The 70431-nt window shown below is 46.9% G+C and overlaps 6 protein-coding genes and 1 long non-coding RNA gene across 9 annotated transcripts; 5 read left to right on the plus strand and 2 right to left on the minus strand.

The window, feature by feature from the left end:
- Positions 1-17033: 17033 nt before the first annotated feature.
- Positions 17034-22976, plus strand: LOC136516230 (protein REDUCED WALL ACETYLATION 3-like). Its single transcript, XM_066509588.1, has 16 exons — positions 17034-17398; positions 18482-18573; positions 18811-18939; positions 19037-19093; positions 19189-19261; positions 19477-19635; positions 20134-20283; positions 20399-20654; positions 20742-20863; positions 21037-21123; positions 21247-21335; positions 21432-21494; positions 21582-21638; positions 21865-21961; positions 22066-22224; positions 22307-22976. Exons 1-15 carry the CDS (start codon positions 17366-17368, stop codon positions 22222-22224), a joined length of 1623 nt encoding a protein of 540 aa, XP_066365685.1. The 5' UTR covers positions 17034-17365; the 3' UTR covers positions 22307-22976.
- A 3115-nt stretch (positions 22977-26091) lies between these two features.
- Positions 26092-29357, minus strand: LOC136514869 (receptor like protein kinase S.2). Its single transcript, XM_066508574.1, has one exon. The coding sequence runs from the start codon at positions 28906-28908 to the stop codon at positions 26293-26295; it is 2616 nt and encodes an 871-aa protein (XP_066364671.1). The 5' UTR covers positions 28909-29357; the 3' UTR covers positions 26092-26292.
- A 1532-nt stretch (positions 29358-30889) lies between these two features.
- On the plus strand, positions 30890-33138 carry LOC136514870 (uncharacterized). 3 transcript variants are annotated; one of them, XM_066508576.1, is made up of 3 exons: positions 30890-31047; positions 31983-32872; positions 32989-33138. In XM_066508576.1, the coding sequence occupies exons 2-3, from the start codon at positions 31998-32000 to the stop codon at positions 32993-32995; spliced, it is 882 nt and encodes a 293-aa protein (XP_066364673.1). In that variant the 5' UTR covers positions 30890-31047; positions 31983-31997; the 3' UTR covers positions 32996-33138. The 3 variants fall into 3 exon arrangements, with proteins under 3 accessions (XP_066364673.1, XP_066364674.1, XP_066364672.1); XM_066508577.1 differs by having other exon boundaries at positions 30895-31047; positions 32083-33138; XM_066508575.1 differs by having other exon boundaries at positions 30911-31047; positions 31918-33138.
- A 1500-nt stretch (positions 33139-34638) lies between these two features.
- Positions 34639-36205, plus strand: LOC136514990 (uncharacterized). The gene is made up of 3 exons (XR_010773916.1): positions 34639-34992; positions 35080-35637; positions 35899-36205. It is a non-coding gene; the product is annotated as an uncharacterized lncRNA (long non-coding RNA).
- A 551-nt stretch (positions 36206-36756) lies between these two features.
- On the plus strand, positions 36757-38956 carry LOC136517181 (uncharacterized). The gene is made up of 2 exons (XM_066510711.1): positions 36757-36895; positions 37841-38956. The coding sequence occupies exon 2, from the start codon at positions 37845-37847 to the stop codon at positions 38724-38726; it is 882 nt and encodes a 293-aa protein (XP_066366808.1). The 5' UTR covers positions 36757-36895; positions 37841-37844; the 3' UTR covers positions 38727-38956.
- Positions 38957-40607: 1651 nt separating this feature from the next.
- Positions 40608-42525, plus strand: LOC136517154 (serine carboxypeptidase-like 50). The gene has a single exon (XM_066510673.1). It carries the CDS (start codon positions 40860-40862, stop codon positions 42303-42305), a length of 1446 nt encoding a protein of 481 aa, XP_066366770.1. The 5' UTR covers positions 40608-40859; the 3' UTR covers positions 42306-42525.
- Positions 42526-43843: 1318 nt separating this feature from the next.
- LOC136516134 (F-box/FBD/LRR-repeat protein At1g13570-like) lies at positions 43844-55964 on the minus strand. Its single transcript, XM_066509517.1, has 5 exons — positions 55942-55964; positions 45933-46686; positions 45417-45569; positions 45016-45286; positions 43844-44183 (listed from the first exon to the last, which is right to left on the minus strand). The coding sequence occupies exons 1-5, from the start codon at positions 55962-55964 to the stop codon at positions 44095-44097; spliced, it is 1290 nt and encodes a 429-aa protein (XP_066365614.1). The 3' UTR covers positions 43844-44094.
- Positions 55965-70431: the final 14467 nt, after the last annotated feature.

Consider the following 70431-nt stretch of genomic DNA (forward strand, 5'->3'; position numbering starts at 1 on the left):
CGCACCCCAATCTAACCAACTATCTGGAGAGCTAGCCACAATCTAAGGTACCCAATAGTATAAACACCACGTTTACACTATATGACACTACTCTAATCTCGCGCAAGACTAGAGTACCAGCTAGTGACAAGGATCCCACACTATTGAGAGCCTAACTATGATAAACAGGTTAGTACAAGTATCACCAAAGTATAACTAAAGATCAAGACCAGTACTTAGAGTAACTAGACTAGACAGAGTATTTGAAAAGAAAGTACCATATGCTGAAATTGGTAAAGTCTTACAAAGAGATACATGGGCTATACTAGAGACTCCTAAAGACTACTTCTAGACTATGAGCAAAGCTCAACTCACTCTAGCTCCCATTACTAGCCTAACTACTAAAGAGGGGACTACTAGTGATTCTTCTCTTCACTTGCTACTTGATAATCTACTTGATAATTACAAATGAGCTAAACACCCCTATTTATAGTACAATCAGAGGGGAGTATTTGTAGCTAAAGTATGGAGGTTGGTTGCCTGACAGATGGGGTCGAGAGACACCCTGTAGGGTCAGCCGACCCTAGGATGTGTCACCTTTGCATCCTGTGGCTCCTAGCACTCCTCCATGGTGGTTGTTAGCTGTCCTAAGTCAGTTGAATATCGGTTGCATGCTCCACTTGCAAATCGTGGGCCCATGATTCCTTGTGTCCATCCATGGAGGCCCTTGGATCAAACTAACACAAGATCAATATAATGTGTGGGAGGATTAGAGAAACATAGCACATCAATTCCTATGTTTTTCCTATCCCTACATGTTTCCTATCCTGTGATCCAAAGGAGCCTTAAGTATTTGATTTCTATATCAATATCGAAGTGCTCAGTAGGAAAGTAGAGTGGGCACAGACCATTAACAAATCATTGCTAGGTTGGTAAAAAGGTACTGACCACTAGTACGGTCCTATTTGCCATGGATTGTTGGTTTTCTCATTTGAGGCCCAAAAACGTGTCCAACAGATACTTATATCTTGATCTCCTTTTTTCAGTTCGTGCTAGCATCCCAATAGGGTGGCACAAAGCCACATGACAACCACCTCCTGTTCTTCTTCCTCCTCCTACTCGCGCTTGTCCTTGACCCCACCCTCCTCCTCCTCGCCCCTACCCCCACCACCGTCCACCGCCCCACTGTGACGCGGTAGGATCTTGCTGGAGGTCTGCTGCCATGTAGCTCCAGCGAGACCCTACTACATCCATAGCGGCCTCCTTCTTCCCCTCCCTCCACTCCTATGCCACCATGGCCATGATTGCATGCGAGCACCGCCATGATGCCCCCACCCTGATTTGGCCCACCTGCCTCCACTGCCGCTAGGACCCTAATGCTGCCTGACCACCATCCCCACTGCATGGCCTGCCTGCCTCCCCTCGAACCCCCTTCTAAGGCTATTGGTGTTGGAGCTCCAATGGGGCACGTGGTCGCATGGGAGAGGGAGAGGGAGAGGAAAGGTGCGATCTAGGGTTTCTTAGATCGAGCGAGGGTCTAATCACCTCTATAGTAGCCCCTACCCTACCTTGTATGATAGAGGGCAAGGGGAGTACAAGGAGATCTAAAGCTCCTATGGTTCCCAAGGGAGCACTAGAGTTTTATGTCCTAATTTTTGGATTGTTGCGGGCTAGGAATTGTCTCTCGCTAATGGTTATGGCCGACTATACTGAACCTTCTCTGTAGGAGTCTAGAGCTCATCGTTAGAGTCTAGAGTTGTTGTGCCTCACTTGGGCTCAGCCTTCTTGTGGCGTCCATAGTATGTTGTGGGAGCGAGCGCATACAGGGAGGGACTGACTAGCAGAGCGCACGCATCCTTGTCGTGTTGTGTCATGCCCCGAGCATGACGATGAGCTTAGAGGGACTGACACCCCCTCATAGGGGTGAGGGGACAGAGCCTTGGTAGGCCAAATGTCTTGTGACTCTACTCGCATGTCAGGCTTAGGACATCTGTTAGATTCTAGAGGAAGATTCCTCAAGTCGTTTAGGATAGGAGGCTTGGTTGAGACAATGCTATGACTTTTGTGGCCCTTGATCCCTCCATGGTCGGCTCTGGCCATCCAAGGTCAGGGATGCCTAATGTTTTTTTAGCCCCGGGCATAAAGACTTGGTCACAGGCGTTCCCCTAAGGCACACTAGCCAAGCCCTAGGGTTGCTTCCTAAAATGGGCAATCTAAGGCCTAGTAGGCCTCTACTATTATTCAAAGTGTGTGCGTGAGCGTACACGATGGGTGTAGCTCCTGAGCACCTGGCTAATTAGAAGAATCAATCAAGGGGTTAATTGCACTACCATCACACTAATATGAGGTTTAGATAACCCTCTATTAGATTCTCAACAGGATCCCCATCAACATTGGCATCCTCAACATTCCTTCATCATCAATTTGGAGCGAGGGGTCATCTACGACATCTGCAACAACAACCATGCAGATGTCATCTACTTATAGTATGTAGAAGAATTTCTCACAAGCTCTAGCCAAGATGGGCTAATGAGGAGCGCATTGGACAAGTAATCCACCCAAAGATGTAGCCTTGCACAATGCCTATGAGTGAAAGTTTGAAGACATGTCATGATTGTCTATGACTACATCACCTACATCTTCGTCTACGTCGAATACAATGGCAAAGGCTCAGCCATGAAGAGAAGCCACCAAGGTCTTAAGGCCATGTGAAGGAGCAAGCTACCAAAGCAAAAGTCATGGAGGTTTGAGCGAAGTCTGCTACCGAAGACTATCCAAAGATACAATCATCCCTAGACTATCTCTGTATAGACAAGAGTCGTGTCTGTGCTCTTTTCTCCATACCCTTTTCCCACATGGTTTTGGGATGGAGTTTTTAGTGATTCACACACTTGTGAGTTATGAAGGGCGATCCTCATAGCCAAGTCCAAGTTGTAATTGGGTCACATTTAGTTTTGTTCAGCTATTGGATTTTGTACTTCCAACCAAAACCAAATAGATGAGGGGCTATTGTTGGGGGTAAGGCATATGTTAGGGTCCCCATTAGAGTGTTTATGACCCAATTACAAAGCTTGTGACCTTGTTTGATAATGTTTGGTCCATTTGTAGAGCTTAGAGTCTCTTTTGTAAATAAAAGCTCCACCAGGGGAAAGAATGAAAAACACCTCTTTCACCTCCCATATAGAAGGGGTGCTAGTGAAGGTGGAGAGGACCTTAAACCATCACTCATTTGACTCTCACAAGGTATCTAGTTTGTCTTTATTTTTCAAGTGATATCTAGCAAATCATGGTGCTAAGGATGATGTTCAAATGGCAACTCCGATTGGTATCATGCTTCAAAGGTCTATTCTTTATACCTTAGCATCATTTGGTAGCTATTACTCTCCCAAACTTCTAATCCATGCATATATGCAAGCTTTCAAATCCAAACTCTTAGCACATATGTAGAGGGAGCTAATACTACCAATTTGGGTTGATGAAACTTGTCCATAACCTTTACACATGCTAATATGCTTGGGCAAGCAACATGCATCCAAAAGATTTCATTGAATATCTTTGTGAAAAGGTTGTCATCAATTACCAAAAAGGGAGAGATTGAAAGCCCTAGTTTGGTTTTGGATAATTGATGAAACCTATGAACTAACCTTTGTCATAAGTTGTGATATGAGCTAGGTTGGTGCAATCCAAGTGAGGAGCATGGTGGTACTCAAATGGTGATGTTAATCATATGAAATGATGAAGATGGCCACATGTGATGATGATCAAGTGCTTAACTTGGAAAAGAAGAAAGAGAAAAACAAAACTCTATGGAGATCAAGGCAAAGGTATAAATAGGGATTTTGTTTTGGTGATCAGGATACTATAGAGAGTATGATCATATTTAGGATAGATGGTCATACTATTAAGAGGGGTTTTTAACTAGACAATTCGATCATCTAGTGCCACTAGGTGTTGGACTTCATGCATTGCATTTAGGCCTAGTGCACATCGGTGAGCAGGCAAAAATATTTAATGAAAATGTTTTTGAGAAATGCTAACTTGGCTCTAACATGTTTTGAGAAAACACTTTGAGAGTTAGCATCGCTTGCAAGAAGTTGCTCCAAGTTGCCATGGAACGAATTGTGATGAAGTTTGCAACTTGGGGAAGGCTTTGGTGCCTAGGTGTCACCGCCACCCCTAGGGCAGTGCCCACCTGGGCTCGATAGAGAAGGGTAGAGAGAGCGGGGTCACCAGAGTGTCTGGTGTACACCACCTAAGTGAGGGCGGTGCACCACCATGGGCACCGCCGTCCTTGTCTGGTGCCACCGCCACTTTATTCCCGAGAGCGACCGAAGCTGGGTTGGTCACCGCCATGGTGACGGTGGTGCACCGCCTCTTTTTTTCTAGAGACGAGGGAAACCAGGAGGGCTCGGCTAGGTGGTCACCGCCACCCCTAGGGCAGTGCCACCATCACCCTGTCTGGTGACCCACTAGACATTGATTAACCATTGGAGGGCATCGCCACCCCTTGTCCAGTGGCACACCGACCTATTCGATGCCCTTGCAGAAAGCAGCTCCAAGGGGTAACGGCTCTATTTGCTTGTGTGGCTATAAATAGAGGGTGTGGCTGGCCTTGGCCACTCTCTTGGCACCTCATACACTTGTGCGCACCCTTTGGAAGCTGAGCAACACACTCCACTCACTTGTTCACTTGATTTCATAATCTTGAGTGGGATTGGAGAGCCTCTAGTGCATTGCATTGAGTTACATCATTTTGTGGCACTAGTTGGGTGATTTGGGCTGGTTGTGAGCTTGTTACTCTTGGTATTTGCTAACACCTAGACGACCTAGTGATTGGAGGATCATTGAGCGGAGTTGGTGATTGTCTTCGGCCTCGATCGGTTGCTTGTGAGGGGTCTTATGCCTTCCCCAGCGGAGCGTCAAAGGCAACTCTAGTAAATTGCTTATGTCATTGAGCTACCTCACTTGTGGATAGGTTTTTATGGTGTCCAATTATGTGGACAAGGTTCGTGCAACACCTCTTAGCCGCTGAACCACCAAGTGTTGGCCGACACAACGGGGACTAGCGTACCGGCAAGCACGTAAACCTCGGGAGAAAAATCGCTTGTCTCTTGCCATTGGCATTCTCCCGGTGATTGTATTGGTGATCATATTGTGATTGGTTCATCCCTCTATTCGGTGGTATAAACATCCTACTCACTCCTTTACTTACTTGCAAAGTAGTTGTAATAAGCTCTTTAGTGTAACTAGTTTTGAGAACTTGTTTGTTTGCTAGTTTAGTATCACCTAGTGGAGCTCTTTAGTGTAGTCTTGTTCAGAGCTCTTAGTGAGTAGTGACATAGCCTTTGTTCATGCCTAGTGATCATAGCAACTAGAATTGTTGGATAGATGGCTTACAACCCTTATCGAGCTAGAGCAAAATTGCTTTTCGCTATTTAATGTACTAACCTATTGCTCTAGTGTATTTGTAGAAATTTTATAGGCTATTCACACCTCTCTAGCCATTTAGGACCTTTCAACGGCCATGACCCGCACTGTGCCACTATGGCACACCATACCGTGACATGAGGAACAAGAACCTGAGACAATACTTGAACATGCAATAGAAGCAGGAACAAGATGCAGAGGGCCCACAGACTGAGCTCACTAACCGCTACCCTCCCCTTGGGCTCTCAAGCACTAAAGTCTGGAGGACCTAACCCTCTCGATTGTCGCTCGACCCCCAAGAGTATATAAGAAGAGCAGGGCCTTCATTCTAGATAGACGATTTCTGCTACCTTAAATCCTTACTCTTCCAACCCACACTTATGAGCGCCCCATTGTAAGCCTACTGAGCACTTGAACCGAGGAACATGGACTCAAACCCCTCTAAGACTGGATGTAGGGCTCCGGTTTGAACCAATATAATTTTCCTGTGTCTCAAGTGCTTCCATCGACTTCTAGAGTAGCAAGGCGCTAAAATTACTAATCAGTTCTCAAAACACCAACATATACTATAATCACTTCTATTGCTATCATATGCATTGGAGATGGATAATAATTGGTACTAGTCAGGAATGTGGTGGTAGGGCAATAGGGTAAGGGGTCTGGTTGCATTAGTCTTGCCTTAGTCGATTAAGGACTAGACTAAAGGTAGCGATTTGGACAAGTTTGAATGTATCGAACACATATCAGGATCTAGGGCTTATTGTGACTAAGAAGGCAACTAGGTACCTCTCTTGGGCTGAGTTGCTATGCTTATCCCAATCGATTAGGTAGGGCATCGGGGTGGTAGAGGGTTAATGCCATAGACTTGCGACAAGGCTGTAGTGTGCTAGAGTTGCCTCTCTCGTTTGGTTGGGTAGGTCCATGCTTAGCCAGTAAGTCAGGGAGCAGCTAGCCTTGCATGCTCTAGTGGTTCATGCGATGTGTGTGTTTGGTCCTACCTAGCTAGATGTACATCGATTTGAATCATTGCATGTATCTCTCACATATGAGTACCTTGCCATCTTACTACTATCATAGTAACAACTAGAACATGAAGGATGATGTTGAGGATGCTGATGGATCATGAGATATATGTTCTTGTCATGGCCATAATACTAGGGTACCCGACTATGAGGATTACCGACTACCGACTCTAGATCAGAGATTTCGAACAGTACACGGTGGCCTATTCAAGCAAGGAAAGCCCAAAGACGAGAGATAGAGTCCTAATTGGTTTAGGTCTATTTTGTCTTGTAAAGCAAGTTATCCCGGACATAAATAGCAGGGGGTCTTGCAAGTAGAGGGTATCCAATCTTACACTGGGTACTCAATATGCCATATTGTATTTTGTACTCGTCGAGACAATACAAGCAGCAACTCGACGTAAGTTTTTTACTCAATCTTGAGGGCCCGAACTAGTATAAAATCTCTTTGTCTCTTTTCGCCTACTATGATCGTCCTTCACAAGAAGCAGGGTGCCCTAGGAACCAAATATCTGCCAGTCTAAAACGCCAACAGTTCTGATTACTTACAACATGCTTGAAAGTAGTACATGTGCTTACCTAGAATAATTAGCTAATGAACAAAAGGTGACTGCTAAAAACCTTGAGTATAAGGATGCACTATTAGTAAGTTTTCTATAAAGGTCAACAAATAGCTAGCCAAATAGCCCCCTACATACCCTTAGAGTCGGGAAACTACTCCCACCTAGTCGGATAAGTCTAGTTGAGTACACTATATACTCAGCGTTTTATTCCCCTTGTTGCAGGTAGACGATGGATGTTGAAGTTGACTCTTATGTGTCGATACCTCCTAGTGGTCATAGCGAGGGATTCCTTTACCACTTCTAATGGGGTTCCCAATCTTCCATTAGGTGGAGATAACTATCATGTTGGTGGAGATGCGACACACCGATCCGGCTTTAGATCATAAAGACCCAAACCCTGCAATCTTAGCATCATGTCTCCTCTAGTTATCAATTGTGTCACAATCTAATTGACCTCGCCAAAAAGGCTAATTCCTGCTATAAAATGAAGAACACAAGCAAGAACAAAAAAACAACTCAAGTAAAGTGATAATTGCGGATGCATGGTAAGCTCTTGAATGTGGGTTTCACCGATGAATGATGACTTTTCAATCATCTAAAGCAAAACTTAAACCCTAACTTGAGAGGCTACTATTGATTAATAAGTGATTATATAGTCTAAGGGGCGTACAAGACCCATATTCACGTACCTAAGGATTCCCAACATGTTACAAGGCCTAGTGGCCCAAAAGACAATGACGCGGCACCCTGACGACAGATTCTAGATGTCCACTTGTTTTGATGATTCCCGTTGATTCTGAAGGAATTTTGTTGTGGGACCAGTGTCAATGGTTAACATATGAAATTATTTTTCCATTCACAGGTAGAATGTAAAAAAACAGAGTCTATATGCGACCTGAGCGTCCGTTTTAGTGTGGGCTACTCCTGGAGTCCGAGATAAACTCAAACTTAATATGGATTAGGCCTTGAACTTGACTTGGATACCCACGCTGGCCTCATAAGGTGGTGGCCAAGGAGAAGGATGTCCTTGGACATCCTTTATATGTTCTCCACATGGTTGGGGCATGCTCTTACTTTGGCTAGGGTCCTAAGGGTGATTAACAAGCCCACAATGATATCGTAGTACCTAGCAGAAACAACGTCAACATTTCTTAATGATTTGGAGGTATTTCTAGTGTGATATTGAGGTGAAGTTAGATCCATTTGAAAGCTTTTTAAAAAATTCTTAAAGTGCTCATTGACCTCAATCGTACTTCGGACGAAGGATTTATGACCTTTTCAATGAAGTAATGTCGGGCTTTTGATAAACCAAATGTTGTGCTTTGATAGTCTTGTACCCTAGATGGGTCTTGAGCATGGTACATCCATGTCCTAGGAGTTATAGAGGCTAGGTAAGAAGTCTCTCCATGGTTTCTAGCATCCTCAAATTGTTCCTTAAACACATTAAAAGTACCGACATTAGGTAGCAACAAATTCTTACTTTTGCCATTGTGCAAACATATAAAGGAACAAGCTCGCCTTGTTTTTAACTTTCATGAGTGTACCATAGGTGTCATGTCCTCATCAGCTTTAACAATAGCATTTACTTTTGCATAATTCACAATTATTTTAATAATGAAAAACTTTTAAGTTTCCAGTGTTGTTTTCTATAATGGTCGTTTCACTTTTAGCTTCGTGATTAGAAATATACTAGAAGCATATCCCATGCGTTGCTGAGAGATTTTCTTAAAAATAAATCTATTATATATATAGCAGTACTATATGGTATTTCAGATACATGGAATTAGATTAAATTAGACGGTTCTGCCATAATCTATTAGCTAAGCCTAGTATCCAGATAGTTTCCTTCTTCTTCACATTCATTGGGTTGTTTGACCATGGTGGTTACACACACAACTATACCACCTTTACTTATACAAATACATGTGAGATGATCAATGCAAACCGTCAGTTCACTCTAAACTCTTTCATGGTATCAGTTTCCTCACAATGGCCCTGTTCGCTTATCTTATAATCCGTCTTTTCAGCTTGTTTTTTCAGCCAAAATAGTGTTTTTCTCTCACAACAAATCAGTCGGAACAGTGTTTTAGCTTGTTTTTTCAGCGAAGCAAACGGGACCAATCCCACTTGCCACCTCACCTTATCGCCTACATCGACAACGCCATTCCACATCTAGGTACTACATCTTCATTGAGACTTGCTGGTCTTGTGGTCCTCTAAGCGACTACCAACCGTGTCGCGCTCTAGCGCTGAGATGGAGTATAGCGGTAGGGTAGATGCTGTGGCAAAAGTTATCATAATCGCCAAGGCTTCATTGGTATACTGTGGCAACATCTTGGCGGTCTACATGCTTTAGAATCCAGCGTAGTTTCGATGGACCAAGCATGTGGAACTCGTCATACATCTATCAGGAGCAAGTAGCTCTCACACAGCTGCGTGGTAACTCATTCTAGACACATAGGCGTAGCAAATTGAACGTCTTGTAGCCTTGCTTGGTTCCTCAGCTGCCTGGCAAGCAGGATTTTTTTTTAATTTTAACACTTTTTGTAAACTAATTTTAAATCTAACACTGTTTTTTTTTCAAAACAAACACTTTTGGCTGCGCCTATTGCCATGGCACGGCGAAAAGCCTATGCCGCGCCATGCATGGTGGTGTGGCGGGTGGATGATGTGGCGACGACCGAAAATATTGACTGGTGATGTGGCAGGGCCTGCTGCGCCACCGATCTTGGCACGGCAGTGACGCGCCCAGATCGGTGGCGCGGCAGAGCCGAATAAAAGCACCGTGGCCTAGTCCCGCCTACCCGAGCACGCCCGCCTACCCACGCCTGCCCGCGCCTAGCCACCACGCCCGCGCTCGCCTGCCGCGCCTGCCGCCGGTAGGGCTGCCCACCGCTAAGCATGCCGGCCGCCGCGTCGGCCGCGCCACGAATGCTCGTACGCCATGGCCACCCGATGCGCCTACCGTGCCCGCACGCCGGCATGCCACCCCCTTCGGCCACACATGGTGGCTGCCCGCCGAGTCTAGCATCCGCGCCTCCCGGTCCGGTCTAGCATGCCACAGTCGTGAGGATGAGCGCCGCTACCATGAGGTACTCCCCTAGTGTATTTGTTGATTGAATCGACATTGTTAGTATAGTAAGTTAGTAAAATAAATAAAGTTAGTATAATTAGTAAAGTATAGTTAGTATAGTTAGTAAAGTTAGATAGCTTAGTTAATACAGTTAGTGAGTCGAGTTATGCATTGTATTTAGTCTAATTAGTTGTTGTAGTTAGCCTTGTATAGATGTTAATATTAGATTAGTTAGTATAGTTATAGTTAGAATAGGTATTAATATTACTATGAACATTACGTACGACGATTTCGATGACTTGATGAAGTTTCTTGAAATGCTTGTGCAGATGGATTATTGTGTTAGAGTTTTTTATGAAGGAAGTGTTAGGAGAGAAGATGGTATGTTTGAGGATATGGAAGAAGAATTAGAATGGTTTGATTAATCTCCTAGCTTCAACGACCTTTGTGTCCGTTTGAATGCAAAGTTTGGGTGTGATTTCACACTAAAGGGGAGGTTTGATACTGGGAAGACTAGAGCACACTATGTCCTCATGCCCTTACGCGACTCTGCTCACTGGTCCCTCTACACTAGGGTGCTCCAAGGTTCCAATGTGCCCATGGCTGAGGTGGTGGTGGAGAATGGGTATAGGATACAGGGTGTCTAGGATGGCCCGTCCATTGACGGTGTTGGAGGCAATGAATAAGAATTAGGGGTCAAAGGGGAAGCAACTTAGGGTAACATAGATTTGGACAGTCAGTTGACATAGGAGAAGTTTCATTCAACTGCAGTAGGTTGTATAAGCAATGACTTCGATGTGAATGAGTTCGAACGGGAAGAGGAGGAGCAGGAGGAGGATAGGATCGGTGATGTAGTTAGCAGTGATTCAGACAATTATGATGATGAATAAGGAGGTACAGATGTTATGCCAACACCGGTTCATACTATGCCATTATCAGTATCAACTGAGGTTTTGCATGGTATCCAGGCTTAGGGTAGACTAGTCATAGATTTGGCAATAGATGATACCCCCTATGATTCATGGGCCAGAATTAGCGAAGCGCAGTAGTATGTTCCACCACCACCTTACACAATGACTGAGCTTGAGCAACTAAGGTTGATGAACATACCTTTTAGGGGCGTTCTAAACTCTAGGGATGTCAGCATGATGAATATGACAATTTGTGACACCAGTCTCTGGATGTGTAGGAAATCATTGTATGACCATAAGAAAGAAACCCTTAGGAAGGGGATAATATTCAATATAATGTCAGAGATGAAGCTCTTCCTTCAGGACTATGTTGTGTATCACCATAGGCCGTACACCATCACTCATTCAGACCAAGAGTTGAGGTACCGTGTGATATGCAAAAATGTTTGTATGTAGAGGTTAAATGCACGAAAGAGATAGAGTGATGGCAAGTGGAGGATAAGTAAAGTTGTCGAACCCCACACTTGCCTAACAAATAGGGGAAAGGAAAATCATCAGTAGCTCACTGCATGTTACCTTACTCGTCGTATATTGGGGCTCGTTGATGTCAATAACGACATTTCGGTGTCTTCTTTATAACAGTCCATATCTGGATTCATTAAGTATGATGTGAAGTATGGAAAGGCTTGGCGTGCTAAGCAAATTACCCTAGCGATTCGATGGGGTAGTTGGGGGGAAGCGTACAATAGGATGCTCTGCATCTTATGTGCAATGCATTACTATAACCCTAGTTTGAAATAGTTTGTGGACACCAGGGGGATGTGTTTTCGGGACCCGTTGAGGCCTATCCTCTATCGTGTGTTCTGGTTGTTCGCGCAAACAGAACATGCATTTCAGTTTTGTCAACCAGTCGTACTTATTGATGGCACTTTCCTGACAGGAAAGTATAGGGGCATCTTGATGATGGTTGCTGTTGTTGATCCTGAGGACCAGATAATACCCATGGCTTTTGCTTTGGCAGAGGGAGAGAACAATGAATCATGATCATGGTTCATGCGGCTTCTACATGTACAAGTGCTTGGCCCATCTCACATATGACGAGGGGGGTTTCAGGTATGGCATAATGACCACTAACTCCTCGGAGTCCTTTAACTGTGTATTCACTAGAGTTTGGTCGTTGCCTCTGTCTAGAATTGTTGAGTTCTCCTTTCATAAGTGCAATGAATATTTTGTCAAGAGGTGAGAACTTGTGTAGAGGAATATAACTGAGCAGGGGCATTTTGGACAGGCCGGAACTAAACATTTGAACAAGGCCAAGGAATTGGCCAAGCAGCACACCGCTGAGCTATATGGACCCCGTTGCCATATCTTTAGTGTATGGGGCAAGGGTGGCACAAGCTTGGGCGGTGAACGTTATGGTGGATGAAACTACTGAGTTGATCTTAAAAAGGTAGAGTGCAGTTGCAACATCCCTCAGATCATGCATGCCCCTTGCTCTCATATGATCACGACCTGTAGGTTTCATGGGTACAACTATAAGGATCTACCATATATGTCACCCTTGTATCTCCGTTCAAACATCGTTAGTATTTGAGAGATGAGCTTTAAGCCATACCTTGACCTGACACAGTGGTCATCTTATAATGGTTATGACTACGTGCCGCATCCGGATCTAATGAAGGTAGGGAAGGATAGGAGGAAGAAGAAGCGACTCAAGGGGGACATGGACGCTATGAGAGGGTATGACGAAGACATGTACGGAGGGGGAGACTTCAACGAGACTTGTAGCAGGAATCTTTACTCTGTTTGTAAAGAATCTGGTCATAAGGCTAGCAGACATAGAAGATGAGGACAATAGGTACTTTCATATTGTGTTCGTATTGCATCATAAGTAGTTCAAATTTTATAATGCTACATAATGTTAATTTGAATATTCTAACCCTTTGTTTATTAATTTGTAACAGGATGGCCCCTCCCACGTCGCACTAGATGTACCCCCTTCTTGAGGTGGAGTATGACGACCCTCTTCTTCCACCGGACGATGAGGTTTCCAAGAGGCGTTCGAGGGATCCTTACACTCCTGAGACTTAGTTGGTTATGTCGAACTTATGTCGAACGAATATTGTCGTCCGAAACTTACAAACTCATGAACCAATGAAAATGTTATGTGGCAACTTGTCAACTTGCGCATGGACTCTATTTATTTGCATCATATTCGTTTCAATTTGCGCATGGTCGCGACAGCACTTATAGTTGTTTACAGCACCGACAGCAGCTCCCATTCAGTTGCAATTGTGGCTGGTCGGCTTCTGTCAACGTCTAGGTGTTGCCGCGCCATGGGGCATGGCGTGTCACTGCCGTGCCGTGGGCTATGGCGTGGTAGAACCTAGGCTATGGCACGGCAGAACCAGTGCTGAACCGTATTCAAAATAATTTCACTCGATTTTGTTTATTTTAGAAATTCTCAACGCATGATATAAATGGATGGGATCACTTAAGATCGACCATGGGTACTCTGAGTACATGATACATGGGTACAATACATCAATAGTTTAAATGGAAAACAAGATAACACAATGAAATTTCTAGTACATAGCTATATTGATCATTAATAAAGCATGGAACTAACAGACGGCGTAATAAAAACCCTCAATCAGAAATATACTGAGTAAGCAACTCATCGTCCGAGTACCAATCCTCAACCACAACCTTGTTGTGGTGGCTAGGCTCACCTGCATTGCCCTGATCTGCCTTTCGCCTGTAGTAAGCGGCCTCCGCTTCATCTGCGGCCTAAGACAAGAACGCGTTCTCTTCCTCCTTGTTTGGCTACGCTCACCTGCATTGCTCTGACCTCCATGTCACCCATCGTAAGCAGCCTCCGCTTTATCTATGGCCTAAGTGAAGAATATGTCGTCATCCTCCTCCACCTGCAAGCTCACCTCTGCTAGAGCGATGAGCTCGCTCAGTCTGCCAGTGTCGTTCTCAGCCTCCTCCGTCTACAAGTCCGCCTTTGCTAGAGTGATGAGCTCGCTCAGTCTGCTAGTGTCGTCCTCAGCCTTCTTTGTCTGTAAGTCCACCTCTGCTAGAGCGATGTGCTCGCTGAGTCTAGTAGTGTCGTCGTTGTCCTCGTCTCCCTCATCAGACAATACAATCGGTGATTCAACGGTGCGACCAGCTCGCTTTCTGTGCTCATCTAACTTCTTTTCCTCATACCTTGCATGAGCCACCTCTACAGCATGTTCCTCGCTGCATCCAATCCTTTCATGTATAAAATACAATCAGGTAGCAACGCGATTATATTACATTTAAAATCAGGCAATAAAAAAAGACTTTCAAGCACTCACTGGCACATAATGCACCAACATGCTTGTTCAAGACCTACATCTGTACTCTTATCTTCTCCCTTGCCTTGCCCTTTCCTCCTCTAACATTATCTGTCTCTCCAATCCCCATTTGTCAAGCCCAACATCGATCGGGTTACAAATACCGCGCTGTCTAGCAAGCTCACGCATCTTGTCTTTGTGATGTTTAACGAATAGCGTAGTCAGGTCCATATCCCCTCTTCCGTGTAATTACTTGCTTTCCCTTCAGTTCATCCAAGAGCTTAGCTTGACCATCATAACATTCCCACCTGTATTTTCTAGTGCTCTGTTCAAACAAAAAATTATATCATATATGTCTTAGCAAAAAAAACAAAATACGATTTCATGTTTACCACAAAAATAACCAACCTTATCATAGTCAACCATATGGCCGTAATAATGGCCTATTCCAAGCTCCGAAGGGACTAGATCGTAGTTGAATTTAACACCACATTCGCACTTGTTTTATAAATTAACCATTCTTTCTTCTTTTGCTTTGCCTTTGGAGGTTCTTCCGGCCATTGGTTCTTAGGACCATACAACCACTCCTTGAAACGACACTTCGCCATTGAAAACACCTAAATAAGGTGACATTAGTACATGAACACATAGCTCAACATTTCAACACATACACTTTGCACTTACTTTATGCTTGTTTGGACACACAAACTCCAACGTATTCTTAGGATTTATCATAGCTCGATCTCCGCAATCGCACAGAGCAGGTTCATCGAGTCATCTAACTACGGCTAAGTGCTTCTCCTTAGCCATTATTGGAGGGGGTTAGGGGAGGTGGAACCCACCGCTCGAAGTGCTCTCATGGATGTCGTCCTCTCCACCAATCATCGAAAAAGAGGTACCTGGGGTCAAACTTGTCTGCACCGTCGATCCACTGAAAGAAAAAGCACCTCTCATAGGCCTACACAACAAAATTCTAATAAAATATTAGTAACCTAGTAATACAAATGAAGGAAAAAACATATAGAAACGATTACTTACATTAAAACGACTACATGTGTAGAAGCAACGAACCGCTGTGTCCAGATGTCTCGATTGAAACACGTCGGTCGGACGACCACAATCACACTTAGGGACAGGGAGGTCAGAAGGGACGGGAGCATCTTTGCTAGACTCATCGGGGTACAATTCTCTAGGACGACCCGTTTTCGTCACAACTGCTCCCGAAACATGTCTTCCATATAATAAAACGGTTCAAATTAATCATAGATCAAAACAACGTAAATTAATGTAAAATCTAATCATTTGCATTGCAACTAAAATAATATAACCAACACTTATAGCAACAAAAATATACATGGTAAACATACTTCTAACTAAATAATTAACCTTAACATTGACAAAATCAAACTAATATCTTCCTCTAAACCGTAGCCTATAATTCCCAAATATAATTTTCCTCCTAACATTAACTCACATTCATAATATTTAAATCCACCATTCAAACGAAAATAAAAAGTGTATCATTACTTTGAACGAGGTCGAGAAGGGAGGGAGGCGGTCAGGGAATGGAAGGGAAGGGAGGGTGGGAGAACACTTGGGAGTGGCGGGCGGCGGGCGCGGGCAGGCGGGCGTGCTTGGGCAGGCGGAACTGGGCCGCGGCGCTTTTATTCGGCTCTGCCGCGCCACCGATTAGGGTGCGTCACTGTCGCGCCAAAATCGGTAGCGCGGCAGGCCCTGCCACGTCACCGGTCAGTATTTTCGGTCGTCGCCACATCATCCACCCGCCGCGCCACCATGCATGGCAATAGGCGCGGCCAAAAGTGTTAGTTTTGAAAAAAAACAGACAATGTTAGATTTAAAATTAGTTTAAAAAAAAGTGTTAAAATTAAAAAAAATTCGCAAGCAGCATCCAAACAGGCCAATATAGCTGCGTCCGTACTTCAAGTACTTGTACAAATATACGTGAGATGAGCAATGCAAGCCTTTCATCAGTTCATCTCCAACCTCTTTCAGTTACACTTGATCGATATGCTAGAGTAACGTATCGATCTCACGATCACTCACAAGAGGCGGCACACATTGGGTGCAGGTGTAGCCAACAAACGTTAGCTAGGGTCACACCCCGAAAGTGCCAAGGTCTCGTAAAAAGCGCGATACATTTGCAAAAAGAATGCCCATAGGATATCCATGAAAATCACGTCGCTAGCTTTCTCTCCTTCTACCAGAGTGTCGCTCCTCTAGAATTCCTAAGCACCAATACCATCATGCTCTATCATTTTCCTTTTCCACCAAGCATTATAAAATAAAATAAAATAAAATATATATATATGCTCCTAGTAGTACTAGTAGTAGTCCAGTGAACCACACCACTCCGCCAAACGCCCAAAAGAATAACCAATCCATCCATCCATCCATCCAAAGTTCCTTTGAGGCCGTGTGTGATTGAGTGTGAGTGTGATCCACAGCCGAAAAACAAAACCAAGCTAGGTGCACCTGCAGTTCCCGACTGTTCTATGAGCTGCCTGCCTCAGGAGACGAACGAGAAGAGAAGAGAAGAGAAGAGCACACGCCAGTACGGCTGGCCGCACGACGACGGGGGTCCCTGAAAACCTCTCCCGAAACGCGAGGAAAACGACCAAAAAAGCGAGCGAGAGAGCGAAAAGGAGGGGTGGGGTTTGGTACAGCACCCACCACGATCCCGTCAACCCAACCCTTTTCCGGGCTCCGCTTCCATCATTTCCCCCCGCCCGGCACGACCGCGACCAGCCACCGTCTCCGCCCCCGCCCGCGGTTGCTTCAGATCTCCTCCACCGCCCCCAGCAGCACCAGCCAGCTCCTCCGCACCAGGATACTCCCCACCCGCTCGCCACGCCATTGCGCGCGCGCGCATATAAATCCCACATCCCCATCGCTCTCGCCTCTCCCCACCCGCCCGCCGCGCCCCTACTGCGCAGCACGCACGCCCCCTCCGCGGTCGGTGAGGCGGCCCTGGATCTGGGCTGATCGGTCGCCGGCCGCGTCGGCGGGGAGGGAGGATCGAGATCTCGGCTCGCGGGTGCCCGCCGGAATGGAGGTCTTCGGCCCCGTCACGCCCGGACAGGTGCGCGCGCCCGGCGAGTTCCTTTCGTTTTGCTTGCTTAATTAGCACCAGGGGTGGGATCCGGCCGAGCCGTGCTGCTCCGTAGCTTGCTTCGCTTGCTCTGCTCTGCTATGGGGAGTAGTAATGCACCTGCGTGAGCGCAATTTGAATCCCAAGCCGACCAAATTTGGCCATAATCTCCGAGTTCGTGCACGTGGATGCAGGCTGGCGTCGGATTGAAGCTCAGTAGTAGTTGCAGTATTAATGCCATGGTTTAAGGTAGCTCCAGGGTTCGAGGGAGAATTCAGTGCCCGCTAAGCAATGCCCCTGCAGGCCTGCACATGACCCCGTACGTACCTAACCAGTTTGGTGGGTTGGTGGTCTGGTGGACTTCTGCTCCTAGGAGGAGCTTCCGTTGCAAGTAGCATTGGAGTTGTATGCCAGTTCTCCCTTAGGCCAGTCTCAGTGGGGGTTTCATCTCCCAGGTTCCGACACACCCATATTTTGGAAACAGTGCAGAAGAGTTTCATCTCCATGAAACTCTCTCTACTCCCATGAAACTTTTATCTTCTCTCTCTTCATCAAGACAGTGTCATGTCAGCATATTTAATGCCCATGAAACTCTATGAAATCCCCATTGAGACTGGCCTTACGACTTACACGAAGCATACACAATTATTTCTCTATGGTTGTGGTTTGGAATGGGTACAGGGAACAAAACTAACATTCGGCATATGGTCCTTGTACTCTTTTTTAACTGTTGATCACCGTAAAAAGGATGTGCAGTTGAGCTGGGATACGAAACAAGGATGTTTGTTTGTTTGCTGAAAACTACTAATATGGAACAGATTTGCCCTCGTTTTAAATCCGTTATGACAGGATGTAGGGATAAAACTTTCTTTCCTGGACCAAAATCATCAAATTAAGAGCACATATTTCTGGGGAGTTGGATCTGAATGTGGCTACAACCTGGATGAAATAATAGCTATCCTGATTTTGTTTTTCTAGTTTGGTCCTTTGATGAACTAACTGCTACCTAGCCTTGTTTGTCATGGACTTATGGTAGCATGGACTTATGGAACTCAATGTTTTGCTTTCTTGCAGGTGTCATTTTTGCTAGGTCTATTCCCTGTCCTCATCGCATGGATCTACTCTGAAATCCTCGAATACAAGAAATCTTTGTCTCATGGGAAAGTGTAAGATTTCTGTTCACAAACTTTAGTTTGAAATTAGCATTAGGACTACAGATTCGTATCGTAAATGATCTTAACTAGTAAATGTTTACGGCCAACTGCATACTGCTGTTCCAAATTGTTCAAGACTGCAATTGGAGTTTTCCTTTTTAGATCAGGCAGGCAGTAGATGCACCACAAAGAGATTGAAAAACAGTGTTTTAATGTCACCCTGCTCTTGCATTGTTTTGTCTTCTGCAGTCATTCAGACGCTAATTTGGATAATGGAACCATCAAGGAGGATGACAAGTCAGTATTACTTGAAGGAGGACAGTTGAAATCACCATCTACAAAGTTCAGGAATTTGTCTACCAAAGCAAATTTGTTACGGTGCCGTTTAAAGACCAACACTAGCCACATTAGGATTATAGCTCATACACTTGTGATTTTTGAAATATTGATATCTATATGTGATTGTGAACTGTAGGTTTATAACTATGGACGAGTCTTTTCTGCTTGAAAACCGTGCTGTACTGAGAGCCATGTAAGATTGTTTACTAATAATAATGCCATGCACTCTCGGCCTTCTGGCTATGCGATCATCTGCTGATAGTTTTCTGCCCTCTAACCATTTTGCAGGGCTGAATTTGGTGTTGTTCTGGTTTATTTTTACATTTGTGACCGGACAAACATATTTCCAGAAAGCAAGAAGGTAATGATGTTACTCCTGCTAGTTACTCTTGATATTCAGCACTGCAGTAAACGGCACATTTAAACTTCAGCAGGTGTTGGTTATCTAAATTTTGACTATACAATGTTTCTGAAGTTGCCCTTGTTACTTCTTGTTTTATGATCTGTTATGGCCTGTTTCTTATATGTTCTTTATGTCTTTTACTTGCATTGTAATCCTTGTTTTTTCTTTGACAGAGCTACAACCGTGACCTGTTCCTGTTTCTGTACATTCTTCTCATCATAGCATCAGCGCTTACTTCACTTAAGAAGCATCATGAAAAATCAGCATTTTCAGGAAAGTCCATACTCTATCTTAATCGCCACCAGACTGAGGAATGGAAAGGGTGGATGCAGGTTAGTGATTTTGCTTCACTTATTTATTTTTCTTGATGTTGTGATGCTTAGGTATCTATATCATTAGAGCTTTTTAGAGATGGCAAGTATGATGACATGTAAAATGCACTCCCTAGGCAATTGATGTTTGTACGACATGCATGCTGCGTCTTCTGCTTTTTCCTTTAGTAAATTTGTATCTTCTGCTATACAGATAGTGTATCCATTGCTATGATGTTCCTTCTGTCCTTAGTCACAACATGGTGTTATGTACACAGACTTTACTTAAAAGTCTATTACCTTATATCAACCGAACATTTTTATTGTGACAACTACTGCAATAGTTTTCTTCTCACTTGTGTATTTCAAGTTTTCAACAACTGAATGCCACCAAAATGTACTTACTGCAGTAGCGTTTTTGCATTCTCTTTTGGTTTCTGTCTTACACAGGTATTGGTAATTTGGTATTAATCCATTCTGGTTGCAAGAGTGTACTAATTATTCATTCTGTATTGCCAGGTCTTATTTCTGATGTACCATTATTTTGCTGCTTCGGAGATATACAATGCAATCCGTGTGTTCATTGCTTGCTATGTCTGGATGACTGGATTTGGGAATTTCTCATATTACTATATCAAGAAAGATTTTAGCATTGCAAGATTTGCCCAGGTGCCTAAGCTACCTCATGAGTCTTAATTTCTGATATGTTCTAATGAGTTAAAGTCTCATGTATTTCATGTTACCACTTTTTAAACACTGACCAATGACTATAATTTTCATGCAGATGATGTGGAGGCTAAATTTCTTTGTGGCATTCTGTTGCATTGTCCTTGACAATGATCTCGTGCTTTATTATATCTGCCCAATGCACACACTATTTACTCTTATGGTATATGGATCACTTGGTCTGTTTAACAAATACAATGAGATACCATCAATCATGGCTATTAAGATTGCTTGCTGCTTCCTGTCTGTAATTTTGATATGGGAAATTCCTGGGGTATTTGAACTATTGTGGGCCCCCTTTACGTTTCTACTAGGTAAGTTATTGTTGTAGTTTTGTATGGCATTGTCCCTTTCAGTCAAGCTCAGGAGTTCAGGACCAACCTTAATTATTCTCTATTCAGGCTATAAAGATCCATCGCCATCCAAGGCACACTTACCCCTGCTACATGAGTGGCATTTCCGATCTGGTCTCGATCGATACATATGGATTATTGGAATGATTTATGCTTACTTCCATCCTAATGTAAGTATTTCAGATATGGATCTATATTACCCTGATCACCCTCTCAGACTGTATGTGTGAGATGTTATTGGTTACGTCTATATATATATCTTCCTCAATCTCTCTATACCTTAAGCATCATTTCTTTTGTTCAGATCATGTTAATCCAACGTGGAACCTTTTATCCTAAACAGGTTGAAAGATGGATGGAGAAGCTGGAAGAATCTGAGACTAAGGTTAGATTATCAATCAAGGGAGCCATTGTCACTCTTTCGTTGACGGTATGTTCCACCATCTCTTACCTTCGTTGTTGTGTTAACTAGGTTGGATTTCTTTAAATCAAGTACTTGACACCACTGTGTTGATACTACTGTACTAACTAGGTGTTGTGTTTCTTCTTCTAGGCTGGCTTTCTGTGGTACGAATATATATACAAGCTAGACAAAGTTACATACAACAAGTACCATCCCTACACGTCATGGATCCCTATAACGTACGTATAAAAAATGTTAACATGTATTCATAATCGATGTGGCATGTGCCAGCAATATGCTTTGTTGCAGTTGACAATGAACTTTGTTTCTTACAGTGTTTATATCTGCCTGCGTAATTGCACCCAGCAGTTGAGGAGTGCCTCTTTGGCTCTTTTTGCGTAAGCATTAAAACTTTTACTACCTACATTGTTCATGTGTTTTCTTGGCTTACTTGGTGACTAAGTATTAATCTGTATTTGTGACAGATGGCTTGGCAAGATTACACTAGAGACTTACATTTCTCAGATCCATATTTGGCTTAGGTATGACTCTTGTGTTATTGCTACATATATTTTTCCCCTAATTATTGAAGGTACTTCCAGTTCACTAGCCTTCTGGTAATAAATAAATAGCATGTATTCCTATAGCATCCTGGATATAAGATCAACTCCGATCATTTTTCTCATATAGCAGTAGTTTATTCGACTGAACTAAAACGCTGCTCAAATACCTTTGCTTTGCCACACTGTGACCAAGCTTCTTTTGCAGGTCTAGCATGCCAAATGGACAGCCAAAATGGCTTCTTTGTTTCATACCAGATTATCCTATGCTTAACTTCATGCTTACTACGGCGATCTATCTTCTTGTAAGTTGCCAACTTCGAACCCATCTCATTACGTATCGGAAAAAGAAAACCATTTCATTCAACAGTCATAAAAAGATACTCATTTCATTATCTAATAAATGCAGCTATCATACCGTGTGTTTGAGATCACAGGCGTCTTGAGGGCGGCCTTTATCCCCAGTAGGGATAACAGCCGTCTATACCAAAATTTCATTGCTGGGATCGCCATCTCAGTGTGCTTGTATCTCTGCTCACTTATTCTTCTGAAGATTCCTGTTGTATAGGTAAACAAACATCTGAAACTTACAATGTTTGCAGTTACCTCTGCGATTCGTGTAACTCATGTATAGCTTATTGCATCTGCAGTGACGAAGATACACCAAGCAATCTTGATAGAAGACTTCTTGTAAAACGTTTGCTTGATAGGATGTTTCAGCTCTGGCCTCGATTCCGTTTTGCTGTTGTGGAGATAGCTGGGGATGCCAGGAGGAAGCGGCTAAGTTGGACATATGGGAATTGGGAAATTGAATTGCCAGATGCTGCAGATACAGAAGTCCAATTTTTGATCTTTTTGTTCGTTCAAAACACTGCTGTATACAACAAGTAGGCAATCCGTGCATTCTTTTGGAAGTAGTAGCAACTACTGCTCGCTTAGCCTATGTTGATGCGACCTCGTGTAAGGGCCTGTTTAGAATCCAAAAATTTTTTGTGCAGTAACCGTCACATCGAATCTTGCGGTACATGCATGGAGTACTAAATGTAGACGAAAAAAAAACTAATTACACAGTTGGTCGAGAAATCGCGAGACGAAACTTTTGAACCTAATTAGTCCATAATTAGATACTAATTACTAAATACAAACGAAATGCTACAGTGAGTCAAAATCTAAATTTTTTTTATCTAAACGGGGCCTAAGAGTTATCCTGTAGAACTGCACCGTGTTGTACCATAGGTATTTTGATGCTGTACAAAAACGACGGGCTTTTCCTCTTTCTTGAAAAGAAGAATATAAAGGCAGAGCCCTTTCTTCTCCCAATTACAACGTCGTGTTTGCTTTGGAACATCCAGTCTAGCCTGCTCTGAACTGTCCGCCCTGTATGTGCGTACCGGGCTCTGTCGACCGGTGGACGCTGGTAGCCGGTAGGCACGGCTCAAACGCTCGGTGGTGCCGTCGCGCGCAGCCGGGGCAGCCTCGGCCGCCGGTGGTGGTGGTCATCGTCGCGCCCGGCGCCGCTTCTCACGCGCCTGACGCCGGCCGGACGGGGCATCAAGGTCAAGCTTGTGATAATGCTATGGCAGATGCCACTGGGAGTTGGTAGCAGGTTCCATCGCCTCAATCATGGAGCGAGACAATCTTGGATTGTTGGTGCAACCTACCCAACTTCAAATCCCGTCTTTCACGCAAGAACTGGAATACAGTCTACTAGTGTGGACTGGACTTGGAGAAAGTCCTGGAGTAGTTCAAGCACAGTTCGTCGTCTTTCAGAAAAAAGGGGAACCAAACACAGTTCATTTGCTTAGGCGAACAGCTTTGTCCATGACGGGCAGCTAATATAACCCCAACCAACGTGCGATAACTGTAGCGTATTTCTTGCATCGCGTGTTCAGCAATAATACAATGAGATCTTTTTTTGTTTGTTTGTTCTCCATTTTTGTCTGATCTGTTGATGACACCATGGCCCTCTTCGGCTTACCTCATATTCGGTTTGTTCGGCTTGTTTTTTCAGCCGGAACCGTCACTGTGTTCGGCTGATGCCCTCAACAGTGAATTTTGGATGGTTCTGGATGATTCAATAGTGTTCTGTGAGAAAGAACAAACTGAAACAAGCCACAAGTAGACTAGCCGAACGTGATTCCTCTCACAACAATTCAGCCAGAACAATATTTTTCAGCCAGTTTCGGTCAAGATTCAGACCAACGAACAGGTCGATGTAACGACAGGCCATCTCTATCTCGAAATGAGAACGAAAACCAACGGCATTCCCGGCTTCCTGCCTCTTGCGATAAATACCAGGTTTCACACTTTTGAAAAGAAAAAATCCAAGATATGTCAACCCTTTACTCGGTCTCGGTGTAACTACGTCACTCTCCACTATTTTCCGCCCGTTTAAAAATCTATGCCCAAACATGCATCGTCGTTCGGTCCAAAAATAAATGTCCAAATATTAAGTCAAATGGCCTGTTTGTTGGCTAGTTTCTGGACTGATCAATCCGACTAGTGCTGATTTGTTATGAGAAAAACACTGTTGACTGACTGATAAGCTCTAGCTGAAATCAACAAACGAATAGGATGAAAATACACATCAGCTCCGTCCAGAAAAAAAGTGCCAACCAATCGTCCAAGCCCCAATATGCTGGACGTGAGATTTCGGCCTGTTTTCACAGTGAGTAATTTAGCCCTGTTCGACTCGCTGGAAAAACGGCTAATGCTGATGTTGATTTGTCGTGAGAAAAAAAAAATACTATTATTTCGCTGAAACGGTACGACCGTTTAGTAAACAGTAACTGTTCGGCACCGGGACTCGGTCCGTGAGCAGGAGCAGGTACCTGCAGACGCGGTCATTGATACTGTTTCAATTCAATCTTGAGCAATAATGAGAACAATACACAAGTCTATTAATTAATATTTCCATGATCCAACAGTGCATCATTTAGAGGGTGTTTGGTTTGAAGAACCATCTTATCTTTATGAAATGGTGCATTATGAGTCTATTGCTCAAACTTGGTGAAATGACTATTTTCTTTGTATTTAGGACAAATTGGAGTAGCTCGTAAGCAATGAGGCGATAGTTGAACTTATTTCATTCTGCAAACTAGAAGAGTTGCTATATTGCAGGTGCAAGAACTTTTAGATGATTTTATACTACAATCTTATTCAACCAACTAATACAATTAAAATGACAACTCACAAGAGAATTCACAAAAAAAAAAATCTATAGTCAAACAATCACAAAATTATCTATTGTCTGAACGACAATAAAAAATCATGCACCTAAAATATAGGAGAAGTGAATATCAAAATAAGGAGTGAAAAGATGGTTGATTACTTCGTTACTCGAAGGAAACACTACTATTGAACCATGAATATTTCCTAGTATGCTACTTTTCTCTTGTTCATCGGATCAATGATTTGACTAGATTGCAAAAGGATGGTGGCTTTCGCATGACATCACGATGTTGCTGCCTTGCTTGTTAAGGTTGTTGTCTGACGAATGGCATGTTGAGTGGAACTCAGCTGGAAGTGTTGTCTGCTATCATACGTTTACGGAACAAATTGTAATTGACCATTAAACTCACTAATTTCATTATTATTTTCCTGGATATTTTGGTGAAGGATATGGATAGGAGGGCTGAGGATTCTGTTGTCTAGAAGGTACAAAACACTCGTGTTCAGTGCTACTACCAAATACAAGTATGATCGTCTACGCATCAACAGTCTGTTCGTTTGCTGTGGCTTGTCGTAAATGATCGTAAATTTCTAGTCGGAACAGTATTTTTCTCTCACACAAACCAGCCAGCAGTACTTCTTCACAAACCAGCGACGATACGAACCAGCCACCCGAACAAGCTTTCCGTCCTTGAGATACTGGACGACAAGATCGAGACAATTAAGAGTTGGCTGGAAATCTTCTGGAAGCAAACTGACGATCTAGACGTAGAAGGATTCATGTGATAGGCTGATAGCTTCTGTTCTTTTGTGGTAGAAGTCGATTCTAGAGGTTGTGACGTTTTTGCTCTGAATCTGAGCCTTCGTGCATTTGTTCAAAGCTTGTAAACTGGTAAACCCAGTCGTGGTGTTGGTGTGAGTTTTAAACTTTGTAAATACCTGTTTCTTTTCTATAAAAACCAGAGTTTTTTCTCTGTAAAAGCAAAAGATACGGAACTGCCGATTAGAGTTGTACAAAAAGCTCGTTTAACTTGCTCTGTGACTTTTTAAAATTGTTCTAATTGAAGTTATCTAAAGAAATAAAAATAAGGTAATTTTAAATGACTTTCGACTTTATCTCGGTTTATTAAGCTCGGTTTGAAGTTTTTTCTTAAATAAACAATTTAGGAATACGCCGATTTCGAAGAAAGCTCGATAAAAAAGTACAGTCGGCTCGTTAAGTCAGTTATGCACCCCTACTGCTGATACATTTGTTTGGGTGTGAACATCTATAAAAGGTCATTGTTGTTAGCTGTAACTGCTGAACGTTAAATCTAAACTCAAGCAAGTAAGTATTATTTACATCAGGAAGTTTTGCCATATCCGCACAAAACTCATAGATAGAAGAAATTAAAATTCTCTATAGATTATAGACAGAACAACAACAAAAGCTGAATCGCTAGTAACTTCCCCTGTTTCAAACTTTTCAGTGTATTCCAAGAGCCTGAAATCTCCTTAGTAGAGCAAGATTAGTAGCGTTCCTCCTCTGCCAGTCCTCCGTGCTCTCCTTCCTCTGCTCGAACTTGTCCAGCACCTCGTCGTTGCCATCCAGAATGCTCACTATCTTCCTCATGCTGGGCCGCGCCGCCGGGTCTGACCGGGTGCACGCCATGCCAAGCCGAGCCATCCGCACGAGCTCCCGACGGTCAAACTTGCCGTCCAGCCGCCGGTCCGCCAGCGCCTCCACTGGACGGTCCAGCTGCTCAAAAAGCTGGACTTTCCTGACGAGAAGAACCTCCGGCAACCTCCCGTCCACGGCCATCGTGCCGGTCAACACCTCCAGCACCACCACGCCGAAGCTGTAGACGTCGGCCATAGTGGTGGCCTCGCCGGTGTCCATGTACTCCGGCGACATGTAGCCGAAGATGCCCTTTGCGGAGCTGGCGGTCACCACCACGTGGTGCCCGCCGCCGTGGTGCTCGTTCCTCGACAGGAACTCGGCGAGCGCGAAGCTCCCGAGCCGCGGGTTCATGTCAGGGTCCAGGAACACCGCCGACGAGGTGATGTTGCGGTGGATGACCTGCTCGTCCCACTCCTCGTGGAGGTACAGGATGGCCGACGCGAGCGCCCTGACGATGCTGTACCGCTGCCGCCACGGGAGCACCGCCGCGCCGCCGTGGCGCCGCTGGAGCAGGTAGTGGCTCAGGAGGCTCCCCGGGGCGTAGTCGTAGACGACGAGCATCTCGCCGTGGTCCGTGCACCACCCGCGCAGCTGCACGAGGTTCCTGTGCCGGAGCTTGGCCAGGTTGCAGAGCTCCCTGGCGAAGCGGACGCGCAGCGCCGGGCACGTCTTCATGCCGAGGCGCTTCACGAGGACGTGGACGCGGCCGTGGCCGGTGTCCAGGAAGCCCTCGTACCCTGTCCCAAAGTCCAGCTCCGCGACCACCTGCGACTCGGAGAAGTCGTTGGTGATGGCGACGATCTCCTTGAAGGATATCTCACGCGGCATGTCCACGTGCGGGATCGCCGCCACGGGAGATAGCCGCGACGACGACCGCCGGCCGGAGTCAGCGGACGCGGACCTGGAGCCGGCGCTACTCCCGTCTTCTGCGGTGTGGTAGATGGTGTCCGCGGCCGCGGTGGCGTAGACGGGCTTGGACAGAGACGTCGTCGCCGTGCTCCTGTCGGTAGTGACGGTCGTGGCGCCGGAGTCAGAGGACGACGACGTGGTGAGGGAGATGTACTTCGGGAGCGCCACGAACGACGGCAGACGCGGGAGGTCGCCGCCGGAGCAGCCGTCGGAGAGGTTCTCCACCACCCACCTCATGGTCGGACGCGCCCTGGGGTCATGCAGCGAGCAGAGGAGGCCGAGGTGCATGACCCTTCCGACGTCGAACAGCGCGCCGGCGCCGCCGTCCGGCAGCTTCGCGTCCGCGGCGTCGAGCAGCTTCCCCTCGTCGGACAGTCGGCGCACCCAGTCGAGCATGAAGATCTGGTCGTCGGGGTACGCCAGGTCGACGGCGCGCCGCCCCGTGGCCACCTCGAGGAGCACGATGCCGAAGCTGAAGACGTCGGACTTGGCGGTGCCGCCGGTGGCCCGGCGCTGCAAGCTCTCGGGCGGCAGGTACCCGATGGTCCCGCCGATGCGGCTGGTGTCCATGAGCCGGAACTGGTAGTTGGCCGAGGCCGAGGCAGAGGACGACGACAGATGCAGGGCCGTCGGCGACGGCGAGACCTCCAGGTGCGGCTGCACGTCGTCGGCGGACACGGCGTGCTCGAGCCAGCGCGCGAGGCCGAAGTCGCCGAGGCGGGCGTTGTACTCGGAGTCGAGCATGACGTTGCTGGTCTTGACGTCGCGGTGGATGATCTGCGTGTCCAGCTTCTCGTGCAGGTAGAAGAGCGCCGCGGCGAGCCCGGCGACGATGCGTCGGCGGCGGTCCCAGCTGAGCGCCGGGGCCGCCTTGGCCTTGGCCGGCGCGAAGAGCAGGCGGTCGAGGCTGCGGTTGGGCATGTAGTCGTAGACGAGCATGAGCTCCTCCCCGGCGCGCACGCACCAGCCGCGGAGGCGCACCAGGTTGCGGTGCCGCAGCCTGGCCACGGCCGCGAGCTCGGCGAGGAACGACTTGTCAAAGCGGCCGGTGCTGTCGGCGACGCACTTGACGGCCACCGTGGTACCGTCGCTGGGCAGCACGGCGCGGTACACCCTGCCGAACCCTCCGCTGCCGAGCACCTCGCCGTCGCTGAACCCGCGCGTCCCGATGTAGAGCTCCGAGTAGCTGAATATCCTGGGCCCGCCCCCGGCGCCGGCCAGCTGCTTCCTTCCGGCGACGTCCTCGTCGACCACGCCAGCGATGTCCTCGAACGCCAGCGGCATCCCCGACGAGTCGTGGCACCGGTCCGCGCCGCCGCAGCAGCAGGGCCGGTAGCGGCGGAGGCAGAGGCACGACAGCAGGCGACCGGCCGTGGCGCGGACGTACGACCCGGCCGCCTCGAGGTCCAGGGACGTCACCCGGCTGCGCCGCGGCGGGTCGGACGCCGGTGGCGCGGCCTCGTCGACGTCCATCGGCAGCACGAAGCAGAGACGGCGCAACGACGGCGACATGGCTGGACCGGCAGGCAGTGCTAACTAAGCGATCAGCCGATCAGGGAGTGCAACGGGCACTCATGCTAAGCGGCGGGCGGTGGTGCGCTTAGTGCGCGTGGTGGAAGGAAATTAAAGCGCGGGCAGGCGGCCATTCCGTAAGCGTTGGAATGAATAGGGGACGGACGGAAGTGGGTTACGAGTGTGAAGGGACTGCTGGCGTGGATGGGCTGGGCAGGTGGGGAAGATGGCCAAAAGCAGAAGAGCTCTGTGGCGTGTGGACGACAGCACGGCGGCTAGCTGCACGGGGGGAAGAAGAGACGAGAAAAGAAGACGAAGAATTGAAGACGCACAAAAGCTAGCCACCTTTATGGGAGTAGGGTTCGCTGGTTCGTATCGTCGCTGATCGGTAGAGAAGTACTGGTAGCTGATTTATGTGAAAGAAAAATACTATTCCAACTAAAAATTTACTATTATTTACGACAAGCCACACTCAAATGAACAAAACGAACAGGCTGAGCAGGGAGGTCGGCGTCACGGTTGATTTTAGGCGGTAAGTTGCGTCCAGCATGCGGTGGGTGCGTCGGTAGGTGGCTATCTATCTCGCGGTTGACCTGCGACTGATCGCCGGCCGGGTGGAGCCAGCGTTCCCGCCAGAAAGTACCTTGCCGCGATCGAATACGTACGAGATTCTTTTGAGCACCTCCTTGATTCGTGAACACAAGTTCATTTCAGACGCTTTTTTATCCTGATGACTACAACGATTTCAGATACAAAGTGTTGTCTGACTGCGAGTGATACAACATGAGAATTAGGCTTTGGTATATCTCGTTGCAGCTCCTCCTGCCGATCACTTCACCGTTTGGAACCGGAACCGTAACGACGTGTTGGTGTTGGGAGCAAAGATAGGAGACGGGTAGTTCCTGCTCGCCTCTAGAGGATTCTAGAACATCCAAACTCCTAGCTGGGCAGGAAAGTCTTTTCCCCCCTTTCATTGCAATGTCTGGCACTGTCTAAATTAGTCTCGCTACATAGACCCTAATCGGCTGGACTAAACATCCGCTTTGAGGTACCCGTAATCAAACTAAGGTTCGGAAAATAATAATCAATAAATAAATACCGGCCTTCGATCAAGTGAGACCTCTTTGTCAACCGCTTCAGTCTTGGATGAAGAAAACCTACCACCTTTGCTGTGGTGCCTGATTGAACATTTGAACCAAAGCAGAGAACAACATCAGTGTACGTTTGCTGGATTTGGTTCTGTGACGAATCTAAATTGTTGCAGATAGTGTACGTCAATTGTGAACGGTCTTTTATTGACTTGAGTTCCTTTTTGCAGTTGAAGATAGTTGGACTTCAGTTTGCGAAGAAACTATACGAGAGATCATTTCCACTGCATACAGTTAGGCAGGCTGTAGCCGTCAAGCCGTGCCTTGAGTGGAGGTTATGGCATATATAGTTGCTGCCTGGTGTTGATAGAAGCCTGCTGTACCCTAGAGAGTCAACCCGCTCGAAACCACCTGTTGGTGTGAAGAAAATCAGCAGCATCTGCTCTGCAACGACAACTGCTACCACTCCTGCAGGTACATCAGCAACATCTACTGCACTTTTCCTGTCTGTAAAAGGAAATATAAATGCAGCCTCATTTTGCTGAACTCAAACTTCTTCAGAACTTAATACATAGATTTTGGGATAATCGGACCATCAAAATCCAACTCTGCATTTATATATAATTTTTTCAGTCAAATTGCTGCTTTTGCGGAGGCGCTAGATGCACGTGAGTGGCCCAGTCGTACACACTGGGTTTTTTTTTTTTTTGAGAAATAGTCGTACACACTGGTGTCGTCCTGAGTGGCAGAAGCTGCTCGTCTCGCCGCGCGGGCCACAGCGTCGGTCTCCCCGAAGCCGTCCAGGCCTTTACAGCCCAACTCGAGATTGGCCCGAGGGCCCATCAAGCCCGCGAGTCCGAGTCGCGGCCTTCCTGTTTCCTTTCCCGAGGGAATGGTCGTCATCGTCCTCTCCCGGTCCCGGGTGCCATAGCCCTAGCCCTAGCCGCCTGAGACCGAGTCCACCTCCCCTGACTGCAGCGCGGCGACCTCGCCTCCGCCACGGCGCCGATCGCCGGCCGATTCAGATGAACACGTCTCCTTCCAGATCCAGGTACGCTTCGACCGTTTGATGCGAGCCCCCTGAACCCTAGCAATAATCTGTTTCCGCGACCCGAAACATTCCATCCCGTTCGTCGAAGCTTCGTTCGCTAGGTTTGTTTTCTGCGTGGTGGAAATCGACAGCGGTAGGTTGATTTATCCGCCGGAACCCCTTGCCTCACGGCAAATCCGCCGCTGGTGGTGGTCCGAATAGCCCGCGCTATGCGATTCATCCTATAGGATAAAGAGTGCTCATGGAAAATTATTGGGCACCGAGACATCTCAGCGCGATTTTGTGCTGCGTAGAATTGTTGTGTGCCAGTTGATCAGTTAGCAGAATATTAGTTGATTCCTTAGTAATCAGAGTATTCATATTGAAAGATATTCTTCTAGAGAATTAAGGACAAAATATTGCCATTCATTCTACTATATCATCATACAGCAAGTACCTGTTTTGTGATCCTCAATTATAGTATCCGGGTACACAACTTTGACATTTTTCTTTGTCTTCCACTTGAACCAATGGCACATCTCTGTTGGGTTCACCTTTCGAACCACCATCATTTTAGTGAGCTCGAGGAACAAACTGGTGAACTGATGTAAAACAAACAAATACCATCTTAGGAAGATTTGCTATTGAGTCAGCATCATTATTCTTATGCGCTGAAACATGTCACTTAAGTGTTCAGAGAAAAATCCCCAGTCATTGCTCAAAAATTGCCTTAGTTATATGTTGCCAACAATTACTTTATTGGGACACAAATTTCACTGTGCTTTTGACTAAAACTAGAGCTTGTTTAGTATTCCTGTCTATTCTGTTTATTATTTATTTTCTGCACAGTTATCTTTACACAAATTTCACTGTGCTTTTGACTAAAACTAGAGCTTGAAATTGGGATTGAGAGATGGGGGGTTGCTCTCCTTTCTTTTCTCTTTTTGGGACTCTAGATTATCTGAAGGGCAATGATGGGAGGCTGGGGGGGTTCGGATAGGTATGAGGGATCAAAGAGGACACGAATGGTGATGGAATCGAATCCCTACTTCGCAGTGAATGCAGGGAGTCCATTGGATGTCTCAAAGAGGGCCAGGATGATGGAACCAGGTGCTCCCTATTTTGGGGCTATGGGAAGCAACGCTGGTGGTGCCAGCGGCGGCTTCTACCAGCCCTTTAACAGCAACTTAGCTGGTGCAGGGGTTAGCACTGGTATCCAAAGCTTTCTAGGTGTCCGGCTGCGAGGCCTCCCTTTTGATTGCAACGACGTTGACATCTGCAAGTTCTTTGTGGGGCTGGACATAGTGGACTGCCTCCTGGTTAACAAGAATGGGCGCTTTACTGGCGAGGCATTTGTGGTCTTCCCAACAGCCATGCAAGCAGAATTTGCTCTGCATCGCAACAGGCAGAACATGGGCCGGAGGTATGTTGAGGTGTTCAGATGCAAGAAGCAGGAATATTACTGTGCAGTAGCCAATGAGGTGAACCAGGGTGGTTACTTTGAGCCGGAGCACCGGTGCTCCCCACCTCCTCCGAGGCCTAAGAAGCCGTCTGAAGATAAGGCCAGCATGGAGTATACAGAGGTTCTGAAGCTCCGTGGGCTTCCCTACTCTGCCACCACTGAGGACATCATCAAGTTCTTCCAGGAGTATGAACTGACAGAGGAGAATGTGCATATTGTGTACCGCTCGGATGGGAAGGCTACGGGTGAAGCCTTTGTTGAGTTTCCAACAGCTGAAGTTGCAAAGACGGCCATGTGCAAGGATAAGATGACCATGTGGACTAGGTATGTCGAGCTGTTCCCGTCGACCCCAGAGGAGGCCAGCAGGGCAAAATCCCGAGGCAGGTATTGAAGAAATGTGTATTTCAATGATCTCTGTATCCATGCGTCTGTGTTCGAGTTTAGTTTTCATATGGCATGCTTGCCTGTATCGCGGCCAGCAGGGCAAAATCCCTAGGCAGGCATTGAAGAAATGTGTATTTCAATGATCTCTGTATCCATGCGGCTGTGTTCGAGTTTAGCTTTCATATGGCATGCTTGCCTGTATCTCTGTTAGGTGGTGTTAGCTTATCTGAACTGAATTTTAACAGTTGTCCTCTGTTGGATGCACTTGTATGGCATATAATCATTGATGGATTTTGCTTCATTCCAATTTGAGTTTATATGAAGGGTCGGCCTGGTGCAAGCGGTAGAGTCTTACCGCCTGTGACCGGAAGGTCTCGGGTTCGAGTCGCGGTCTTCTCGTATTGCACAGGCGAGGGTAAGGCCTGCCACTGACACCCTTCCCTAGATCCCGCACAGAGCGGGAGCTCTTTTCACTGTGTGCACTGGGTATGCCCAATTTGAGTTTATATCCATGGTCCAAATTGGGAGCAAATGCTCTTCGGGTACTGTTTCTTTTGTTCGTGCTGGAGATGCTAGCTTGTTGAGCTTACCAAGTGGTGATTATTATGTTTGCTGCATTGTATTGGAACGAAATGAGATTGGGTTTATACCAATGACAAATAGACAATAAGATCATCTGATAGTCCCCGTCTACTGTACTCATTATACTCTGTTTGGTCAAAACATGTTATTTGTCAGTTCTAAATTATAAGTCATTTTAATTTTTCTAGGTACATAGGAAAAAAGCTATATATAACTGGAAAATTTAAAATAACATAATTTAGAATGTTGAGATTATTATCTACGGCAATCTTTGATCATCAAACCTTAAAAACTGAAGTAAGCAATAGCTACTATATTATTATTTATTTTTGAAAGCATATAATTACATGTGTAGATATGTATTCAAAACAATTACAAAAGCACATTAATTTAAAAGATTTTAATAATAATGTATTCTTAAATAAACTATCTATTAAAGATACACATCTAAAAGTCGTACAAAGTCGAATGTGCCCCAGTTGTGTTTGGTGTGAGACCTTTGGATCTTTTTATTTTGGAGAAATTAGAATCTAAACTTAATAGATTAGGCTATTTGGTTTGAAATTTTATATTTCGTAACTTTTCAAACTTCATATATAAGTCTATCTTAAATTCATAGGGTGAAAAATGTAAATTGATTTTATAGATCATCATGATAGTGTTTCTACTCTGCAACTTATAGCACGTTCTTACTTCAGAAATGCAGCATATAAGTAACTCCCTTTTTTTGCGATTATACAGTACAACTCAGACACTCACAACGCACGCACACTCACCTCTATAGACGCGCGCGCAAAGATCTCAGTCTCCCTCAAAGATCTCCCTCACATGACTAATAGTAGTATACAAATATATTACACATATAACCATATTAGCTTAATTAATTTGTGCCTAAATTACGATTATTGAATTTTTAATTCAAAAATTCAAACGGGCCTAAATCTCTATCTCTATCTCTTCTCTAACTCTACTACTAAAAAGAGCCAAATATCATCGTCACCACTAAACTAATCGCCCCCCTCCGCGCTAATCGCATCGCTCGAAAAAAAAACGCTCCCTAATCGCCGCCTTCGAAAAAAACAGAGCGCTCGCTCGCGCCGCCTTCAGGGAAAAAAAATGAACCGCTGTGTATCTCCTGCGACCTGGGTCATCAGCTCCCACGCCTCCCCACGATCCCACGTCGCCAGACCGACGGCAACATCCGGCACCCACACACCATCTACGTTCCTCGGCTCGGCCTTGCATCATCTCTCCCCGCGGCATCGCTTCGCCCGGCGCCCTCGCTCCTCGCGCCCACGCGGGCCCCGACCTCGCATCGTCTCTCCTCCGCGACATCGGCATGGCCTTGCCCGACGCCTCCTGATCCAGTGCCTCGCTCGGTAGATCCTATGAGTTCGACGGCTGAACTTCAGCCTACGAATGAGCATGTCATCGTTCTCGTCACCGCCACCAGACCCTTCACGGAGGCAGACAACATGCCCATCACCAGAGGGAGTGGAGGCTCAACCCCGATCTACAACAATAGCTCCCCAAGCCATGTACGCATCTTGATCTATCTGCATCCTCCACTTCTCTGTTGCCTGTACGATGATTGTTGTGGCATTGAGTTTTTTGGTCTCCTGCAGATCTCGCGAGAGCTCTAGAGGCGGTGGACGGTGGACCCCATCGGTACGACCTCCGCGGCATGACCGTGCTTCAGCAGCACGCCGCCTTCTTCGAATGCAAAGGCGACGAAATCATCTTCCTCTAGGACTGAGATGAGACGTTTCAATGTACATGGCCAACTGATTAATCACTGGACGTGAATGCGTGATCGATCTCAGTAATAGTGATGATTGGCTATAGCCATGCAGTCAAGCAAATTGGTCTATTTAATTCTAATTTTTCTTGACATATGCATCATCGTCACCCAATCGTCATCATCATATCAATAGCGCACATTGTTTGGTCTTCCAGGACGTCCGTATCATCGTCATAGTGGATGTCGTCGATCGCCTGGAGAGGACGAGATGCGCCAACAGGTAGCAGGGTCTTAGGCTTCCCAACGATCCCACCCAGAGTCTTCGCCGAATGCCGAAGCCTCTCTATGTCACGTGAGACGTCTCAGAACCGTCGCCCCGCTGGATTTCTTGGCCGACGTCGATTCCTTAAAGTCCATCCTAGCCCCACGCCAGCTTAATCACGTAAGCGTGAATCTCTTCCGAACTCACTGAAAGGTGTGGACGAACCGACAATAGTTCCTGTGTTTCCCATTATGAATGAATCATGCTTGTGGATGTAGTACAGAATGATGTTACCAAGCAGACATAAGCGATGCCTTTTAGTTGATTGGATCCTGACAGACCCTACCGGTTGTAGTTGAATTCTTAGTGTAAGCACTGAGTGGCATCAAGATGTTTTTCATTTACTGTGTTTTTATTGAATCTTCTCTTGCCTTTCCACAGGCTGCAAGGATGGCCAGTTGGCTCCGAAATCCAACTGAAAGGATAGAGCAAACCTCCTTAATCTGCTGCAGTTTACCTTCTCTGTTTTATTTCAGTCATTTTCCTTTCTACTTCACTAACTTTTTTTTATTCTTTTCTCTCATGTGTTTACCAACCGATGTTCAGAGGGCATCTGCGTTGTGACAAGCTGCAAGGGTAGCTCACTTATATCATGGATTGGTAGTGGATTTTAACAACCAGGAAAACATTATCTACCCATGTGTACAAGACTAATGGATTGATCATTAGACTATGATGAATGATTCATTTTAGCAAACCGTGTGACAAGATTGTCAATGATGCTTTGGTTTTGTGTTTAGTTAGCTCTGATATAGATGGTATGTAATCTGAAATCATTTATTGTTTTTAGCTGACAATTAGTACTTTGACATCACGTTTGTTCATGTAGGCTTATATAATCATTCGTTTAATAAAGTTGAAGGTATAATATATCTTTTCTTTTTATTAAATAATGTTGAGGCATGTATGCATCATTTTTATGTTGTGCTTGTCATGATAACATAATTTTAGTATGACAAGTCAGATATTTGCATTAATTTTGTAGTTTTTAAGTCGCTGACGAGTAAGAGTTTGAATCCAAGTTTATTATTCCCGTCGCAGCGCACGGAGTCACCTACTAGTATTAAAGAGGACGGGCGTTAAGGAAGAGTCTAAAAAAAATTCTGATTTGGACGCCAGTGTGGGCCTAGACAAACAGAACGAAAGTAACATCCCGGCCTTCTCCGGGCCCGGCCCAATTTCTACCTCACCCTTCCGTGTATATATATGGACTAAACAGCCCCAGGACTGCGTCTACGGTTCGCCCCTGCCTTTTCTTCTCCCGCTGACCCCTCCCCGCCTGCGCTCCCTCTCGTGGCGGCGACTGGGCGACCGCCGCCGTGCGCCAGGCGCCCAGGTCTCGTCGGGCCCCCCTTCGCCGGCGAATATCACCCTTCAGGTATGCGTTATGCCGACCCCTTTTCTTCCCTTCCTGCCTGCGTTGCGAAACCGAGCACTCAAACCCTAACTTAAGCTATCTCTGTATTCGGATCTGATCTAATTAAAATAATTATCGGTTGTACATGTGTGAACCCATGTCCTTTACTGCGTACGACCCCTGCCACACGGGTAATTCGCCGCCGGCGGTGATCCGTGTAGCTACCATAACCATGGTATGGATTTTAGGCTGTTGAATTCGTAGCAACTAATGGGCGATTATTGGGCACCGAAATAGTCCAGCACGATTTTGTGCTGACTAGATTTGTTGATTATTTGGTGGAATTTGATTTGCTTCCTCAATATCAGAGTAGGGTATTTCATGAATAAGTTTACCCCTGTTATAATTCTGTGTGCTAGGTTGGGATGCTCGAAATAGTTTTGTCCCTGTACCTGAATTAGCCATCTCATGTCCAAGAATCGTGATCAAGCAGAAGCTAGTTTCATGATATCAACTTTTAGTTCAGCTTCATTACACAGCTCAATTTTCATCTAGGGGATAAGGCTCCACCTCTAAATTAAGCTTATCTAGGGGATAAGGTTCCACCTCTAAATTAAGCTCTAAATTTGTTCATGTGTGCTTGTGTACTGGATGTAAAACTATCAAACAACCAGAGTTAGAATCATTATCTGAATGCGCTGAAACATGCCACTTAAATGTTGAGAGAGAATCTCTAGGCATAGCTTAAAAAAACTGCCTCTGCCTATATGTTGCAAACAATTGCTTTATCTGGACTCAAATTTCACTGTTCTGTGCAGCTTGCTTAGTACTACATATTATGCTTTCTGCTATTATTTCTTTTCTGCACAGTTATATTTATATTTAGGTTATTATTTGAATTTGGGATTGAGAGATGGGGGGTTATTCTCCTTTTCTTTTCTCTTTTTGGGACTGGATTATCTGAAGGGCAATGATGGGAGGCTGGGGGGTTTCGGATGGGTACGAGGGATCAAAGAGGCCACGAATGATGATGGAATCGAATCCCTACTTCGCAGTGAACGCAGGGAGTCCATTGGATGTCTCAAAGAGGTCTAGGTTGGTGGAATCAGGCCCACCCTATTTTGGGGCTATTGGCAGCAACGCTGGTGGTGCCAGTGGTGGCTTCTACCAGCCCTTCAACAGCAACTTAACTGGTGCAGGGGCTAGCACTGGCATCCAAAACTTTCCAGGTGTCCGGCTGCGCGGTCTACCTTTTGATTGCAACGACATTGACATCTGCAAGTTCTTTGTGGGGCTGGACATAGTGGACTGCCTCCTGGTTAACAAGAATGGTCGCTTTACCGGTGAGGCTTTTGTGGTCTTCCCAACAGCCATGCAAGCAGAATTTGCACTGCATCGCAACAGGCAGAACATGGGCCGTCGGTATGTTGAGGTGTTCAGATGCAAGAAGCAGGAATACTACTGTGCAATAGCCAGCGAGGTGAGCCAGGGTGGTTACTTTGAGTCAGAGTATCGCCGCTCCCCACCTCCTCCGAGGCCTAAGAAGCCGGCTGAAGACAAGGGCAGCATGGAGTACACTGAAGTGCTGAAGCTCCGTGGGCTTCCCTACTCTGCCACCACTGAGGACATCATCAAGTTCTTCCTGGAGTACGAGCTGACAGAGGAGAATGTGCATATTGCGTACCGCTCGGATGGGAAAGCTACTGGTGAAGCCTTTGTTGAGTTCCCCACAGCTGAAGTTGCCAAGACAGCCATGTGCAAGGATAAGATGACCATCGGGACGAGGTACGTGGAGCTGTTTCCGTCAACCCCAGAGGAAGCAAGCAGGGCGAGATCCCGAGGCAGGCATTGATGAAACGAATGGCTCAATGATCTCTGGTTGCATGTGGCTGCGATCAAGTTTAGTTTTCACTTCGCATGCTTACCTGTATCGCTGTTAGATTGTGTTAGTCGTATCGTCATGCTGCTACTGCTCGTGTATTTGAGTATTTGACTTCTTATATGCAAACTCAACTGTAACAAATTTTCTTTGTTGGATGCACATGTTTGCCATAATCATTTATGGATTTTTGCTTCATTTTAGTTTATCCATGTTCTGTTTCTTTCGTTGATGCTGGGGATGTGATGGAATTTTCGTGTTGCAGTGAAATAGCTTGGTGAGCTCACTTTGCCCCCATAAGCTTGTGGTAATTGTGTTGCCGCTACATTGTAATAGAACGAAATGAGATCGTCCCTACTGACGCTTCAAAAAAATGTTAACCACTGGGGTTGTTGATTTACTGGCAATACATATCGAAGGCAGAAATTCCTTATAAAAGAAAGGCTCAAATTTGAGCATTTGCAAGTGTAGATTTCCAAACGTTGGTGCTGACGAATACAAACTGGCAGTGCATATACAAGGCTCAAATTTTGAGCATTAGCAAGTGTAGATTTTCAGTTCATTAGCAGCTCTTGTCAATGTGACTATCTTCTCACCCTTGTTTTCTTATCCAACTGCTCTACAATAGTGTTTAGAGACTTGTTCTGCTCCAATGCATGTTGCAATCTATCTCTAATCGTTCTACTTCACTGCATGTTGCAATCTATCTCATATCTGTATATCCAATTGTTGTTTGTAAACTACCGATTACAGAAATTACTAAATACACATATACGTGAGATGAAACAATGTAATAAAAAAAATGGAAGTTATAATGTTGTGTGTCCAATTGTTGTTTGTATAAAGTACTGATTACAGAAATTACTAAACATACACATACCTGAGATGAAAGAATGTTCTCCCTCTGTCCTGAGTAACAAGTCATTCTAACTTTCTTGGAGAGTCAAAGTATCTAAAGTTTGATCAAAATTATAGAAAAAAATAAAAAGATTTATAACATCAAATAGTTATACTACGAAAATATAATTAATAAAGAATCTAGTGATACTTATTTGATATTAGAAATATTATTATTTTATTATATAAATTTGATCAAACTTGTGATGTTTTGAGTCTTCAAGAAAGTTGGAATGACTTATAATTTAGGACGGATGGAGTAATAAAAAAAAGAAATGGAAGTTTGAGTGTTGGTGTCCAGCTTGAGTAGAGACCATAAGAAGGATGCCTTTTTTTTCTTGGATATTTAACCATTTACCACAATGGAACTTTTTCATATGTTAGTTTTAAGGAACGTTGCAAGTTTGCAACATTTCTGCAACTTTTGCTGAGAGAACGTTGCAAATATTTCTGCAACTTTTGCTTGCGTCGCTATCAGCATGGATTAGGCACAGGGAAACACCATGATGCCCTCTTTTTTCTTTCTCGTTCCTTTCTTCCTCCTCCTACCCTACCCCCCGCCCTGCCTACCTATTGACTGTGTTCTGTGACTTATACGAGTACTAATACAATTATACAATAATTCAGCTAAAGTTTAGGGTCTGTTTGGAACGAAGGAATTCAAAACACAGGAATAGGAAAAAACGCAGAAATAAAGTATGATAAAAAGTGAAAAACTATGGAATTTCAAAACACAGAAACAGAAAATTTAGGTTGTTTGAAACACAGAAATGGAGAAAGGAGAGAGAAACAGGCAAGCGAGAGCAGCCACGTGACGAGAGACAGAGAGGGCACGCCAATCGCCAGATTTCCATTGATTTCAGGTGGATGCTTTTTTTCCTCCAAAATACACACAGCTCACACCCTTTCCTCCGGAAGGGAATTTTGTTTTCCCTTGTTCCAAACGCCCTAAGGGCTTCCTTTCCAGAGGAACAATAGACTCCAAAATTCCTCCAAAGTTCCTCCGATCCAAACAGGCCCTTATTATGCATGAATGAAAAAAAAAAGATAAAGATGCATCCAGAAAGTCGTTGCAGCAGCAGGTGTGCTCAGCGTGGAACATATACGTTTTCCATCCAACCAGTGGCGTAATCGGCAGGGAGTGGAGCTGCATTACCTGCACACGGTTGTTGGATACAAACGAGTCAGACACAATCCAATCCCACAACGATGTTGACACTGCCACGCCACATCCCACACAATCCAATCCCAACCATAATCGCCGGCAGCCGGCGCCCGGCGTGCATAGCTGATAGCTCCGCCAGTCCCATGGCTCCGCCGCTTGCTCGCCTCATTCTGATCCTCCTCGCTGCCGCCGTCCCACTCTTGGCTGCACCCGCGGCGGCGGCAGCAGCGGTGTTTCCGAGAGAGGCGCTCCCGACCAGGTCCGGCTACCTCCCCATCCCGCCCGCCAACGCCTCCCTCTTCTTCGCCTTCTACGAGGCCTCAGATCCGGTCACGCCGCCGGCCTCCACGCCACTCCTCCTGTGGCTGCAGGGCGGGCCGGGCTGCTCCGGCCTCCTGGGCAACTTCTTCGAGCTCGGCCCCTACTTCGTCAACCCCGACGGCGAGACCCTCTCGCGCAACCCCTTCGCGTGGAACCGCCGCTTCGGTCTCCTCTTCATCGACAACCCGCTCGGCACCGGCTTCAGCGCGGCGCCGTCCGCAGCCGACATCCCCACGAACCAGTCCGTCGTCGCCGCGCACATCCTCGCCGCACTGCAGTCCTTCTACGCCCTCGACCCGACCCTCCGGGCGCGGCCCTTCTTCCTCACGGGCGAGAGCTACGCGGGCAAGTACATCCCCGCGGCGGGCGCGCACATCCTGGACGCGAACGCGGCGCTTCCCGAGGCGCTGCGCGTGAACCTCCGCGGCGTGGCCATCGGCAACGGGCTCACGCACCCGGTCGCGCAGGTGGCCACGCACGCGGACTCGGCCTACTTCCTGGGCCTCGTGAACGCGCGGCAGAAGCGGGAGCTGGAGGCGCTGCAATCCGAGGCGGTGTCGCTGACGCTGGCGGAGCGGTGGGTCGCGGCGTCGGACGCGCGCGGGCGGGTGCTGTCGCGGCTGCAGAACATGACGGGGCTGGCCACGCTGTACGACTACGCGAAGCAGCGGGACTACGCGACGGACGCCGTGGGGAAGTTCCTGAACCGCGCCGAGGCCAAGTCCGCGATGGGCGCGCGCGGGGACGTGGCGTGGGCGGAGTGCAGCGACGCGGTGGGCGCGGCGATGCACGCGGACGTGATGCGCAGCGTGGTGCCGCAGGCGGAGTCGCTGCTGCGGCGCACCCGCGTGCTGCTGTACCAGGGCGTCCGCGACCTCCGGGACGGCGTCGTGTCCACGGAGGCGTGGCTCGCCGGGGTGCGCTGGGACGGCCTGCGCGCGTTCCTGGGCGCCCAGCGCGCCGTGTGGCGGGCGGAGGACGGCGAGCTCGCGGGGTACGTGCAGCGGTCGGGCGCGCTGGCGCACGTCGTGGTGTATGGCGCCGGCCACTTGGTGCCGGCGGACAACGGCCGCGCGGCGCAGGAGATGATCGAGGGCTGGGTGCTCGGGACGGGGCCGTTCGGCCGCGGTGGCGACGGCGACGGCGACGGCACCAGGAGCGCCGCATGATGTGGCTGCCCGAGCACCCCGGCAGGCACGGTGGAATGTCCAAATGTGTCCAAGCTAATTACTGCGCGATATGGATTCTAGTTGCTTGGATTTGATTTGATGTTGTGTTTGTTGAGTGATACCGGTCGGATGGGAAGAAAATGCGGATGTTTTAACTGTTTGTTAATTGGAATGGAAAAATGCAATTCCTTTGAGACTTTTGTGTGTCATCTGTGTTGATCGCTCCAAGGTTGGCCAATCCGTTGCTTCTTCTCACCGTTCTCTGGCAGCAATCCGGCAACGCCTCGCTGTCAAGGCACGGCAAACAGCCACATGAAAGCCTCGTGTCACGTCCCCGCCGTGCCATTGCCAGTAACTGACTAACTGTTCTTCTGTTCCAATTCCGACAGCTCACCTCGCTCGTAGGCGTGGAACCGGAGCCCCAGGCGCCCACCGCGACGTGCTGGCAGCGTCTCCACTCTCCAGAGCCTGGCGTGAACACGGAGCATGCGACTGGCTCGATCCGATCAGACACGCAGCGTTTGCTGCGTGCTGGCCTTTGCTGCAGGGCTTCCAGGAGACTCGCCGGGCGGCCGGGGTAGGTGGCGGAGCTCGTGGAGGGAGTATGGCCGAAGTTGGCGTACGAGCCTGCCACCATCGTATCCCTTCCAGCCGGCGTTCATCGCTGTCCAGTCCACCATGCTGGATCGGAGGACAACAACCTCGCCAGGTCCAACGTTTTTTTTTTAGTTTAAGGGCATTCGCCCCGCCCTTTCAGTTAACATCAAAAGACCACGAGTTATTACAGCACAAGAGTTTTAAATCCAAAAAAGCGTCCACCAGGACTTAGACACCAAGAAAAGATACAGACTGAACAACTCTCTCAGCCAAGGCACTATAACCAACACATCTTCAAGCCAGGTTACGCGATATTGCAACGGCTCCGGTGGCCCAAGCAGACCAAGCAACACCAACAGCAACGATGCTGACGCAGAAACGGAAAACGCCAATTAGCCAGGCAAAATTATAGGGAAAATAATGTTGGAAATCTATTCAGCTCATTAACTAGAATCGGACCAAACAAACAAACGTATATATATGAAATAAAGGGGATCAGCTTTCACTAAGCAGTGAAGAAATTTAAGCGAGAAACAGCACTCCATAGATGGGCTATTGCATGAGCCCGGCTTGGCAAGCAAAAAGTTCTGGAGGTCCGGAGGACAGCTTTAAGCGAAAGGATAACCGTATTTTCACCTACTCAGGCAAGTTTGGAGGTATGCTTCATTAACCAAACGACTCTGGGCACTACCACGAATATCCTATTGAACTAGAGAAGAACCAATAGCACATCAGCTTCTTCTGAACAGGACAAACAAATCACGCCGGCTCCTTGGATGAGCCATGTTCAGCATGCTTCGTATGATTATTACATGATTGAAAGCGAAAAACACTTCAGCAGAGAAAGTGAGCCCTGTCTCATTCAAGTGAAACCAATCTTGCACTCAGCAATACATATAGAAGATGTCGCCTCATCTAATACTGTTACACCAAACCTGCACAAGGAAAACAGTTTGTGAAATTACATCAAAGCAGACATAAAGCAGATCAAACAAAATATACAGAGACCGTTGCATTTATGTATACCGACCATCTTCTACCACAAACTCTTTAGAAAGGTATTATCAACAAGAAACTCTTAAAAGGTTCCATAAAAAGGAAACACTTCAAAGGTTTGTGGAAACTGGAAACATATGCATAGTGCTGACTAGGCAAACGTCAGACTGCCATTGGGTTCCTTCATTCAAATGTTTTAGCTACTAAGCTGGAAGAAACGATATAATGAGTACACAAAAAGCTCTGTTGTCTTTCCATCCTTTTCATGCTTCCATATTTTGTTCCCTGTTCCTGCCATGGTTCTTTAAATCCTCTAATATAAAAAAAATTTAATATGAAAACTCAATAACATATCCCAATATGAAACAGAGAAAGCAGTGAACATTAATGGAACATGTTTTGACTAGAATTAATACTGAGGGCTGCCTTCATATACTCCATAGATATCTGCAGACACCTCATGAAAAGGACTCAAATATAATTGTGTAATAAAAGAAACAAGTAGCTAGCATCCTTTTATCTTTGTGTTGGATGGGAATTCCATGACGATTCTAGTAGTGACACTTCAGAAAATATTGTCTCTCAACTGTTTTTTATATCCTTAACCTAGTATTTTTGCATGTGGGTTGTTTGGTGCTCCCATTACGTAAAAGGGTTGGGTAAGAGCCTTAAGGTTTAGAACTTCGGCTGAAAAACTAATGTAGTTTGGTTGCTATTTGTAACAGAATCCAGATGATCCATATGGGAAGCAAAGGAAAAACAAAGTCTTGAATATTGCTGGAAAGATAAGATATCATATCATGCAATAGAGTCTTTGGAGACCATGGTTGACTCTTCACCGACAATATTAGGGTCAAGCTCTAAAATCTTAATGGGTCACAGAAAACTTCAGCAAAGTATTCAACATAGGTCTTATGTCGATCAACTTTCCTCAGCAGATCAAACTTTTGGATGAAATATAATCCACTCTCACTTATACAATAGATAAACTCGCAAAAGTACTTCATGAGTAATATACCACTAACTTTGACCAGAAAAAAATGTGGTACAGAGATCCATTGGTTCAAATAATAAATATATGATATTAACTTTGAGACCCAAAATCAAATTTCTTTACCTTCAAACAGGACTCGAGCTTGAGCTGAAGCTCTTCTGCATTTTAGTAAGTCAACTAGTGGATCATCAAAATGATCTGGGCACTTATCAACATACAATGTGCGAAGAAGCCTTGCTTTAGAGAGAATAAGCTTCATAAAAGAAATTTCATTTGGAAGCCATTTAATCTGAATTATCTGCACAACTTGAAGATTGGCACACATGCCATCAGTCCACAGAGAATTTAGGAACTCCCAATTCACATCGATACTCTGATGATCATCGTCATAAATCTTCACCCCCCCCCCCCCCCCCCCCCCCCCCCCCCCCCCCCCCCCAAAAAAAAAAAAATCAGCTGTAAACAATAAGATTACTTTTGAACAGTGTAAAGAATGGTATCCAAAAGGCAACATCCAACATTACCTCTATTTCTAACTTTTCAAGGTTGTGACAACTCCTTAGCAAGGTGAACATGAACAAAATGTGTTGCATTTGAGTAAAGTCCAGATATAGTTTCAAGTTCTTCAAGTTATAAAAGGTAAATGGAAGTGTATATGGCATCTCAACATCGTCGACCTGTGACAAAAAAAAAACATATGAGAGCATTGAAACTGGATACGGCATCTCAAAAGTACCAACGTGTGACAAAAAGAAAGAGATTATATAAAAAGATTGAAACAGGATGCTGAGTCTAGAAATATGGATGAGATTCTGCGTTATTTTGAAAAAAAGGATCCTAGGCACATGGAGGCAGAGCAGAAATGATAAGATCGTTTCCTTTATCAGTGTGTGCCGTTTCAAGTTATTTAATTAGTCTAGGCGACCATGGTTATTATTCATCATCTATGTAATCAGCTCGAGCTAAGTACTACTGTACTAGTTTCAACCTCGATTTATGCCAAAGCACAGAAAAAGGAGAAAGAGGTGAAAACAATGTACCGGCGAGACGAGCGTAAGATTTCGAACTTGGGCAAACCGAGCAAGGAAATCTCCGAAATCATGTCCATACTGTGGGTAGAATGTCACTTGAATGTTGGCATCTTCGAGGCATGGCAGCTCGCCAATTCGCCAGTCGTCATCATGTGAATAGATTGTTAGGCTACGGAGATTAGGCGCCTCAATCACTGAGTGTGGGCAGCCAAGAGGGATGAACACATTAGACATATACAGGGCATCAAGCAAGGGTGACCGACGAATGATAGCCTCCAATTGATTCTCCCCATGGGCTAGGAAGTGAACAAACTTAAGGTCTAGCTCCTGGAGCGCGGGGAAGCCGGCGAATCCTATGGGGAGGGATGGAATGTTGCTGCGTTGCAGCCGCAGGGATACGAGATCAGCGAAGGAGAAGGTGGAGGAGTGGAGGTTGAAGTAGTAGACTGATCTGAGTCGGCAACGCATGTGGATGGACTCGACGCGGCAGCGGGAGAGCGCGAGGAGCCAGTCGTCGACGCGGCCGGCAGACGCGTCGTCGACGTAGATGTGGAAGAGGGAGACGCGGGGGCCGATGTAGCGGAGGAGGACGCTGTCGACGGCCGAGGGGTGCGTGCCGAGGGGGAAGGAGAAGGAGAGCACCGAGAGCGACTTCCAGAGGTCCCGCCAGGCGTGGGAGAGCGCGGAGGTGCGCACGGCGTCCCGGAGGTCGAGGCGGACTAGGATTTCGTCCTGCAGCACCACGGTCGTCCGCCGCCGAAGCCTGCTTCGGCTCCATCATGGCTGCAGTCCCAGACTCTTCGCCTCACCGCGAGGCAGCGACTCCTGGCAGAGGCGGCCGCCGGCGACGGCTCCCTTGCCTCCAACGATCTAGCCTGCTAATGGCCCATTTCTCTGTGCGCGGAAATATACGCAGCTGGAGGCCCGCGACCGGCCCATTCTACCATGTACCATCACGCCGGCCCTCTACAGCTGTATCGGATTTGGCCTACTTCTTCCGAACAATCTCAACGCTTCCGCTCTTGAATCCGCTAACAAGAATTCCGAAGTCAACGAGCATTTTCTGGTGATTAGTCTAGCTCGCTCCTCACAGAATCTCCTCTCCGCCTCCTCCTCCCTTATCCGAAGCCTCTAGTCTCCCTCCCGATTCCACCTCTAAAGCTCCGATCCATGGCGTCTCACGATCACCACCACTCCCATTCCCACGACGACGACCAGCACCATTCCCACGGGTGCGCGCGCGTGTGCCATCACTCTGAGTGATCAACCTATGGTGCTATCTGTATTTTTTACTAGATCCAAACTTAGGCCATTCGTATTGTTATGGATATATCCGTATCAACCTAGCTATGGTGTGTGTTTTTACTGGATCCAAACTGAATTTAGGTCATTCCTATTATCATGGAAATATCCGTGTAAACCTACGTATCCATCTAAATATTGCAAAGTAATAGCTTCTACTGGGTTGTGTTGCCTCTCTGCCTGTCTCATGTTTGATATTGCCATATTGGACATTACAATATGCTCCTTTCAAGTTCTTGCATAAAAGAAATTTTTGCAGTCATGTGAGGAAGAACGGCCGCACGGAGGCTGGGTCGAGGGCATAGTTTTTACTAGGTTTTGACAGGTGAAAATTAGGGACATATTTTAAAAAGTAGTTTTTAGAAAGTCTAATTCAACTCCCCCTCTTGGGCGTCACATTCCCTTCATCGCCAATGCCAATACCAAATTTAGCACTAACACTAAGGCCAACCACCAAGACTAACACCAGCACTTCCGTCAGCACCAACACGTATCTAGGACAAAACCAGAAACAAAGATTACAAAGGGACGAAGAAAAAGTGTGGAGGCAAGGGAGGGGAGAGGAGATGGATAATGTCGACGAAATATGGTCGGCAATCTACCTAGGGGTATGCCCAAGGTAGTAGATTATCGGCAGACAGATGCGCAAGCTACGAACGAATTGGTGACGCAAGACAGACACGGAGTTTTATCTAGGTTCGGCCACCGTGAAGGCGTAATACCTACGTCCTACGTCTGATTGTATTGTTGTATGTCAATGAGATCTGATAGATCCTATTCGCTAGGGGACCCCTACCTCTCCTTATATACTCTGGAGGAGGTAGGGTTACAAGTAAAGTAGCCTATTTGGTACTATACAATATTTTGCGGTGCACGCCGAGCAGCGTCGTGCACGCCTTAATTTTGTGGGCTGGGCCACCTCCGATGGTGCGGCCCATGTATTGGGGGCCATACCCCCACAGCTAGTCCCCGAGCCTGACAGTAGGTGACGTAGTCACGTGGTGCCAGGGTCATAAAGTAGAAGACCAGCCGAGCAGGCAGCCAGTCTCCAAGCATAGCCTCGAGATGAGAACAAGCACATTCACCGTAAGGTAAAGTGTGCCCACTTAGTCCCCGAGCCTGCTGGAAGATGAAGAATGAATCTTATAGCAGGGTCAAAGAAAAAGAAGTCTGAAAGCTTACCGACGTCGTCCGACATGTGCGTTTCAAGACCCCAGACGTGCTGCCCAAGATCAGCACCCTGATCCAAACAGCATGGAGTAGCTTGATAGCACACCGACGAGACGCAACAAGATCCGAGCACCGAGGAGTCCCCGGCGTAGCCGGCGATGTCCGACCAACCAGTGAGTTTCCAATGCCGCTAGCGATGACCGAGCACCGAGGAGCGAGGGGTCCCCGGCGTCGCTGGCGATGACCGAGCACCGAGGAGCGAGGAGTCCCCGGCGTCGCTGGCGATGACCAAGCACCGAGGAGCGAGGAGTCCTCGACGTCGCTGGCGATGACCGAGCACTGAGGAGCGAGTCCCCGGCGTCGCTGGTGATGACCGAGCACCGAGGAGCGAGGAGTCCCCGGCGTCGCTGGCGATAACCGAGCACCGAGGAGCAAGGAGTCCCCGGCGTCGCTGGCGATGACCGAGCACCGAGGAGCGAGGAGTCCCCGGCGTCGCTGGCGATGACCGAGCACCGAGGAGCAAGAAGTCCCCGGCGTCGCTGGCGATGATCGAGCACCGAGGAGCGTGGAGTCCCCGGCGTCGCTGGCGATGTCCGAGCACCGAGGAGCGAGGAGTTCCCAGCGTCGCTGGCGATGACCGAGCACCGAGGAGCGTGGAGTCCCCGGCGTCGCTGGTGATGTTCGAGCACCGAGGAGCGAGGAGTTCCCGACGTCGCTGGCGATGACCAAGCACCGAGGAGCGTGGAGTCCCCGGCATCGCTGGCGATGTCCGAGCACCGAGGAGCGAGGAGTTCTCGGCGTTGCTGGCGATGACCGAGCACCGAGGAGCGTGGAGTCCCCGACGTCGCTAGCGATGTCCGAGCACCGAGGAGCGAGGAGTTCCCAGCGTCGCTGGCGATGACCGAGCACCGAGGAGCGTGGAGTCCCGGGCGTCACTGGTGATGTCCGAGCACCGAGGAGCGAGGAGTCCCCGGTGTCGCTGGCCATGACCGAGCACCGAGGAGCGAGGAGTCCCCGGCATCATTGGCGATGTCCGAGTACCGAGGAGCATGGAGTCCCTGGCGTCACTGGCGATGACCGAGCACCGAGGAGTCCCCGACGTAGGTGGCGATGACCGAGCACCGAGGAGCGAAAGAGTCCTCGGTGTCGTTGGCGATGACCGAGCGCTGAGGAGCGAGGAGTCCTCGGCATCGCTGGCGATGACCGAGTGTCAACGAAATATGGTCAGCAGTCTACCTAGGACTACCATTTGCCCGCTCGACTTGTCCATTAGCTCTAGGGTGCACCACCAAGACATATTTTACTACTATGCTCCTTTCATCGTAGAAGTGCCAAAAGCGTTCCCGGTGAACTGAGTACCCAGATCGGTGATGATGCTGTTGGGTATGTCGAAGCGGTGGATGACCTGGTCGATGAACGTGACAGCCTTTTCTGAAGATGCCTGTACCAGAGGCATGTACTCTATCCACTTGGAAAATTTGTCGATCAGCATAAAGACGCATGTAAATTTCCTAGGAGCTGGTTTGAAGGGCCTGATCATATCCAGTCCCCAGCATGCGAAGGGCCAAGAGGCTGGTATTATCTAAATCTCGTGTGCTGGTACGTGGATTCTCTTGGTGAAGAACTGACAACCTTCACAAGGGTGGACTAGCTTCTCTGCATCGGCTACGGCTGACGACCAATAGAACCCTGCTCGGAAAGCCTTGCCAACTAGTGTTCTCGAGGCCGCGTGGTTGCCATAGGAGCCAGAGTGGATTTGGTCCAGGAGACATTCACCATCCTCCTGGGTTATACACTTCATCAAGATTTCTTCCTTCGCGTTCTTGCGCCACAATTTGCCATTGACGAGCAGATACTGCTTGCTGCGACGCATCAAGCGTTCGTTTTCTGTCCGATCAGTGTAACCGCTACCATCTGTCAGGTACTTGATGAAAGGTACTCTCCAGTCAGGGTTGGAGGTTGTTTGGTTTTGTTAAACGCCGGAACCGTAGCCACCAATAGCTGGCCTAGAGGCTTGTCGACCGCAGGATCTTCTTCTTTGATGGAAGGCGTGAGCAGGTCTTGAACAAATACGCCATGTGGGACTTTGGCTTGGGATGATCCTAACTTTGACAGCGCATCCGCTGCTTGATTTTTGTCCTAGACCACATGTGTGTACTCGATGCCATAGAACTTGCCTTCTAGCTTTCTGATCGCTTTGTAGTATGCATCCATCTTTTCGTTGGTCGTATTCTAGTCCTTGTTGAGTTGGTTGATGACTAGAGCTGAGTCTCCATAGACATAGAGACGTTTGACACTAAGCTCGACCGCGATGCGTAGACCATGTAAGCATGCTTCGTAATCGACGGCGTTATTAGACGCCAGGAAATAAATCATGAGGACGTATCAGAGCTGCTCCTTGGATGGTGACACAAACAGGACTCCTGCTCCTACGCCATCAATGTTGAGAGAGCCGTCGAAGTACATCTTCCAATACTCGGTGGGCCCCTGAGAGGCAGGTGTGCTTAAGTCTGTCCACTCGACGATGAAATCGACAAGTGTCTGAGACTTGATTGTAGTACGGCTGGCAAACTCCAAGGAGAAAGGGCATAGCTCCATTGCCTATTTGACGATGCGCCCGTTCACATCCTTGTTGTGAATAATGTCCCCCAGAGGGTACTCGGTCATGACCACCACACGATATCCGTTGAAGTAGTGTTTTAACTTTCAGGATGTAATCAGTATGGCGTAGATCAGTTTATGAATCTGTGGGTACCTAGTCTTGGATTCATTGAGTACCTCACTAATGAAATAGATTGGTCACTGTACCTTATAGATGTGACCGGGCTCGTCACGCTCGACCACCATGGCAGTAGAGACCACCCGATTAGTTGCCGCAATGTAAAGCAGGAGGGTTTCGTCTTCTCTAGGAGCAGTGAGGATCGAAGGTGATGTAAGGAATTGCTTTAGCTGTGTAAAAGCAGCGTCTGCCTCCTCCGACCACTCAAACTTCTTGGTTGCTTTGAGCAGCTTGAAAAACAGCAGCCCCTTTTTGACTAATCTTGATATAAAACGACTGAGGGCAGCCATGCATCCGGTGAGCTTCTGAACATCATTCATCTTTTTAGGTGGCTTCATGTCCAAGATAGCTTTTACCTTCTCTAGGTTAGGGCGTATGCCGTCGTGACTGACGACGTTGTCGAGCAATATACCAGATGGAACACCAAAGACGCACTTCTTTGGGTTTAATTTCCATTGGAATGTGTTAAGAGCTGTAAAGGTATGTTCGAGGCCATCGACAAGGATGTATGCCTCCTTGGTCTTAACAACTACGTCGTCAACATAAGCCTCGATGAGGTCGTCTTTTATCTCATCATTGAGGCAGGCCTGTATGGCGCATTGGTAGGTAGCCCCGGCGTTCTTGAGCCCAAACGACATAGTCGTGTAGCAGTAAGCGCCAAAGGGCGTGATGAAGGATGTCTTGATCTGGTCGTCCTTTTTTAGAGCGATCTGGTGATAACCAGAGTAGCAATCGAGAAAGGACAGCAACTCGCAACCGGTAGTTGAATCTACGACCTCGTCTATGCGAGGTAAGCCAAAGGGGTCTTTAGGGTAGTGTTTGTTGAGATCAGTGTAATCAACGCACATTCTCCATTCATTATTCTTTTTGCGTACAAGAACCGGGTTGGCTAACCACTCCGGATGATACACTTCTTTGATAAATTCGGCTGCCAAAAGCCGTGTAACTTCTACCCTAATAGCCTTCTTTTTGTTGCGAGCAAACCATCGTAGCTTCTGCTTGATAGGTTTGGCCTTGCCGTCGACATTTAAGGAGTGCTCGATCAAGTTCCGAGGTACACCGGGCATATCAGCGGGTTTCCATGCGAACACACTCATGTTGCTCCTCAAGAACCTGACGAGCGCGTCTTCCTATTTAGGATCTAGGTTGGCCTCGATAAGGGTCGTTTTGCTAGGATCACCATCGACCAGCTGGATCGCTTTGTGCTCTTTGGACTTGACGTTCTTGCGTGGGGCCTTGAGCTCTAGGATCTCCAAGTGGTTGGCTGGCGTCTTCTTGGCATCAAGCATGGTCTCGGCCATGCGAATAGAGAGGTCATGAGCCTCTGCTATTTTGAAGCTGTCATCCTCGTAGGTGTAAGTTGCGTACACGTTGCCCCTGAGAGTTAGAACCCCTTTCTCGGTAGGCATCTTGAGCACCAAATACCTATAGTGAGGTATGGCCATGAACTTGGTGAGCGCTGATCGACCAAGGATAGCATGGTAGGTGCCTTCAAAGTCAGCAACCATGAAGTTGACATAGTCGATGCGAAAGTGGTCTGGGGTACCAAATTGCACAGGTAGCATGATCTGTCCGAGAGGTATAGAGCTCTGTCCGGGGAGAACACCCCAGAACTATGCCTCGTATGGCATGAGATCAGCCTAGGTTATCTTCAGGGCTGGCAAACTATTCTTGAATAGTATATCGATGGAACTGCCGCCGTCAACCAGCACTCTGTCAAACTGAACCTTGTTGATACATGGATCGAGAACCAGGGGAAAATGCCCTGGCTCAGGTATAGCAGCCCATTGGTCCTTTCTGCTGAAGGAGATCTCACGGTGAGACCAAGGAGGAAGCCACGGATCGGTGATGAGGTTGTCGACGTTGGCCACGTTCAAGCAAGCGCGGGCGAGCAGCTTGCGTTCTCGTTTGGTCTCAATGGACACTTTGCCCCCAATGATGGTGTGGACGTGATCGGTTGGCTTGATGTACTTGTGACGGGGATCTGTGTCTTCATCATCATTGTCTTCGTTGTGTTGTTCCCCTGCGTCGTTAGGCTTATTGGATGTATCCGAAGCCTGTTGACGCGTGTAGATAGACTTGAGAACGCGATAATTCTCCATGGTATGGTTTGACTTGGGATGGAGCTGGCAGGGTCCTTTCAATGCCTTAGCGTAGTCGTCCTTGTAGTTGCGATGTCCGCCACCTTTTTTAATGGTGTTAACCTCGCTGTCGTCTTCCCGAGCACGCTTGCCCCTGTAATCGTCGTGGTGATTACACCGCTGATTACGCTGGTCGCGGTGGTCGCGGGAATCGTTGCGCTGGTTGCAGCGATCAAAATTGTCGTTCCGACCACAGTTGTTGTGGTAGTTGTCGTGGTGTGGGGGTGATCGGAGCGTGGAACCCTCGCTGCTTCTTTGATAATTATCTTTTTAGCATCATCGGCATCCGCATATTTTTAGCAGTGGCTAGGAGCGCTGTGACTGATTCAGGTCTCTTGCGGAGGAGCTTGTCCCTTAGGGCATCATGGAAGCGGAGACCAGTGATGAAAGCCTCGATTGCCTCGTTGTTGGAGATTGATGAGACCTTGATGCGCATCTCCGAAAAGCGTCGGACGTACTCACGCAGTGGCTCATCTTTGCGATCTCGAATCCACTGCAGATCATATTTGTTGCCGGGTTGCTCGCAAGTAGCAATGAAATTGTCGATGAATGCTTGCTTGAGCTCTTGCCAAGAATCAAAGTAGTTTGTCGGCAAGATGACCAGCCATTGGTGGCCTACGTGGCCGACGGCGACTAGGAAGTAGTTAGACATGACGTGCTCGTCAGCCAGAGCTGATTTGCACGCGGTGTTAATGAAATATGGTCAGCAATCTACCTAGGGGTATGCCCAAGGTAGTAGATTGTCGGCAGACAGATGCGCAAGCCACAAACAAGACGGTGATGTAAGACAGACACGAGGTTTTATCCAGGTTCGGCCACCAAGAAGGCGTAATACCTACGTCCTGCGTCTGATTGTATTGCTGTATGTCAATGAGAGATGTTTTTTAGAGGGGTCCCCTGCCCACCTTATATAATCTGGGGAGCAGGGTTATAGATCTGGAAACTAATCCTAATTGGTTACAATTGCCATAGGTGGCCAGATAAGGATTCCTATTCTAACTGACCAGGATCTTGCTTGATTTCCAAGTCTGTCTTGACTCCTTGCGCGGGACTCTGAACAGATCGACCGAGCCGCGCGTCGTCTTCCAATGGACCAGACCCCCTAGATTGGGCCGGCCCAAGCCTAGCCATAAGGGTATAGGGGTTAATACCCTCATAGCTAGTCCTCGAGCACCATGTATTATGTTGCGACACGCCGTTTGATCTTCTTCGGCTAATGCAGTCTATCTTCATGTCATCTCCAACTGGCTGAAACATCGACCAAGCAAATACGCTAGTATTCCGGTCCGCATAGAGAGCAATAAACCACGATTATAACCAAAAATTCTGATTGTCCGAAGAATGCATGGCGCTCTAAAAGAAAAAAGGAAAAGATTTCTTTCCTGATCAAGTGTGCCCACTTGTATTTCTGAAAAGAAATGTAAGTGACCCTTGTACAGTAGTTGTTATGGCCAACTGTCAGAGCGTAGGGGTCGATAAAATAAACACATTCACCGCAAGGTGAAGTGTGCCCACTTAGTCCCTGAGCCTGGTAGTAGGTGACGCAGGCACATGGTGCCATGGTCTAAAAAGAATTCCCATTCAAGTTGAAAATCCAATCATAATACAAGCGATACGAGATGCACCGACAGGTGCATCGTACCGATGTAGTCCCCGAGCTTGCTGGAAGGCAAAGTATAAGCCTTGTAGCAAGGTCTAAATAAATGTCTCTCGGCTGTATGTAAGTACAAATCACATATAGCCAAGGAGAGCGGTCTCTGAGCAGTGGTCGGGATAGTTCCCGAGCATGATAGTAATCCTGACAATCAGTCAAAGCATAGGGGTTGATTATATAAACACATTCACCGTAAGGTGAAGTGTGCCCACTTAGTCCCTGAGCTTGGTAGTAGGTGACGTAGGCACGTGGTGCCAGGGTCTAAAAAGAATTTCTACTGAAGCTAAGAATCCAATCGTCGTACAATCAATACGAGATGCACCGGTAGGTGCATCATACCGATGTAGTCTCCGAGCTTGCTGAAAGACGAAGTATAAGCCTTGTAGCAAGGTCCAAATAAATGCCTCTCAACTGTATGTGAGTACAAATCACATGTAGCCGAGGAGAGCAGTCGCCGAGCATTGTTCAGAACAGTCCCCCGGGCATGGTAGTGGTCTGGGCAGTCCCCGAGCATGGTAGTGGTCGGAGCAGTCCCCGAGCACGATAGTGGTCGGAGCAGTCCCCGAGCACGGTAGTGGTCTGGACCATCCCTGAGCACGAGTCATGCAGCGAAGAACGGATGCCGCTTGTACTATTATTTGGTGTATTTATTTATCGTCTTACTCTGTCAAGTCCAATCTGACATGTCTGGTCAAAAAAGCAGACAGGTATAGCACGTCATACTGCCTTCTTGTCCTTTCAAGCAAACAGTCGCTTGGCACCTGTAAGGAGGTGCGTCAGTGTGGGCCCTCTCACACTAGCAACGAAGAGGCGCGTACACTGGTAATGAAGGGGCGCATATATTGGCATAGATCTTGAGGTTGTGAAAACAACCGTCTACGGTGCGTGCGCATGTCTCCTAAGAATCTCGAGCAGACGAAACAACGGAACTCTTGGTTATTTATAATATAGAATTGGTAAGTTACTTTTTACCGATCCCCATTACCATTCGCCATCGTAGCCTTCTTCTTCCTCTTGCCAACCCTAATACCTCCGAAATCATCGCCAATCACCCCTCCACCGCATCCACCTCCATCAACAAGGGCGGATTCATGGCGAAGAGTGATGCCCAGAAGAAAGCCAGAGTCATGGCGAAGGAGTGGTGGAAGTCAAGGAGCAACGAGCAGACCATCGAAGACCTCGTCATCATGGGAGTACTTCACAATAAGGCACTCGTAGGATGGCGCGCGCCGGAAGGAGAAGGGTATCCCGATCCACAACCAGGTGAGATTGTGGTTTTCGAAGATTTCTTCAAGCGGGGTTTTGGGGTTCTAGTGCACCCTTTCCTTCAGGGGCTCTGTTTGTATTACGAGATTGGGATTTGCAATCTGTATCCCAACTTGATTCTTCTTGTCTCCACCTTCATTCATCTTTGCGAAGCATATGGTGGCTTCCAGCCCCATTTCGACTTCTTTCGCCATCTTTTCTATCTGCGGAAGAAAGGGAGCGGTGGCTCGAAGATAGCCGGAGGTGTGTACCTCAATCTGCATGACGAGATGAAGGCCCAGTACTTGCATTGCCCTTGGAACACATCGCTGGACGACTGGTACAAGAAGTGGTTCTACATCCGCGAAGAGCCAAACACGATCACACTGTGCGACATGGGATTCATTTCGGAGAAGAAGAACAGCTGGTCGGAAAAGCTCGAGCACCTGGAATAGATCCAAGAACTACTTAGGATGATCCCATGGAGGAAACTGGACGGTCCAAGCATGGTCGGAAACTTCATCAGCCGAAGGATCCAGCCTTGCTAGAGGAGGGTGCATCCTGGCTACGAGTACCAGGGTAGCGCAGACCCAATAAGGACCAGGCAAGAGGCGCTTGACAAGATTGAAGTCAAAGCCAGAATTGGAGAGCTATTTAACTTAGCTGATCCAAATTATGTGAGATTGAGCGACATCGAGCACGCTTTCAAGCTCGCCCAACCTCCCCCAAAGGTAAATCATTCTGCCTTGTACCCGTAGTCTTATGTTGTAATAGAAACTTACTGTGTTATCTCCTTTATGTTTCCCAGATTAATGGTAGAGATAGAGCAACCGTGTTCATGTCTCCACCATCCGGTGTAGATTGGCCGCAAGTTGCTAGCCCAACCGCCCAGACCAGTGCCGGCATCGAAGACGTCGACTGGGCCGTGCTCGGAGTTGGGGAGGAGGCAGTGGCTAGAGCTGCTGGTAAGCGGCCGGCGGCCAGCAAGCATCGTCAGGCGATCTTCACATTGTCAGACAATGAAATGGAGGATGCAGACATCTTTCGACTTGTCCCTCAAAAGAGGAGGAGGCAACTAGAGCCGATGGATCAAGGTGGCTCCTCCATGCCAGTGGGACCCGCATCGCCGACCACTGCAGTGCAGAGGACAAGCGGCAAAGGGGTCGAGCATCAAGCCCCGGCGCCGGTGCTGGTCATAGAGGAAAACTAGGTGGCACCCACAGAGCACGTGGAGCAAGCACGGCCGAAGAGATGCTCCTTCGCCACATCATTCCGCGGTTCCAAGCTGTAAGTATTTGTAACCTTGATGTAAGCTTACAATTTATCTTGAATTCTGTTATCTTCTAAACTTATGTCGAATATATTAGGTCAGCGTCCACCGAAAATCCCAACCAACTAGCTGGGTGCGGCATGGCTCTGCCAGCAATGTCAGAGAAAACTGCCTAGCAACCGGCCATGGAGGAATCTATAGCAGTTAGTCCACCAGAGCCTCAGCAGACAAGCGGCCAAACAACAGTCCTCGAGCAAGTGGTCGAGGGGAGAGCCGAGCCAAGTACAGGTGCTCTGAGCACTAACCTTGCTGAGGGGGACACATCAGCGCCAAGGGTAACAGACCAAACCAAGGAGCAGCAGCCAGAGGTGGCATAGAGCACGTCTGCCGATGCTACGGCCTGTGGGAAGGCCATAGTGATCGCAGAGGCTGCGAACTCTGGACCAGCGCCGCTACCCGAACAAGAGGCCGAAGAGGACGAAGTAGAGGAGGTCCTAGGCCGTCCTTAGGACAAACGACAACATGTATATGTGTCGCGCTGGTGGAACGACCAATGGGTTGTTCATGAAGAAATCCTAGAGGTCGAAGAGACCATGAAAGTTGAACGAGCGGCGAAACGTCTGGTGATGGAAGTCCAGGTATGTTTTGCTTGACCACCTGATCCTGCTTCCCAGTCAAACTGTCTGACTTAGCTTTTTACATGCAGGACTTAATGAAGACCGCTAGGTACCGAAAGAAGTGCTTCGACCAGATTGAGGGAATCACAGCAAGCAATAAAGAACTAGCGGCTGAGGTGGAATGCTTGCGCCACCAACTTGAAGCCGCCAACCAAGAGAGGATGGAGCAAGAGGCGTAGAACCAGAAACTGGTCGTCCAGCTCAGTAATAAAGAGCAGGAAAAAACAAGTAAGTTGTCACTTTATGACAACGAGTGCATGACACGTGTTGTTGCATTGTTGGTAATAACAGCTATAGTGCAGGCTTAGAAGCCGAAGTAATCCATCTCCAAGAGGAGAATAGTCGTGTGGTTGTAGAGTGTGGTCGCCTAAAGGAGGACAACAAGAAACTGGCGCACGACCAGTCGCAACTCCGGGACTGCACAACCAAGATGAAGGAGGAACTGAAAAGTAAATGTTCCAGACCACCTTACTCACTCTGTTGCCCGCCTTATCTTGTCATGGTGTGACATTTTAATGTCTTGTGCGGTTTGCAGTTTTAAAAGTCAATGCCAAAAAGCATCTGGAAACCGTGATGAAAGATCATAACGGCTGGAAGGCGTGATGCTTAGAGATCACCGAGGACCGGGATACATGGAAGAACCGGTGCCAGGAAGTGGCAACTGGCATTTTGCCCATCCTCAACCTTATCGACCCAGCGCTTACAGAGGAAGTGCTAAGGACACCGTAGCTCGGACTGGTCGAGAGATGCCGGAAGGCATGGGGATGGTTCCAAGAGTTCGTGAAGGAGGCGGGTGAGTACATAGGTGCACATGTGCTAAGCATGGTGCGTGCCCACTACCCTCTGATCGATCTCAAGCGCCTGGAGGCTGGGTACCCGAAGGAGGTAGATCCAGACAAGGCTAAGGAGCTTTGGATGACCCAGCTGGACTTGTCGGCAAAAATTATTGGTGATATTAACCTGTGTGGAGGCGGGACAGCGCCTGTATAGGGTACGCCATCAACAAGTCAGCTGGAAACGCCATCAGTTTTAAGCCAACCGACAAAGCCTGCGGTCTTGACCAGCCAGGCATCGGCGGGGCCATCTTCTTCAGCTCAACCAATACAAGAGTCTCCGAGACTCGAGCAAGATGTCAGGAGCAGCGAGCAGTAGGTGCCACTTGCCCCGACCAGCCAATAGGATAGGCTATAGCTGTAGAAGAAGATGTAGTTGTGTTATTGTAAACTTGTACCTTTTTAGGCAAGCTTGTAATAATGTAATTGTATATCATCATAAGCTTATTTGTTTTGTATAAAACGTATTTAAGCTTGAAACTCGTGTTGGTGTAACTAAGTGAGAACATGTTAGCATTCTATTTAGTTGTACCAGCTTAGTCGACACGTCATCCTGAAAAGTTTGTACGGCCCTAGTTTGCCATGTGGTCAGAGTGTGAGGTGCATGACCTATGCACATGTAGACACAGATAAGTCAAACTAGGGGGGACCTGCCGATCACCCGTAGCGTAGAGAGCGGATCCCATGCACGCGCTGGGAGGAACTGGAGACAGGGCTTGCTCCGAAAACTTGGGAAGGAATGGTGGTCGGCTTTGACTGGCTAAGTTAGAATAACCGTAAAATTCGAAGTGACACATCAGAGTGGTCGGAGAAATCATAATAGCTTTATTGAATTAATTTGAAAATACAAGAGGAGTACATATCTTAGTAGTTAAGCATAGAAATGCCTAAGCTTGTTGATGTGCCATGAATTGGGTATGTCTGTACTGTCCAGGTGAGCTAACCTATAGGACGTTGGTCGTGTGACTTCCTTGATCATGAAGGGCCCTTCCCATGGAGTTGCGAGTTTATGGACACCAGCCTGATTCGTCTTCCACTTTAGGACCAGGTCCCCGACCACGAAGAACCGCCCTTTAACATTCTTGTTGTAGTACCTACGCAAAACAGCAAGGTATTTGGCTGTATGTATGCAAGAATCGAGCCGCTTCTCTTCTGCACTATTCACTTCTAGCTCCCATACTTCATTGACCTTGCCTTCGTCGAAGTTCTCTACCCGTGCTGATCTGAAAGCTATATCTACTGGGAGGACTACCTCAGCACCGTAAACCATAAAGTATGGTGAGATGTTGGTGTTATGACTGGGCTGAGTTCTGAGGCCCTAGACCACAGCTGATAACTCTTTGAGCCATCTTCCGGGAGCTTTGTCATTTTCTCTATACATCCTCTTCTTCAATGCGTCCAAAATCATACCGTTCACCCGCTCGACCTGTCCATTAGCTCTAGGGTGCGCCACCGAGACGTATTTTACTACTATGCTCCTTTCATCGCAGAAGTCCCAAAAAGCATTCCCGATAAACTGAGTACCTAGATCAGCGATGATGCTGTTGGGTATGCTGAAGCGATGGATGACCTGGTCGAGGAACATAACAGCCTTTTCTGAGGATGCCTGTACCAGAGACATGTACTCTATCCACTTAGAAAATTTGTCAATCAGCACAAAGACACATGTAAATTTCCCAAGAGCCGGTTTGAAGGGTCTGATCATATCCAGTCCCTAGCATGCGAAGGGCCAAGAGGCTGGTATTGTCTAGATCTCATGTGCTGGTATGTGGATTCTCTTGGCAAAGAACTGACAACCCTCACAGCGACGGACTAGCTTCTCTGCATCGGCTACCGCTGAGGACCAATAGAACCCTGCTTGGAAAGCCTTGCCGACCAGCATTCTCGAGGCCACGTGGTTGCCATAGGAGCCAGAGTGGATTTGGTCCAGGAGGTGTGCGCCATCCTCCTAGGTTATACACTTCATCAAGATTTCCTCCTTTGCGTTTTTGCGCCATAACTTGCCATCGACGAGCAGATACTGCTTACTGCGACACATCAGGCGTTCATTTTCTGTCCGATCAGTGTAACCGCTATCATCTGTTATGTACTTGATGAAAGGTACTCTCCAGTCGGGCTCATGAGTGGTCGGAGGTGGCTCGGTGGTGCTCGACACCAGAATAGTAGCCACCAATTGCTGGTCTAGAGGCTTGTTGACCGTGGGATCTTCCTCTTCGATGGAGGGCGTGAGCAGGTCTTGGACGAATACGCCATGTGGGACTTTGGCTCGGGATGATCCTAACTTTGACAGCGCATCTGCTGCTTGATTTTTGTCCCAGACCACGTGTGTGTACTCGATGCCATAGAACTTGCCTTCCAGCTTTCTGATCGATTTGCAGTATGCATCCATCTTTTTGCTGGTCGTGTCCCAGTCCTTGTTGAGTTGGTTGATGACCAGAGCTGAGTCTCCATAGACATAGAGATGTTTGACACCAAGCTTGACCGCAATGCGCAAACCATGTAGGCATGCTTCATACTCGGTGGCGTTATTTGATGCTGGGAAATAAATCCTGAGGATGTACCGAAGCTGCTCCTTAGATGGTGACACGAAAAGGACTCCTGCTCCTATGTCATCGATGTTGAGAGAGCCATCGAAGTACATCTTCCAATACTCATCAGGCCCCTGAGAGGCAGGCGTGCTTAAGTCTATCCACTCGACGATGAAATCAACGAGTGCCTGAGACTTGATTGTAGTATGGCTTGCAAATTCCAAGGAGAAGGGGCATAACTCCATTGCCCATTTGACGATGCGCCCGTTCACATCCTTGTTGCTAATGATGTCTCGCAGAGGGTACTCAGTCATGACCACCACACGATATCCATCGAAGTAATGTTTCAACTTTCTGGATGTTATCAGTATGGCGTAGATCAATTTCTGAATCTATGGGTACCTAGTCTTGGATTCATTGAGTACCTCACTGATGAAATAGATTAGTCATTGTACCTTGTAGATGTGGCTGGGCTCATCGCGCTCGACCACCATGGTAGTGGAGACCACTCGATTAGTCACCGCAATATAAAGAAAGAGTGTTTTGTCTTCTCTGGGAGCAGTAAGGACCGGAGGTGACGTAAGGTATTGTTTCAACTGTGTGAAGGCAGTGTCTGCTTCCTCTGACCACTCAAACTTCTTAGATGCTTTGAGCAGTTTAAAGAATGGTAATCCTTTTTCGCCTAATCTTGATATGAAACGGCTGAGAGCGGCCATGCATCCCGTAAGCTTCTGAATATCCTTCACCTTTTTAGGCGGCTTCATGTCCAAGACAGCTTTAACTTTCTCTAGGTTAGGGCGTATGCTATCGTGACTGACGACGTTGCCAAGTAGTATGCCAGAAGGAATACCAAAGATGCACTTCTTTAGGTTTAATTTCCATTGGAATGTGTTAAGGGCTGCAAAGGTGCGTTCCAGGTTGTCAACAAGGGTATGTGCTTCCTTGGTTTTGACAACTACATCATCAACATAAGCCTCGACGAGGTCGTCTTTTATCTCATCTTTGAGGTAGGCCTGTATAGCGCGTTGGTAGGTAGCCCCGGTGTTCTTGAGCCCAAACGGCATGGTCGTGTAGCAACAGGCGCCGAAAGACGTGATAAAAGATGTTTTGATCTGGTCGTCCTTTTTTAGAGCGATCTGGTGATAACCAGAGTAGCAATCGAGAAAGGAAAGCAGCTCGCAACCGGTGGTTGAATCAACGACCTCGTCTATGCGAGGTAAGCCGAAGGGGTCCTTAGGGTAGTGTTTGTTGAGATCAGTATAATCAACGCACATTCTCCATTCATTATTCTTTTTGCGTACAAGAACCGGGTTGGCTAACCACTCTGGATGATACACTTCTTTGATAAATCCGGCTGCCAAAAGCCATGTAGCGAACTGTCGTAGCTTCTGCTTGATAGGTTTGGCCTTGCCGTTGACATTCAAGGAGTGCTCGATCAAGTTCTGAGGTACACCGAGCATGTCAGCAGGTTTCCATGCGAACACATCCACGTTGCTCCTCAAGAACCTGACGAGCACGTCTTCCTATTTGGGATCCAGGTTGGCCCCGATAAGGGCCGTTTTGCTGGGATCGCCGTCGACCAGCTGGATCACCTTGTGCTCCTTGGACTTGGTGTTCTTGCATGGAGCCTCGAGCTCTGGGATCTCCAAGTGGTCGGCCGAGGTCTTCTTGGCGTCGAGCATGGTCTTGGCCATGCGAATAGAGAGGTCGTGAGCCTCTGCTATTTTGAAGCTGTCATCCTCGCAGGTATAAGCTGCGTATACGTTGCCCCTGAGGGTTAGAACTCCTTTCTCGGTAGGCATCTTCAGCACCAGATACCTGTAATGAGGTATGGCCATGAACTTGGTGAGCGATGGTCGACCTTGATAGCATGGTAGGTGCCGTCGAAGTCAGCGACCACAAAGTTGACATAGTCGGTGCGGAAGTGGTCCGGGGTCCCAAATTGCATAGGTAGCGTGATCTGCTCGAGAGGTATAGAGCTCTGTCCGAGAAGAACACCCTAGAACTGTGCCTCGTATGGCTTGAGATCTACCTAGGTTATCTTCAGTGCTGGCAGACTATTCTTGAACAGTATATCGATGGAGCTGCCGCCGTCAATCAGCACCCTATCGAACTGAACCTTGTTGATACAAGGATCGAGGACCAGAGGAAAACGTCCTGGCTTAGGTATTGCAGCCCATTGGTCCTTTCTACTAAAGGAGATCTCACGGTGAGACCAAGGAGGGAGTCGCGGATCGGCAATGAGGTTGTTGGTGTAGGCCACGTTTAAGCAAGCGTGGGCGAGCAGCTTGTATTCTCGTTTGGTCTCGATGGACACTTTGCCTCCAATGATGGTGTGCACGCGATCGGTTGGCTTGACATACTTATGACAGGGATCTATGTCTTCATTGTCGTTGTCCTCGTTGCACTGTTCCCCTGCGTCGTTAGGCTTGTCGGACGTATCCGGAGCCTGTTGATGCGTGTAGATAGACTTCAGAACGCGGCAGTTCTCCATGGTATGGTTTGACTTGGGATGGAGCTGGCAGGGCCCTTTCAATGCTTTGCCATAGTATTCTTCATAGTTACGATGTCCGCCACCTTTTTTGACGGTGTTGACCTCGCCGTCGTCTTCCTGAGCACGCTTGCCCCTGTAATCGTCGTGGCGGTTACGTCGCTGATTACGTTGGTTGCGGTGGTCGCGGGAGTCATTGCGCTAGTTGCGGTGGTCAAAATTGTCGTTCCAACCACGGTTGCTGTGGTAGTCATCGCGGTGTGGGGGATGGTCGAAGCGCGGAACCCTTGCTGCTTCTTCGATAATTATCTTTTTAGCGTCGTCGGCGTCCGCATATTTCTTAGCGATGGCCAGGAGCGCTGTGATCAATTCAGGTCTCTTGTGGAGGAGCTTGTCCCTTAGAGCGTCGTGGAAGCGGAGGCCAGTGATGAAAGCCTCGATTGCCTTGCTGTCGGAGATTGATGGGACCTTGATGCGCATCTTCGAGAAACGCTGGACGTACTCGCGCAGTGGCTCATCTTTCTGATCTCGAATCTGCTACAGATCATATTTGTTGCCGGGTTGCTCGCAAGTGGCAATGAAGTTGTCGATGAAAGCTTGCTTGTGGCAGAACCTCGTAAGTTATAGGGCCCACATGCACCTGTCACTGTCCGACGACCTTTGAAATTTATGCATATGTTTCCAATAACTTAAAAAGACTGTCGGGTGTCCTCGGTAACCCCGAATCATCCACGATTTCCGAGCAGGATCACGTTACAGAGTCATTGTAGTATTACAACATTTATTCAAATATCAAAACCAGAGTAAAAACAGCGGAAGTCTTACAATAACATAGTTTACAAATAGTTGTTTCAAACCTTACAAACTAAGTTCCATAATTATTACAAACCATAGTAGTAGTAGAGTGGCATAACTAACATATACTTAACACACAAAATAAACATCCTGCCCAAGGATCACACATTTAATTCTCATCGTCAGAACGAACGATAGTCATGCAGCACGATCCAAAATAGATCTGCTCATGAGGCTCACCTGCAACAAGGGGTCAACGAACCCTGAGTACAAAGGTACTCAACAAGACTTATCCGAAATCTTAACTGATAAACTCAGTAATGCAGGCTCAAGGATTCAAGGTATAGCTTTAACAATGATCAAAGTTCTTTTGCGTAAAAGCTCTTTTAACAACATTCTTTATATAGAAAACTTCTCGAGAATGATATACAAAGCTGACACGATCCGCACTGAGATCATGAAACTTCATATCCAACATCTTCACAAGCCTTATTTAAGTTCTGGTTATTAATTCTACGATGATGAACAGTGAGTTGAGTCTCCATAACCGAGGAGCAACGACGATTCGAACCGATTAACACCCAGCTGGGAATTCCAGACCACACGACATATGCGGGTCCCCGACCTACATATACCAACCTACCCTCGGATCCTCTAAAACAAGAACGGGTCCGCGCCACCCGAGAACACAGTACTCCACCATTCCAGCCCATGGCCACGTGGGTACACGCTATTCCCACCATCTCTCCACTCCCAGTGCGCGAGTAGCCATTCTCGTAATAGAATTGCCAAGTTCAGGCTTACCGGAGTATGTGGTTAGTACTACAAATTCTCACCTCATGCAATTCAACAACGGACGTGCCTTAATCGACACAGGCGGAAAGAACCCGCTCACAAGACCTCCATGTCTTGTGGCTCACACTCACCGAGTCCGCCCGGTCTAGATTTATTACTCCACATTCCCATATCACATGTTAACATAGTTATCCAGTGTTCCATTTGTAACTTGCGGGTGGCAGGTAGTCACCCGACTTTCATCGTTCTACACATAGCTAAGCAAGACTAGGCATATACGAGTTTAAAACTGGTAATATGGTAAATATGGAATAACAAGGGTGGTAATGCAACAATTAGGCTTTTACTTAACTCCTAATTACTTAATGCAGTAACGGAAAGCAAAAGTGAAATTAATTTATAAAACACAAGGTAGGGTTGTATGCATCCGGGGCTTGCCTTCGTTGACGGAAAAGTCCGGTTCCTGCGACGTTACACAAGTATTCGACCCGACCTCAACAGACGGATTAACCTCTTCAACAGCTTGATTAACTACCACGTTTTCACCTTCGTTCACTACACGTAATAACAATGCCATGTTTAACATGATGCGGAATTCGAAACATGATGCTCGATGAGGGATGAAAAATTAATAATTTGAATACAACTTTCCTTCGCGGTACAGTTGCAAGTCAAACAAACTAATTCTTTTTCGTAAACACATACATCAACTGCCAAGGATCATTAACAACAAATGACCCAAGGTCATCACTCAATCCAAAATTCCAAACAAAACCTAAATCACTAAAGGTTACTATTTGCTTTTATGAATTAATTATTTAATTCAAAATTATGAAATAAATCAACTTATTCTAATTGAGCCCAAAATTTTAGTACATGTTCATTACATGTTAACTAAGTGGCAAAACAAATTTCATAATTTTTGGATAAATAAATAAGCCTAGAAAAATCCTGGAAATCCATTTATGAATAAATTGAGCAATTTTTATCACATTTAAAACTTACTGAAAAACACTATTTCATATTTTTCTTAAATACTATACATCTTAGAGAAATCACACAAAAATTTTCATAATTTTTGGAGCTCTAAATAAATCTACACAAAAATAACAAAAACAGACACTATTCATTCAAATCTGAAAATAAAAAAAAATCCATTTGAACGCTGAGTCACTGACATCGGACCCCACCTGTCATCATCTACCTCCCGCGTGTTGACTACGACGACGACGGCGCTGACCGGCACAAACTCACCGACGGTGAGTCCACAGGCGACGGTCAAGGTACCAAAATGACCACATCATCACGACGCATCGACTAAAGGCACTAGCTAGACGAATTACTACGAGTTACGAACTTGGCGTCGGCCATGGCGGATGCGGTGGCTCAGTGACGTTACGCCGGCGAAACGAAGCCGAAAACAGGGAAACAGAGGGCATGGGAAGGTCCAGTAGCTCACCACGAACACGTTCAAGCAAGAATTAAGGCCGGAGAAGCAACGTAGACACGGGTCGACGTGAACAGCAACGGCGGCGGAGCAAGGATCGTCGGTGACGGTGTGCCGGTGACTGCAGTGGATAAAACGGCCAAACAATAGTGAAATGAGCACTACGGCATCGAGACGAAGCTAAAGGGACATCAATCAAGGGCAACGGCTCACCGACGGACTCTGGCCACGAAGATGCGCATGCGACGGTGAGGTTACCGGCCGCGAGGAAGAAGGCGATGAAACTCGAGTTCCCAGTGAAGACAAGCCAAATTGGTGGGTCAGATGGACGCGCAAGGTTCAGGCGGAGCTGGGACTAGCTTAACAGCGACGGTGGAGCACGACAACGACGGCACGGGCTCGCCGGAGATGGAGCAGCGGCGATGGGAAAAACAGAGAGCGAAGAAAGAAGAACGGCGGCGGCTCCAGAGCTTTATAGGGCAGCCAAAGAAGCGCAAGAAAGCCACGACGAAGTCTTCAGCGCGCCAACACGACGCCCAGACGGCCACGCGCGCGACTGGAAGCAAGCCGAAGATCGCCGCCGGTGTAGCCTGAGCGGTGAGTACTGTTCACAGAAATTACAAGTTTGCCATTCGCCAAATTTCACAAATTACTCTCAAATTTTCATAACAACTCAAAAATCTCCAAAAATAAAAGTTGTTCAAAATCGAAAGTTCTACAACTTTGCTTTTATAACCATCTCCTAATTCGGTCTAGATTTTGAAATGAACTTTTGAATTTGAATAGGGAAATTTACCGAATTACGCCTTTTTGATTTACTCAAAAATTTTCTAAACAACTTGAAAAACTCCAAAAACAAACTTTGTATAACTTGCCAAGCTCTACACTTTTGCTTTTGGGCCCAACCCCAAAATATGCTTAGATTTTGAAATAGATTTTCAGGGTAGGGTTTACATGTTGAAACGCGGGGTTTTCTCGAAAAATTCAAAACCCAGTCAAACTTTGAACTTGAGTCAAACAATACAATTCAACACTCATTACACAAATGTAAACTTGTTTTAGTAAATGCACATCAAAGTTTTCACCAAATGCCAAATGCTTTGCAATGCATATGATGACATGTCAGATTTTAACATTTAAACACCCGAGGTGTTACAATCCTTCCCCCTAAAAGAAATCTCGCCCCGAGATTCAAAGCCATAGGGTAAGTAATGGAAAAGGAAATGTGTCGCAAGAACACATACAAACTCTGTCCATAAAATAGCTAAGGCTACTTTTACAAAACACAACATGTACTACCGAGCTCAACTAACATTACTCGATTCTATATTGACGCTAAAAATTCGGGAAACTTTTCTAACAAGTAATCTTCTGATTCCCAAGTAGCTTCCTCTTCTGAATGTTGATTCCATTGTATTTTATAGAACTTGATTGTCCGTCTTCGAGTAACACGATCTTTCTGATCTAACACTCGGATAGGATATTCGGAATAAGTTAAATCCGGTTCTAGTTCCACTCCTTCAACTTCAACATTTTGTTCAGGCACTCGGAGGCACTTCTTCAATTGAGAAACATGGAACACATCATGCACAGCTGCAAGATGTTCAGGTAATTTCAAATGATATGCTACTTTTCCATACCTCTCTAAAATTTGATAGGGTCCAATATATCGGGGTGCCAACTTTCCTTTAACACCAAAACGGTTAACTCCCTTCATTGGTGATACTTTCAGATATACAAAATCTCCTTTGTTAAATACCAATGGTCTCCGTCGTCTATCCGCATAACTCTTTTGGCGGGACTGAGCTATCTTCAAATTACTCTGTATTTGCCTAACCTTGTCTTCTGTTTCTTTCACAAGATCAATTCCAAAGAATCTTCTTTCTCCAGGCACAGACTAACTCAATGATGTTCTGCATCTACGACCATAGAGTGCTTCAAATGGAGCCATTCTAATGCTTTCCTGATAACTATTGTTGTATGAGAACTCGGCTAAAGGTAAGCATTCATCCCACTTTTTGGAATAGTTAAGGACACAACACCTTAACATATCTTCAAGTACTTGATTGACTCTTTCAGTCTGTCCATCAGTCTGCGGATAATAAGCTGTACTGTACAGAAGTTTGGTACCCAACGAAGAATGCAATTATTTCCAAAAGTTGGAAACAAACTGTGTACCCCTATCTGACACAATAGTCTTGGGTATTCCATGGAGACTCATGATTCTTGCTAAGTACATTTTGGCATATTGGATCGTAGGATATATTATCTTGACTGGAAGAAAATGCGCTGACTTAGTGAGTCGATCTACAATAACCCATACTGAGTCAAATCCCTTTGATGTCTTGGGTAGACCAACAATAAAGTCCATGCTTATGTCCTCCCACTTCCAAGATGGAATAGGTAATGGTTGTAATTCACCAGCAGACCTCAAATGTATAGCTTTCACCTTTTGACAAGTATCACACTTCGCTATATATCTGGCAATCTCTATTTTCATTTTAGTCCACCAAAATCTTTGCTTCAAATCATGGTACATCTTGTTACTTCCCGGATGGATAGATAACCTAGTAGCATGTGCCTCATCTAGAATTGACTGTCGCAATTCAGGAACTTTTGGTACCACCAGGCGATCCTTGAACCACAACACATCTTCATTGTCAATGCTAAAGCATTCCGCTTTTCCATTCTTGACTCTTTCCTTAATACGGGCTATACCCTTGTTTTCCTTCTGAGCAACAATAACTTGATCTCGAATAGTGACTTCAACAATTATGTTGGTCAAACTTCCTTGTTGAATTACTTCTACATTCAACTTTTCCATTTCTTGACATAAATTCAAACCCATTGTTCTCACTGTCAAACAATTGCAATAACTTTTGCGACTGAGAGCATCTGCAACCACATTTGCTTTACTAGGGTGATAATGTACTTCCAAATCATAATCCTTAATCAGTTCTAACCATCTTCTTTGTCGCATGTTCAACTCTGACTGAGTAAAGATATACTTTAAGCTTTTGTGGTCTGTATACATATGACACGTATTACCAAGCAGGTAATGCCGCCAAATCTTTAGAGCATGAACCACAGCCGCTAACTCCAAGTCATGAGTCGGATAATGTTCTTCATGTTGCTTAAGTTGCCTGGATGCATAGGCAATGACTCGGCCTTCTTGCATCAACACACATCCAATACTAATACCTGAAGCATCACAATAAACATCAAACGGCTTCTCGATGTCAGGTTGGGCTAACACTGGCGCAGTAGTCAACAGTCTCTTCAAAGTCTGGAAAGCCTCTTCACAATCTGATGACCAGACAAACTTAACTTGGTTCTTCAACAATTCAGTTATGGACTTTGATATCTTTGAGAAATCTGGAA

The sequence above is a fragment of the Miscanthus floridulus genome, chromosome 17 (genome assembly GCF_019320115.1).
Source record: "Miscanthus floridulus cultivar M001 chromosome 17, ASM1932011v1, whole genome shotgun sequence".
In the NCBI taxonomy this organism is placed as follows: domain Eukaryota; kingdom Viridiplantae; phylum Streptophyta; class Magnoliopsida; order Poales; family Poaceae; genus Miscanthus; species Miscanthus floridulus.

Bases quoted from the DNA above. Each gene is read 5' to 3' on its own strand.
- LOC136516230 (XM_066509588.1), top strand. From the start codon at position 17,366: ATGGAGGTCTTCGGCCCCGTCACGCCCGGACAG. The intron at 20,284-20,398 runs GTGCCTAAGCTA...ATTTTCATGCAG, and splicing joins GCATTGCAAGATTTGCCCAG to ATGATGTGGAGGCTAAATTT. The intron at 21,962-22,065 runs GTAAGTTGCCAA...TAATAAATGCAG, and splicing joins CTACGGCGATCTATCTTCTT to CTATCATACCGTGTGTTTGA.
- LOC136517154 (XM_066510673.1), top strand. From the start codon at position 40,860: ATGTTGACACTGCCACGCCACATCCCACACAATCCAATCCCAACCATA.
- LOC136514870 (XM_066508576.1), top strand. From the start codon at position 31,998: ATGATGGGAGGCTGGGGGGGTTCGGATAGGTATGAGGGATCAAAGAGG.
- LOC136516134 (XM_066509517.1), bottom strand. From the start codon at position 55,964: ATGGCGAATGGTAATGGGGATCG. The intron at 45,287-45,416 runs GTAATGTTGGAT...GGGGGGGTGAAG, and splicing joins TTGAAAAGTTAGAAATAGAG to ATTTATGACGATGATCATCA. The intron at 44,184-45,015 runs GTAAAGAAATTT...TGGCAGGAACAG, and splicing joins AGCTCGAGTCCTGTTTGAAG to GGAACAAAATATGGAAGCAT.
- LOC136514869 (XM_066508574.1), bottom strand. From the start codon at position 28,908: ATGTCGCCGTCGTTGCGCCGTCTCTGCTTCGTGCTGCCGATGGACGTC.
- LOC136517181 (XM_066510711.1), top strand. From the start codon at position 37,845: ATGATGGGAGGCTGGGGGGTTTCGGATGGGTACGAGGGATCAAAGAGG.